The 72,089-nt window shown below is 37.3% G+C and overlaps 2 protein-coding genes across 7 annotated transcripts in view; one reads left to right on the plus strand and one right to left on the minus strand.

Annotated features, from left to right (window-relative positions):
* Nucleotides 1–10,498, plus strand: part of GRIA4 (glutamate ionotropic receptor AMPA type subunit 4) — a 367,574-nt gene extending 357,076 nt beyond the window's left edge. For 2 of the 4 annotated variants that reach the window (XR_002730888.3, XM_023208148.3), the window contains exons 15-17: nucleotides 132–246; nucleotides 2,513–2,647; nucleotides 8,002–10,497. Coding sequence is in view for 3 of the 4 variants with exons in the window: in XM_023208148.3 (XP_023063916.1) it covers nucleotides 132–246; nucleotides 2,513–2,647; nucleotides 8,002–8,166 (415 nt within the window). In the remaining variant the exon portion in view is untranslated. Of the gene's footprint in view, nucleotides 1–131; nucleotides 247–2,512; nucleotides 2,761–8,001 lie in introns of all 4 variants that reach the window. The other 2 variants (XM_023208149.2, XM_023208151.2) reach the window with 2 other exon arrangements.
* Nucleotides 10,499–36,194: 25,696 nt separating this feature from the next.
* Nucleotides 36,195–50,718, minus strand: MSANTD4 (Myb/SANT DNA binding domain containing 4 with coiled-coils). 3 transcript variants are annotated; one of them, XM_023208154.2, is made up of 3 exons: nucleotides 50,625–50,718; nucleotides 38,731–39,346; nucleotides 36,195–38,391 (listed from the first exon to the last, which is right to left on the minus strand). In XM_023208154.2, exons 2-3 carry the CDS (start codon nucleotides 39,190–39,192, stop codon nucleotides 37,816–37,818), a joined length of 1,038 nt encoding a protein of 345 aa, XP_023063922.1. In that variant the 5' UTR covers nucleotides 39,193–39,346; nucleotides 50,625–50,718; the 3' UTR covers nucleotides 36,195–37,815. The 3 variants fall into 3 exon arrangements, with proteins under 3 accessions (XP_023063922.1, XP_023063923.1, XP_023063924.1); XM_023208155.2 differs by having other exon boundaries at nucleotides 50,268–50,718; XM_023208156.3 differs by having other exon boundaries at nucleotides 49,390–50,667.
* Between the last annotated feature and the right edge of the window lie 21,371 nt (nucleotides 50,719–72,089).

Here is a 72,089-nt window from a genome sequence, read left to right on the forward strand (position 1 = left end):
GCCTACAGTACAAGACATAGCACCTACTGTGGCCTCTGCTCTGTCACTTTGCCATGCGATTCTAATGTAGTTTTACTTGAATAACATAAAATAACATATATAATGTTATTTATGTTATTTTCCACGTGAAGAACTCCTGTAAACCTTGCCGTTTTGAAACTCAGTGAGGCAGGCGTCTTAGACAAGCTGAAAAACAAATGGTGGTACGATAAAGGTGAATGTGGACCCAAGGACTCTGGAAGCAAGGTCAGTCGCTGCAGTTCGGGGCCTCCTCTTGTGTTCACAAAGCAGTAAATGGGAGCAATTGTTAAAAGTATATGGAAACCATAAAAACTGAACATTATACACTCAGCCACTGCCTAAATTAAAAGCTAATGTCATAAATTTCAACCATAGGGATGGTCTTTCCAGGAAACTGCAACCTGCTCCCCAATATTAAGACTTTCAAATTAACTTAAAACTGCAAAATTTTTTTAAATAATAAAATTCCTTTTATATTATTCTCAAACTTACGTACCACTAATAAAAGTAGTGTTTTTGGGGGTAGTTTTTATGTTTGTTTTGGAGGCAAATATTTCATGAAATCATGTTATTTCAAGAACTGATATATTCTCAAAACAGGAAATCTGTAGTAAACCAGAAAAAGGAGATTCTAAATATTAAATAAATGCTTACTCAGAGGTTCTGTCTTTTGTCACCATAGTGCCAAGCATTCCAATTTAGTTTGAAGAAGCCCTATTATATTTCTGTGCTGATAAACAGAGTGAACCTTTCAATTCTACTCACCCAATTGAAATTGTTTTAATTAATCAATGTTTATGAATAATATTCTCAAGCTCTAAGATCTCTTAATCATAAATTCTTTTTAAAACAATGTAGGAAAAAAATTTAAAAATGCAGGAACCTACATGCCTAATTCTGTTAAGTAGAAATAAAAGTAGTGGAAAAAGTTATGTTTTTTTTTTTTTTAAATCACAAGTTTATCAGTGAATCTAAATACCTACACAAGTTGATAGACTATAGTAACAGCACCTGAAAGCCAGAGCTGAAGGTTCTTGGAATCCCCTTTTATTTCTTTCTGTATCTTCTTTAAGAAAGAAAACAAATTACTGGATATTCTAAGATATTAAACACACGACTGGTTTAAATAGGAGAGAGCCTCAGTTAATTTAAGGAGACAAATTAATGTTAATGAATCCCTTTCAGGTCTTATCCCTATATTTTAATCCTTTCTGTCTGTCTTTTAGCCAGAGTGGAATGAGACAAGCTTGGCCAGATAATTAAACCATTACCTGAAATCCTGATGTAAAGTCAGACAAGCGCAAATACTTAATGAGTAATTATTTTAAAAATGAAGCTACCCTAAATTGTTTGGCCCAGTCGGTTGATGTTGTGACTAAGGTGACAGTGTATATAGTGCACCTTTTGAATTAAATACTCTCGTATAAAACTCTTTAAGGGTCGGAATCACATTTTGCACAAAACATCCTGCTGAGAAGATAATGACTACAGGGCATCCTTCAAGTAGCTTACCAAAATACTTCTTGCAATAATATTATGTCATAAACATATTTACAATTTATTAGACAATTTTGGATTCTTGTTACAATTTTAGTATCTTCCAATCACAAGAGTAGGACTTAGAGATTATTCTGGATTTATTATGAGATCATATGTATACTGAAACTCTGAAGAATAATATCTCTAAAATATTAATGGATTAAGCATTTTTAAGTGGGAATGATATTGTATTTTTAATTAATAAAAGTAATTATAAATTCATCCATAAATAACTTATTTTTCAATTGACCATAATAATTTATATATTTTTTAAAGTTATCTTTAAAAGTACTTGAATTACACATATATAATTATTTATAAATAGTGTATAATATGCAAAAGTAACATTTTCCATGAGACTTCCCTTGTAGAAACTGAAAGAACAAATAATGTGTACCTTGGCATATTATTTTCATATATTTGGTAAATTAATGATGAACAAAATGTGAAACTATCAGCTCAACAACTCCTTAGTTGCTCAACTAGGAAATGTGGAGTTGGATTTATTCAAGAGAAATCTCAGATGTTAAAAAGCATATTCTAATAGAAGCAAAGCCAAAAGAGGTCCCCTTTCTCCCATAATTGGATTTTAAACCTCTCATTTTCAAACTTAACAATAATAACCCCACTTCTGCCACCCTGTGTAAATATATAAATGCTTATATATGGCTAAGTATAATGGTTTTCATTGCATATTTAGTAACGATAAAATGTTACTGATTTCATTGAATGTAATTAGATACAATTTGTTGATAACTATTATAATTTTACTTCTCCCAAGAGCTATAAGCTTTATGTTTAAATTATAAACCTACATCAGTGACTTATACTTGTAAATAATTTCAGGTTAAATTAAGCGTTTACTGCCACTGGCTTTTTGGATTTCATGTGTTCTTTTACCTTTTGGATGTGACATTTCTGCAGTTAACTGAAATGTCTTTATCCCCCCCAGGACAAGACGAGTGCCTTGAGCCTGAGCAACGTAGCAGGCGTCTTCTACATTCTGGTTGGCGGCTTGGGCTTGGCAATGCTGGTGGCTTTGATAGAGTTCTGTTACAAGTCCAGGGCAGAAGCGAAGAGAATGAAGGTGGCAAAGAGTGCACAGACTTTTAACCCAACTTCCTCGCAGAATACCCAGAATTTAGCAACCTATAGAGAAGGTTACAACGTATATGGAACCGAAAGTATTAAAATTTAGGGGTAGGACTTAGGGCCGACTACAGTGAGTGGGGGATGCATCCTGTGAACGCAGTGTTGTGACCTGTCTGTCCAGTGGTGGTATTGCTTGCTTCTAATTAGAGCTTTATATTTTTGAAAACTTCAGTGCAAATTGGTTCGGTTTTCTTTGGCTGCAGATGTACTGTTTGAAACTTTATGTTGCCAATAGATATCTGCATTGCAAGGGTCAGAAAGATAAAAAACAAACCAGAATTGCTCTGTGAAATGATTTAAACAGTATACTCTACCTGAAATTTGGGGAAAATTGGAAATTAGATCTGGGCTTCCTTGCGTATCGACTGGGCAAATATTTCCTGTAACAGTTCAATTTTAGGGTAGGTGCTAAAAAATAAGCACAAAATCTCTTCCAAGTGACCAAAACCCAGACAGTTGCCTATTTTTGACAAGGTCATATTGTTTTCTTAGGACCAACACATGTAAAAACTCCAAGGCAGAGAGTATGTGCTCAATGAATTTTGGCTCCTCTTCTAATTTGTTTTACATTAGTCATTATTCTACATTTTTAAAACATGAAATCCCACTTTTTATTTATCCGATGGTAGTCCTTGAGCCAGAACTTTAAGGAAGAGTGATGATCAGAATTTTGACTACAATTCACATTTATTTGATGAAATTCAACTTTTATGCTCAAAGTATCACTAAGGTAAATAGACACTTTAGGCAATACAGCAGTTTTTCCATCAGAGACATCAGCAATATTTGTGTCCTATAAGAAAGATTCAGAAAAAGATAAAAATTGCAGTGAGTCATTATGAGCTATTTTTTTTTTTTTCATTTCAATTGCTTTTAAGCAATCCAGATCAGCACCACTTACTCACATCCTCTCATCATGGCACAATAAAAAATTGTAAGCATTCAGTAAAATATAGGAGATAGAGGTTATTTAAAAAAAAAAAATCTAAATGTGCACTTCTTTCCTCTAGTAATAGGAAGTGGTTTTAAAATAAGATCTGAAAGGATTTGTTATTGCTCTTCCTAAAATCAGGACTCTGAAACCCATTTTCTAAAATTATCTATAATAGCTAACTGAATAGGCTGCTCAGTTTCATTACAATGATAAATCAGTCTTTGAACTTCCAAGAGATATTTGGTACTTGATGTACCCTAGAGTCAAAAACCCGATATACTTTCAGTAAGATGTACATCTGAGTTTACACCAGCTAAACACACTTGATTTTTATATTTGTTTATATGAAAGCTTTTGAAATACTTGTATCTTAAAGCAAAGAGCCAATGCCATCCCTTTTAATCAAGATATAATTGCTTTCATCCATAATATAGAAATCAGTGACTGAGTACAATAGCACATAGATAGTTCCAAAATTATTCTTTCCTAATTTTGTGAAAAAAGAATTAAGAACTAAATCCTCAATCCACTCGATCCAAACATTTTTAGCATGTCTTATAATAGCAAAACTACAAGGTGGGATAATATCAAGGTGTCTTAGCCATTAGAGGAATGCTTTCATCTTAATGTTTACAGAGTTGATGAGAGACCTTTTTTCAAATTGAGAAAAACAATACTTGATTAGTTTTCAGAACGAATTATTTGGACTGAATTCTGAGATGAATTTTGTAAGATGTCCTTACTAGGTTTTGTTACCAGTTCATTAAAACTGACTTTTCTTTGACATAATAAAGGCACTCCCGTCATCATCAGCAAGGTACAAGGGTGGGGAAGCAAAGCAAGTAAAAAAAGAGAATTAGAAATTTTTAGAAAGAAATACTATGTATGCTGTTTCATCTCCAAGTTCAGGGAAGTTATTAAAAGGAGATGTAAATTTGCACATCATATATATACAATTTATATATAACATTGTATTTGGAGTTACAACTTGACATTGAAGTTCACATGAATTGCCTTTAGAGGTAGATTTGAACATTTAAGACAATACATTTCAAACAAATAGGAAGCATTCATCTGACATTTTAAAAGACAGTGGCATTCAAGATAAATGAAATAATCGGTGCCTGTCAAAACTTATAAGTAAGCAGTTTTTATTGTACTCTCAAATTAAAGGAAAATTTCCATAAACTCTATGACCATAATTATGGAAATGATTGGTAATTCAAAAATAATATTGCCCCAGAATCCCAAAAACAAAACCTGACACCTTCAATCTGTGGTAGATTCTAGTAAAAAGTGATCATCCCTCAAGGGAACATAAGCCACAGCAATCCAACAAAACCCAGACCATATGTAAAATTACTAGAAAGTTTTCCAGTTTGAGGAGCCTCAAAAGATTCACATCAAGATGAATAGAAATGGCATTTTATGGAAGATGCAGATGATGTTTAAGTATAGGAAATAAAAATGCTAAAACAGATTTAAAGAAAAGTCAAAATTTTATTAAGTAATACACTTCATTGCATTAATCTATAAAAGAGGAGGGTGTATTTGAGATTATATGGAATTGTTCAACCTTTGGAAGTTTTCCTTTCCTCACAAACATGATCAAGAAAAGAAAGAAAAACAGGCACGGTGGTTGACGCCTGTAATCCCAGCACTTTGGGAGGCCGAGGCAGGAGGATCACGAGGTCAGGAGGCCAAGACCATCCTGACTAACACAGTGAAACCCTGTCTCTACTAAAAATACAAAAAATTAGCTGGGCATGGTGGTGGGCACTTGTAGTCCCAGCTACTTGGGAGGCTGAGGCAGGAGAATAGCGTGAACCCAGGAAGTGAAGCTTGCAGTGAGCTGAGATCATGCCCCTGCACTCCAGCCTGGGCGACAGCCTGGGCGAGACTCTGTCTTAAAAAAAAAAAAAAAAAGAAAGAAAAAGAAAAGAAAAGAAAGAAAACAAAAACAGATTTTTATGGCAAAAGCCTTCTGTAAACACTTTTTAAAAATTACCATGCTTTTATTAATGATATTTTAGCATTTCCTCTTGAAGAAAAATTAAAACAAAGCTAAACTAGTGGATTTTAACAAACAATTGTCTATTTTACTTAACATTAAATGTTGAAAGGGAATCTAAAGAAGCATATTCAGACTTTGATCTTGGTTTTAAGTTTAGTGATTAGTAGGTACCTATGAATTCTCTGGAACTATCTTTCCTAAATCTCTTGTTAAACAAGAGATGAGTGGTTTGGAGACTCTGAGTGGTTTGGGGACTCCAAAGATTTCAGATGGGCTAATACATTGGTTTGGATTAGACTCATAGATATTCATTTTTCTTGTTTTCCTCAGCATATGGCTTTATCTAACTAACATAAACTTCCTAAATCTGCTCCCAAATTGTTTTCTTTAGAAGATTATGAAAAATGCCAATGCTGTAACCGTAGTGTTCCATATAGTTAGGTACTCACTAAAGGGTTCTGACCCCCAAAATGTCCATCTAAAACACATAAAACTGAAAAGATTACACTAGAAAGCTATTTAGCATCTTGATACCAAGTATTGGCTTATGTTTCTTAAATCCATTTTGTTGCTAGATTTTCTTGATATAAATAGTACTGCTTTGCTAATGCTTCTTTTTATACACACACCCAAAAGCATATGTACTCTAATATTGAGTAGAAAAATATTCACCTCCAATAAAACAATCTCCCAAGAGTCTCACTTCAAAAAACGAGACTACTGCAACCATGTATCCTTTTTAGTTCCTTTGGTGAGATTATTCTATATGAGTGAGGTTCTTGATTAAAATAGTGGGCAATGTATTCATTACATTTTTAAGGTACCATTTACATACAATAAAATCTACCCTTTTTAGTGTACAGATTTGATAAATTATGAATAATTTTAGAATATTCTCCTATCAGTTTCATTTACAAGAAAAAGTATCTTCCTATATAAGATCATTCATCCACTCAACAAATATTTACTGAGTGCCTATTATGTGACAAATAAAAGTCAGAAGAACTTTGATTTCAAGGGGCTAATAGAAGATAATCAGTTAGAAGTGTTGTTTTTCTCTAAAATCCTCGTTATATATCCATGATTTCTAAATATAAAAGCTATCCATGTTTCTGTAAAGACCGTATCCCCAATTCTGATTATGATGATAAGCATTAATTTTTAAGACTGTTTACTGAAAGAGATCTGTGATATTGACCTTGATTTTGTCACTTATATGTCATTACTAGCAATTTGACTTCAACTTTCTAAAGTTTTCAGAGTAACTGATCTGTAAACATTTTTATTCCACCAGTTTTTAAACTAGTTACTGATTTCATTACTTAATATATAATTATTCTAATATTTAAGCTCCAGGGCAGAATAAACACAGGGATGGAATTTCCTAAAGATTTGGATAAACTTGAATTCACAACAAGGAATTAGATACGTGATGAGTTGTGAGTTATGAACTAACTCATAACAAACTTAGGGAATTGCTCTTTTACCCTATTTTCCTCTTAAGTTATAATTCTAGCTACTAGAAAGAATTTAGACAGTGAATGAACAGTAATGAGACTAATATAATAACAGTGCCTGTTTCTCCTTTGTATAATGTTATCTGCTATCTAATGGATAAGGAACAGGAATTTACTGATTTCAGTTCCCTGACTCTTTAACCTCGATATGGGAGGCTCCCCAGTGATGACCATTCAGTTGGCTTTGAAACATATCCCTTTTCAGTGCACCCCTTTTAAATACAGTTCTTAAAATATGGAGCCTTAGTGTCCATAATTGCATAGAGTGAACTATATGTCACTAATTGTGCTGTTCTGGGTCATGTCTATAACTGGTATGAATGAATGAAGTGTCTGTGGATAGATCTGTGTTATAAAACAGGAAAATCTGTCACGAAGTCTATACATATAGTTTGTTTAGGTACTTCATTAGTTCTAGGAGTCTAATCCTTGCACTGTAAAGACATTTCATAACAAGGAAATACTATCTAAAGAATGTTGTCAAACATTAAAGAGCTTTTAAGCTCATCCAGAAGTACTAAGATATACAGTACAGCAAGTTAAAAGATGTTTCCTGCCCGGATTTACTAACAGTAGTTAAATATTATGATTTTAGAATGAGTTTTTCCACAGGTAGGACCACAAACTCTAGACAGATTCATTCTTCGGTGTAGTTAAGCTTTCCTTTCCCTGGATAAGCAGTTTTCATATGACCAAAAGAACATGGAAAAAAATGCAGATGTCTAATTATTGATATTTTGGTGTTTGTTGTGGAACATTTTGTTGAAGAAACAGAAATATGGTAACACTCCGCGTTCTTTCTGCTTCCTTTCCATGCAACCCAGCTGACCTTTTCTGAAGCCATAAGAAACAAAGCCAGATTATCCATCACTGGGAGTGTGGGAGAGAACGGCCGCGTCTTGACGCCTGACTGCCCAAAGGCTGTACACGCTGGAACTGCAATCAGACAAAGTTCAGGATTGGCTGTCATTGCATCGGACCTACCATAAAAACCAAAAAAATAATTGAGTGCCTTAATTAAACTGTGTTGGTGACTGATGGAAACGCAGCCCTGAGGAACACGCCACGCGCGGGTCTTTGCTAAACCAATCCTTTGGCTGAGAACGGGAAGTCCGTCCTAACGGGCTGGTCGGACATCAGCAGCAGCAACGTGTGCATGAGCTCAGCTCGGAAACCCAAACTCAGATTTTATATCAGGAAAACTCACAATTTAGGTTTTTTTCGGGGAGTGGGTGGGGGAGGCATCTGGGATGGGCATATTAACAGCAACAAATTTCATTCGAGTGGACTCAAAAACTAATCAGACTTGCGAGTTAGCGCATTAAACTGTGAAGTTCTTGCTCAGAAAGGCCTTTGTCTTCACCGGAAAGGATAAAATAGATATAGAAGTTCGTGAACATGCTAACCTGTGTCTCCAGAACACCCATATAGTCCATGGAAGAAAATCTAGCGGAGAAAACAAATCACCAAACTGTGATAAGAAAATAATGAACAAACATGTAAATCCTGTGGGGAAAAAAAAAAAAGGAAGTATTTACACTTACTTTGGAGAAAACAAATACTGAAACATGCTTGCTTTTTAACTGACATAAATTCAGTAGAGGACAACACAATTCTTTTTTCTAACCATCTTAGGGAACAATACATTGCAATAATTGATATAAATGCCATCACTGTAATAAACTTTAGAGAATTTTTTTTATAAAAGTTGTTGGTCATCTTCTTGTTTGCTGTAAACTTCACTCTGTCACATGAGTCGGTTCACAGATTGCTTTTGTCTCACAACCAGGAAGAAAAGCAAAAGGAAGAGAACATTTAGGTTCAATCACCAGTCTGCAGTGTAGATTCAGAAGAGACTATGGGTCACTCATGTTAACAGTATTATTTATAATCTTCTGTGTACAAAATTGTGGTTTTTGTACCCACCAAAAATAATAAAACAGCAGATGTTCTTACAATATCTACAGAACTTAAAAGTTTTTTCTTATCCTTATAAAAGTTACTTGAGAAATTATAAGACTATAAGAGAGATTGTAATAGTCGTGGGCCATAGTGGAAAATGTAGCTAGCCCTCATTATTTTTTGCATACTAAGCGACCCCTCTTTTTCAGATCTTTGACTCATTAACAGATTAAATTGTCAAAGTTGGAGTCTTTGAGTTGGGGAATGAATCACTGTCCTAACAACAACATACCTTGTAATTGTGTGTTGAAATTTTACTTGACTGTATTTTGCTGCATAAAATTGTGTGTCTCTTGGGCTTCTCCTCTTATTCCCATTGTTCCCTTTAAATCATATGAAGGCATTCATAATAGTTTGGGGTAGATAGCAAATGAAGAATTAGTCTTTGTTTTCAACTGGAAATTGTAAAGAAAATTATACCCATGTTTATTTATAAAAATCACCTTATGTATGAATTAAACTAACATGGTTCAAAAGAAGGTTTGATTCATTTGAAATAATAAATAAGTACTCTAATACAGATAAAAATCATGTACTTAGGGTATTGGCAGAAAGCACAAGTTAGGATGATTTCAGAAGTCTGGTCTTGAAGGATGAGTTGAGTTTTAATAGGAGGAGAATGTGTAAAGAGCCATATGAGTGAGCAGTGGCCCAAAGCCATGAACATCAATGGCTCATTTAAGGAACGAATGCCATTAGATGGGCTAGGAAGAGCACAGGGTATGATATTATGGAAAATAAAGTTGGAAAAGCTGAAGGATTGATTTTCTTCCATTAACTCTCAAGATCCCATTCCCCATTCAATCTCTGTGCTGCAGTAAGAGCAATCTTAAACAGTATAAATCACACAGACACACACACACACACACACGTCCCTCAGGAAAAATTTCAAGCTCTTGAGAAGATCACATGAGCCCCTTCATGACCTGGCCCTTGCTTATTTCTTCCAGGACTTCTCTCACTTCTATCCAGCTACTCCCGTCAGCAAATGAACCTCCAAAGCAGCACATGGAGCACTGCATAGACTATTTCCTCAGTGCGTAACTCCTCCCTGTCTCCTCTTTACCTGACACTCCTTCAATACTCAAATTGAATTTTACTTGCCCTGAAAAGATTTCCATGGCTATCCACCACCTCCCTGCCTGTGAGACTGAGTTAGGTGCCCTTTTTAATGTCTTTCGCCCATCACGGCACTTACCATACTGCGTTGTAATTGCCTGTGTACTTGTCTGTATAACTACTAGACTGTAAGCTCCTTGAGGGCAGGGACTGTGTCTATCATGTTCACAGTTGTATCCCCAGCACCCAGCACAGTGCCTGGCATATTGTAGGTGCTTAATAAATATTTGTTGAATGAATACGTGAATTGAATTTAATTAATTTAATTAAGTGAAATCAGAAAAACAGCATCTTTTCCTATTAAGAGTCTCTAGAGTATATTTTAAGTAATATGGTCCCCAACTTAATGAGCACTCAACTCACGATTATTCAAGTTAATGATGATGAAAAATGATATGCATTCAGTACAGTACTCAATAAGTTACATGAGATATTCAACACTTAGTAATAAAATAGGCTTTGTGTTAGATGACTTTGAGGCTGATATAAGCGTTCTGAACACATGTAAGGTATGCTAAGCTAACCTACTATGTTCAACAAGTTAGATGTATTCAATGCATCTTCAACTTATACTATTTCAACTGAAGATGTGTTTATTGGGATATAACCCCATTTTAAGTCGAGGAGTATGTGTATATGGTGAGCCAAATGAAGGTTGCAGGTTGGCTGATTTTGTAGTGTTGTCTATGTCACTGGAAAGCATGGCTTAAAAAAAAAGTTGATCTGATAAATTTTCTGATCAGATGAGACTATATTCCATGTAATTGTATATAGCTGTGAATCATTTGACTTGATAAACTGTTGTAAAAAAAAAAAAAAAGATAAAGAAAGAAAAAAAACCCAGAACAGGGTTTTGGTGTGGTTTTTAGCCATATTTCCAAAGGTATCTTTTATTTAAGCCTCAGAGTGGATTCGTGATATTAAGTTAGAGAGTTATTTCTTATAGTAAATAATAATTTTGGCCAAAACAAAATTTTAAGTTCGACATCAGTAAAACGGGCTATCTCTCTGGATTCCAGTCTGGTGACATGCTTTAAAACTAGGAAATATGACTTTAAAACATTCATGTTTAAGTTAAACATAAACTTAACTTTTCATTTAAAACATTTGGTCCCACAAAGTGAAGAACCCAGTTACCAAACAAGATCACCGTGTATTGATTCTGAACATATTGGCTAAAGCCAACTTTGAGGCTAGATCAGCTAGTTAAATGCATTCAATGTGCATGTTAGAAAGATCTAAAGAGCCTTCAAGAGAACAACTTTGTTACACTCAATTCAATAACTATTTGTTCAAAATGTACTTGCAGACTATCAACTCATTCCATTTCCCTAAAGAATAGCACAGAGTAGTTGTTCAATATATTTTTGTCAATTCATAAACAAAACTTTACATATTAAGTTAGTATCTGTGGAAAAAAATATTCAGATAATTTTCCTAGAAAGTAAAATATCCCAGTTTGCAACACCAGTGAAGTGGTGATAGGAATAAGAACTAAATGAAAAGTGACATCCAGGAAAGTTTATGAAAAACAGACAAAAAAGTGCAGATTCATCTGCCTTATACCTATTTAAACGATGCTGCCTGAAAAATGTACCTTTTCATACACGTTTATAAAAGGATTTCAGTTTCAGATAGTTCAGCAAGCTAGAGAACTTAACTTTTGTAAAACCAAATGCAAATATAGTAGGTGATACAATTATGTATTTTCTAAGCAGCTAATACCTGTAGTCTTTTCAAAGGAGAACTTTTCTTTTTCGATAAAATATTTTAATAAATTATAAAGAGCAATAGATACGACTTAGAAATTGTATCACAAATAACAACAGAAAACCCAGTTGTTTTCCATGAAATAAGAAAAGCCTGTTTGTTGGTCTGTCTTTGACTTTATTTTCCTTTGGAGGGGAAAGTAGATTAAGAAAATGAGGAAAAGTAAAAGATGAAAGAAGACATTTAGAAAGCAGAAAGCTAGGTAAAAGACCCATAGGATCCCCCTGGGTGTCCAAGAGGACTTGAGAGAACAGAAAAGTTCACGTATAATTTCTACACTGTTAGATATGGAATGTTCTATGTAATCTTCTTCCTGTGACATGTGTGCCTCCAGTTTAAGTTTCCCTACATGCCACAGACTGGCATTTGTGGTTTCCTTGAAAGAGGGAATCAAAGAGAAAATTCTAAGTCCCATGTTTCCGTGGATGTTAGGCTATAAATAACCCTAAAAATATGTCTCCTTCCCACAGAGATATGCAGAAATCTAGATTGGGATTTTCCTTCCATGTGGCAAAGAACAAGGGTTCATTTGATTTTTTTCTGAATCTGAAGAAAATGGAAGGTTGACGAAACCTCCATTGCATAAATACCTGTTTTTTAGCCACTACTACTGAATAGAGAGTGTCATCAACAACAAAGTAAGCAAAAAACACAGAAAAATATATAACATCACTAAAGAAAATTTTTGTTAAATCACAATGCCTAGTACATGGCTTGAGGGAAAAGGTTACTTAAGAGTTTCGTAGTTCCGCAATCCCAAGTATGAAGACAGCCTGTTCAAGTAATATACCATTATGATTTCCTCCTCGGAGTTTGTATATTTCACCAAAACTTCTGAAGTTCCTAAACACTTATAATGGCTTAAAACTGTGTCTGTAGAACATTATTTGTGCAGTTGGGTAGATCTGTAGTCATAGGCAATCAGTGTTTCAATAAATGATTTAATGAACTGTTTGACTAAATGAATAAAGAAATGAATGAATAAAGACCCTCTAAAGAATTTCATGATCATTCACTGTATAAAAACTTCTGCCAGCTCCTCAGAGCTAATTTCCAGCATAAATGTGAGTTTTTCAGCATTTATTTTTAAACAAAGAAGGGATTTGGAACAATTTTGTTCACAGCTGGCTCAATCTAGAGATTTGCCTAATCCTTTGGCCACGTTAAAGTGGTACTGTGTCAAACTTCTAAAACAGGGCATTTTAAAAATCCCATCTGCCTGAGATTTTCGCAGAACCATACTTCCCACCAATATTCTGTTTTTACATCTAAGCACAGTCAATGTCAGCCAGCATCTTTACGCTTCCAAGACCACCATCAAAGTAGGTGGCTGCAGGCTTATTGGGACTTGCACAGGAACTGGTGACACTAATTAGAGATAAAATGAAAACCCTGAGGCTCAGCCCAGTAGGTCTATATCCATGTCATCCTTGGTCACGGTCTCACATCAAAATCATTCCAATAATCTCTCTCTGTCTTGTCCACATTTTCTTCCCAATATTCTTCTGCACTTTTCTTCCTTCTCCCCATTCATCTTCCCACCGCTTTTCTTTCTCTCTGACTTTGCCACCATTCTCCCTAGAACCCTCACATAAAGTAAGGAATCCCTTAACACCCTCAAGTTCTCCCCAGAGCACTGTCCCATCTCCTGAAAATACCACTCCATGTACCACAAGCCTAGAAGGAAAAGGTATGTCAGTCCTTACAATTATAGCCCACATATAAAAATCCCTCCCCCTGAATGTCCTCAACACGAAGAAATGATAAACATTTGAGATGATGGCTATGCTAATGGCCCTTATCTGAACACTATAAATTATATATATATATATATAAACATCACTATGCACCTCATGAATATGTACAACTATCGTCAATTAAAAATTAAAACATGACAATAGGCAAAAAGATTTCTTCTCATCTAATAATACTGTCAAAATGCACTGCCTGCTTGTCCATTTTTGCCTGCTGACTTATCTGTAATTGCCTCACATTCATAAATGATTTTGGCATTTGGCTTATTCTTCATGTGCACCCCAAGTTATATTATCATCCTAAACAATTTCAAGGTCAGTACAGATGATTCATCTAACCCTTAGCCCTACAGTTCTTTGACTTCCCATGGGTCTTTGCCTCTATGCTATTTGCACCAAAGGAAATGCATCAGACCTTGTGATTGTTTACCTTCTCATCTTGCTTCAGATGATGACCCACTTCTCTTCTTCCTTGCACACCCTAGTGACTGAAAAGAGTGGCCTTTAATCCACTATTGAACTCCTCTACTTGGCTACGTCACTTTACCAAAATGTTCTTCCCAAGGTCACCAATAAACATCTTATAGTCATATTTAAATAAACATTTCAATATGGAACAAAATCAAAATGATCTCTTTATGTATTGGCATGGATGATACTATTATATTCCCTCTAATTCTCTATTTATTTCTTCTCAGTCTATTTTATATTCCCTATTTCCCTCAACCAGTCCTTACATGTTGCTATTATTCAGGGTTGTAACCTTTGCCCCCTTCTCTTCTCATAAGAATATTCCACCTGGTTGATGTCACTATTATCAAGCTGTCTACAGTCACCTATACATTATCAACAATGAAATCTGTGTCTTCCATTCAAGTCTTACGTACTCAGTTGCCTACCGTTTATCTCTTTTTGACTTCACTATTACAACATATCAAATTTCCTCATTTTTCACTCTACATTCCCACCTCCTCTGCATCCCTGTTTCAGTGAGTGGTATTAGCATTCATCTAATCTCCCAAATCATGAGAATCATTCCATAACCTCTTTTCTTCCTCATTCACACATCCAATCAATCAACATCTTAAATTCCCTTATCTCGCATCTCTCCTTTCTCTGTCACGTACTCATCATCCACATCGTGACTGACTTGATTCAGGGACTCAGAATTTCTCACTGTTATTACTACAACTATCTCCTAATAGGTTTCCTTGCTTCTTGTTCACTTATATCCCCCTCTAGTTGACTTCCTACATGGCTACCAGAGTGAGTTCCCTAAAACATAAATACGATCCTGTCACCTTCCTGATTAAAATAACTCTATGTCCAATATATGAGGCCTGTCAACATCTTCAGTGTTGTCTGTCACCTACTTTCCACTCCAGTAACGTTAAATCACTCACAGCTCCAGTTTCCAGAATGCTTCATCTTCTTCCCCTTCTAAGTTTTGCCAGTTTTTCTCTCTACCTGGATTGCCCCTATTTCAGACAAGATGTCCAATTATAATCAACAAAATCTACTCTAGCTTAGTTAAGCAACAAGTACATTTGTTAATGGAAATGAAATAGTTTCCCAGGTGGGTGAAGACAGACAATCAGTGCTGAAGGCCAAGTAGCCAAGAATGATACTCAAATCAAGCCACTGATCTGCTCCCAAGCCATGTCCAACTAATAGTGGACACATATATGGAAGCTGGTAGGAAGGACATACAACATGAAAAAATAGAACACTGCCGCTAGGACTTCTTTTTCTACTGCCTCTGAAGTTGGGATGCCTCTCTAGTGTACTCTATTACCTTCACAGGAAAGAGCTCCACGTATGGTCTCTTTCCAATTCAAACCTCAGGTAGGAGTATCTAACTGGTGGAGCTAAGTCACATGCCTATGACATAGCAAAAATGGAGACCAAATACTAGCTATTACTAGAGAACCATAATGTGGAATATATACAGAAAATTATTCAAAAGAAGCTGAGTGGGCACAAAATGTTGCATATTGCATTTTTCCTTTATACCTAATTGCTACTCAGTCATCAGGAAGCATTCTAAAAACCACCTCTTCAGGCAGATATTCTTGATTCTCTTAGTTTGGAGATCCTTTTCAAAAAATTTCCTTAGATCCTACGTTTACCTCTACAATAGCACTTATACCACTGCTACATGATTATTTTATCAACTTCTCCACTCTTTGGTTCCACAGGCAACAATGAGTAGCAGAAAGAACAAATTCTCAGCTTTAGAATCAGACAAAACTAAGTGTGAATCCTTGTTCTGACACTGACTCTCTGACATCTGGAAAAAGCCTGCTGTTCACATGCAAAATAGGAGCAATAGTACCTAGCATTTGATGTGGCTGTGAAGTTGAGAATAAATGTTTATAAATTGCTTATCACAGCAGCTGGTAATAGGAGCTCAATAAATGAAACTATACTTATTTCTTTCTATAGCCCTGGGCTTCTGCTTCTATGAAATAAAACACTTCAAAAATGTTACTTTTGCCCTAACAATAGGAAAAAGCCTAATCATCTACAAAATTATATTTTTTGTTATAAATCAGAACACTGCTCATGGTGACCAAGTAAACTGAATTCCAAAGAAGGAAAAGCCCCTTCAAAAAGAAATGAGCTACACAGTTTCACAATTGGTACAGCAGAAAGGAAGTGGGCTGTACTGGCAGTAGCACAAATGGTAAGAATAATTCAGGTAAATATTAACCAGTTCTTAAAGACCAAGTGTTGGCGAGTTTGTCAGTTTGATAGTTGAGGTTGCTGAACAAAGAGAATTTGAATTCACTTGGAAGCTGCTTCTTATGACCCTCCACTGGATGATTAGAAGAAAGAGTGGGAGCAGGGTAGGAGACCAGACAGAGACTTCACTGGAGGGGCAGGTGTGCAAGAGGTCAACAGCAGTTACTGGGATACTTAACATGCCTGACTTCCCAGATCCTTATCTTCTACAAAGTAGAAGACTTTTTAGGCTATTGGAGGAGGAACAACACATTCTTTCGTCTTCACATCACAGACAAAGAACCATTGCCTCTAGAGAAGGAACAGAAGCAAAAATCCTCTACCCCTGGTAGAGAGGCAGGAAACTGTCATGGGCCCAAGATCCTACACCTGTATCATTCAGAGGGACACTATGATGGAGAGCGGCAGAAAACTCCCACCCAAGATCAACCACAGTTTTCCTTCCAGGAGTTAGAAAGGTAAAAATACTGAGAAAGTCCCATCCCTGAGGCTAAGGTGAAAACTGCCTGCCTAAGACCGAGGCTGGGCAGGCACAACAGAAAATTCTAGCTTGCTTCCAATACAAGCACAGCATTGATTAACAAACAACACCTGTCTGCTACTGAAATGAAGGATAAGAGCACAGCGGAATAGAGGCCTCCACTGTGGCAAAGGAGTGCAGGTATGAAGGCAGAAATAAGGAGTAAGAGAAAAACCCTCTTGAAATTCAGCCTCCATCTTAGGCACAAAGTAACAACAGCTTATTACTAGATGACTTTCAAGCTGTCACTGAAAGTGATGATAGCAACAACAAAACCCAAACTCAGCTCAACCCCTAACTAGATTTACTCACCTCTCCCCAAAACTAAGTCCTTACAGAAAAAGAGAAGAGTCATTTACATATGTGTTGTATAGTATTCCCCTCAGTCCCTATTGTTCTTCTCCTACAAAGTCCAGTATTTAATTTTTTAAAAGTTTGAAAAGCAACAAAGCACACTTTGGGAGGCCGAGGCAGGCGGATCACGAGGTCAGAAGTTCGAGATCATCCTAACCAACATGGTGAAAACCCACCTGTACTAAAAATACAAAAATTAGCCAGGCATGGTGGTGCACCCATGTAATTCCAGCTACATGGGAGACTGAGGCAGGAGAATCACTTGAACCCAGGAGGCAGAGGCTACAGTGAGCCGAGATCATGCCACTGCACCCCAGCCTGGGTGACAGAGCAACAAAACAATAACTCATTGCCAAGAAATAAAGCAATAAGTAGAATCATACTTAGAGACCTAGATGTTGAAACTATAACACAGGGACTTTTAATAAATGCTTTCATCAGAATTCTAAGATGACCTCTAGTGATGTGAGCCCTTCTTCTCTTCTTGAGTGTGGGTGAGATTTGTGAACATGACAGCGTATCACACCTATGATTATGATATGCTATATGAGAAAAGATTTTTTTCAGATATTAAGGTCCTTAATAAGTTTAGTTTATCAAAAGGGAGATTATCCTAGGTGGGCCTGACCTAATAATGAGAGTTTTTAGAAGGAATTCTAGAGGTTCAAAACAAGAAATCAGACAGACATGCTGCTATTAGTCTAAAAGAAAGGCATCTTATAACCTGCCATGTGACAAGGATCTGCATGAGTCTAAAACACATGTAAAAGTAAAATTGATGACAACAATTGCAAAAAAATGGGAGAGAAGAATTTGAAGTATACTATTTTAAGATTCTTGCACTACATAAAATAACAAATATTATTTAAATGTAAATTTGATAAGTAGAAGTATATTGTAAATCCTAGGGAAAGCACAACAAAAAATTCTATTAAAGGCATAACTAATAAGTTATTACTGGAGATAAAATGGAATCGTAAAATAAAACTCAAAAGAAAGGATGAAAAGAAAAAAGGAACAAAGAAACTGATGGACAAATAGAAAACAACTAGCAATATGATAGATTTAAATACAGCTGTATTACTAATTATGTTTAATATAAATGGTCTAAACATTCCTATTAAAGACAGAGACTACAGTTAGAAGAAAAAGCAAGGCCCAACTGTATGTTCTGTACAGGAAATCCACATAAAAGGAAACCACAGCCACAAATATAATTTTGTAAATCCTTGATTCAAATTACTGAATGAATGAATAAAATTTGTAAATGTCAGAAAAATATAACATGTGAGAAAAAAATTAAATGGTGAGAAGGTGCAGAATCTGACCAAAGCTGTGGATGTGTATATATCTACAATATTTTACCTAAAATTTAAGGTGACTCACAAGCAACCTCTTAAAATCTATCCATATATGCTCCTAGCTATACATGGATTGCAATTTTATCAATAGTATTGTCAAAGTCTAATTCTTTATTTAATTTTCAAGTGAATTTTATGTTGCAACAAATGAGGTAAAGAACTAATAAGGCTCTAAACTTAATCAACAGTTTACTGTGTGTAGTTATGCAATAACTCAAAAACACTAAACTTGTGTGGTTCTCTGCTATACAATAGACAGCAGAAAAAGTATTCAAGCCTGGTATTTACATGATAGTTATGTACATATTGAGGTGAGAATAGTTACAGTTAATTATTACCATTTAATTTAACTGTTAAATGTATGTGTTAATGTAAGTGTATGAAACATAAATTGTTTCATACCATTTTAAACCATTCACTCATTCAAAATGCATTTGTAGTAGATAAGAACATTAAGAATGTGCTATTTATTTGAATAAACCTAATTCCTTTTCCAAGGTCAGGATTAAGATGACGTAAATGTGACATTTGCTTCAAGCATAAAATTTAAGAAGGAGCCAAAAGCCTCAGTATGACAGAAATTTAAGCTTCTGGGTCTTTGCTTATGCAGTGCCCTCTAATTGAAAGCTCCTCTCTGCTGTTTGTGTCTTTGCTAACAAATTTCATCTAGGACTCAGCTCAGGAGTCACTCATTCTAAGACTTTCCTGAACACCACCCTTAGGAAAAACTGGCCCTTGTACACGCTTCTGTGAGATCACTTATCATCTGTCTACTCTAAATGCATTCACTGTAAGCCAAATTAAAGGCAAAAACTGTTTCATACAATTTTGTAACTTCTATGCCAGTACAGGCACCCAGGAGCACTTTATAAACACTGAATGAAAGAAGGGAGGGAAAGAGAGAAAGAGGGATAGAAAATGAGGGAGGTAGAAATAAGGAGTCATCTAATGACAAAGAAGGGAATGGATCATTATCTGATGAGAAAACACCTGGAGTAAAGTTTTGTTTAGGTTCTCTAGCTACATTAGTTAGGACTATTTCAGTTTGTTTTTTTGTTTTGTTTTGTTTTTTTCAGACAGAGTTTCGCTCTGTCCCCAGACTGGAGTGCAATGGCTCGATCTTGGCTCACTGCAACCTCTGCCTCCTAGGTTCAAGTGATTCTCCTGCCTCAGCCTCCCGAGTAGCTGGGACTACAGGCACATGCCACCATGCCCAGCTAATTTTTGTATTTTTAGTAGAGACAGGGTTTCACCATGTTGGCCAAGATGGTCTCAATCTCTTGACGTCGTGATCTGCCTGCCTCAGCCTCCCAAAGTGCTGGGATTACAGGCGTGAGTCACCGCGCCCAGCCAGACTATTTCAGTTTTAAGCAACAGAAACTCCAACTCAACTAGCTTACAGCAAATCCAATACAAAGAGAATAGACATATTCTAAAATTACACCCCGGATTTAATTTACGGAGCTATTACTAACTGACAACATAGAAAGGCCAATGTCACTGAAAAATGTGTATTACTTGCATTTCCTAAAAGAAGAGGGCATGCCACAACACGCCATGCCAGGCTCAAGAGATGCATAGGGTTTTGGTCAGGAGGCAGAAGCAGTAATGAGGGGAAAGACCAGGCCACAGCCCTTATTGGCATTTCCATGGAAAAGGCAAGGCAGGAGAGGATGAACAGTTTAGGATTAATCAGTTTGAATCATTCAAGTGGGCTCTAGGCCCACCTAGGTGGACTGTGATTATCTAGTATCTGACTCTGAGTTGATTTAGGGCAGGGGAATTATAATCATGTGTCACTTAACAATTGGAATATGTTGTTCTGAGAAATCGGTCATTAGGCAATTATGTCATACGAACATCATAGTGTGCACTTATACAAACCTAGATGGTGCAGCCTGGTACACACCTAGGTGATAATGGTAGAGCCTATTCCTCCTAGGCTACAGACTTGTGCAGCATATGACTGTACTGAATATTCTCGGCAATTGTAACACAATGGCATTTGTGTATCTAAACATATCTAAACAGAGAAAAGGTAAGTAAGAATGTAGTATAAAAGATTTTAAATGGCACACCTGTATAGGACACTTACCATGAATGGAGCTTGCAGAACCGAAAGTTGCTGTGGGTGTCAGTGAGCGAGTGGTGAGTGAATGTGAAGGCCTAGGACATTTGTGTACACCACCACAGGCTTTATAAACACTGTATACTTTGGCTACACTAAAGTTATAAAAATATTTTTCTTTCTTCAACAACAAATTAACCATAGCTTACTGTAATGTTTTTACTTTATATAAACTTTTTCCATTTTTCAAACTTTTTGATTCTTATAATAACAGTTTAAAACACAAACACATTTTACAATTGTACAAAAATATTTTCTTTTTATTCTTATTCCATAAGCTTTTTTAATTTTTAAATTTTTTTTGTTAAGAACTAAGACAGAAACACACACATCAGTCTAGGCCTACACAGACCATCAATATCACTGTCTTCCACCACCACATCTTGTCCCACTGGAAGGTCTTCAGGGGCAATAACATGCATGCAGCTGTCATCTCCTAGGATAAAAATGCCTTCTTCTGGAATCCCTCCTGAAAGGCCTGCCTAAGTCTGTTTCACAGTTAACTTTTTTTTATAAGTAGGAGTACATTCTAAAAAAATGGTCAAAAGTATAGTATAGTAAATGAGCCAGAAACACAGCTGTTTATTATCAAGTATTATGTACTCTACAAAATTGTACGTGCTAGACTTTCATACAACTGGCAGCGCAGTTGTTTACAACAGCATCATAGCACACATGTGAGTAATTTGTTGTGCTATGACATTGAAACTACGATGTCACTAGGGGATAGGAATGATAAGTTTCATGATAATCTTATAGTATCACCATGGTATTTTTGCATGGTATTGGAGACAGGCTAAAATGTCTCCTTATCCTGTGCATAACTGTATTGGTTTTGTGTGTGAGAGTTAGATAAAGGAGGTGGTTGAGACATATAGACATGGGATTGGTTGGTTTGCATATGAAAGGCCTGCTTGGCTGAGTCCTTTGCTATTTCTAAGAATTGACTAGCCCTGGTAAAAGCAGTCTCTCTTCAGTCAGAAAGGCCAAAAATACCAGAGCATTAAGAAATCAGAAAATAATTTGCAAATATTTTTCCCATAATATAGATTGTCTGTTTACTCTGTTGATAGTTTCTTTTGCTGTGCAGAAGCTCTTTAGTTTCACATTAGGTTCATTATCAATTTTTGGTTTTGTTGCATTTGCCTATAAGGTCTTAGTCATAAATTGTTTGTCTAGGACAACGACTAAAAGAGATTTTCTTAGCTTGTCTTACAGAATTTTTATAATTTCAGGTCTTCCATTTAAGTCTTTAACCCATGTTGAGTTAATTTTTGTATATGGTGAGAGGTAGGGGTCCAGTTTCATTCTTCTGCGTATGATTAGCCAGTTTTCCCAGGAGCATTTATTGAATAAAGAGTATCCTCTCCTCATTGTTTATTTTTGTTGACTTTGTTGAAAGTCAGTTGATTGTAGGTGTGCGGCTTTACTTCTTTGTTCGTTATTCTTTTCTATTGGTCTATGTGTCTATTTTCGTACCAGTAGCATATTGCTTTGGTTACTATAGCCTTACAGTATAACTTGAAGTCAGGTCATGTAATTCCTCCAGGTTTGTTCTTTTTGCTTAGGATTGCTTTGGCTGTTCAGGCTCTTTTTTGGTTCCATATGAATTTTGGAATAGTTTTTTTCTAATTCTGTGAAAAATGACATTGGTAATTTGAAACAAATTGCATTTAAACCTATAGATTGCTTTAGGCAGTATGGCCATTCTAATGATATTGATTCCTCCTATCCATAAGTTTTTCTATTTGTTTGTGTCATTTATAATTTCTTTCATCAGTGTTTTGTGGTTACTCTTGTAAGAGAACTTTGACCTCCTTGGTTAAATGTATTCCTAGGCATTTTATTTTTGTGTGTGGCTATTGTCAATGGGATTGTGTTCTTAATTTGGTTCACAGCTTGAACGTAATTGGTGTATAGAAATGCTCCTGGTTTTTATATGTTGATTTTGTATCCTGAAACTTTACTGAAGTTGTTTATCAGGTCTAGGACTCTTTGAAGGAATCTTTAGGGTTTTCTAGGTGTAGGATCATGTCATTAGTGAATAGAGATAATTTGTCTTCCTCTTCTCCTATTTGAATGTCTTTATTTTTTCTCTTGATTGCTCTGGCTAAGACTTTCAGTGTATGTTGAATAGGAGAGGTAAGAGTGGACATCTTTGTTTTGTTCTAGTTCTTAGGAGAAATATTTCCAACTTTTGCCCATTCAGTATGATGCCGGCTGTGGGTTTGACATAGGTGGCTCTTATTATTTTGAAGTATATTCCTTCAATGCCTGGATTGTTGAGGGTTTTCGTCATGAAGAGATCTTGGGTTTCATCAAATGCTTTTTCTGCATTTATTGAGATAATCATAGGGTTTTTGTTTATAATTCTGTTTATGGGTGGGTCACATTTATTGATTTGTGTATGTTAAGCCATCCTTGCATGCCAGAAATATGTTCACTATTTGGGTGATGGGTTCAGTAGAAGTCCAAACCCCAGCATTACACAATATATCCATGTGACAACACTGCACATGTACTTCCTGAAACTAAAATTTTTAAAAAATAATACAGAAAATAAGAAAATATATAGTTAATATTGCTGTGTTGAATGGATGCCAAATAGACAAATATTGAATCTAAGAAAACAGAACTTGGAGAACTTCATAAAACTAAAAATTCAGAATTATTTGATAGTTCCTGTAATAAGTGAGGTTGATCCAGCAGTTCAAATGATGTCATCAGGAACCAACTTCTCTCCTCTCCCCTCTGCCTTCTCTGATAAGTTCTACATAGAGGCTTCCTAAATGTACCATTCAATGTAGCAAAATAGTTTAATATATGTCTTTGGATCTCTCATCTCCATGGGGAGCTAAGCTGTTAAGGGGAAGAATTAAAGCTTCTCTTTCTCAGAAGTTCCAGTAAATACCTTCCCATGCTTCACTGTCTCCAAATGAATTATGTGCATGTCTCTGAACCAACCAGTTCCAAATAGAATATATGAAAAGGCTTAAGCCCATCATACACTACCCCTAGAGCTTGGAGTCAAGTCAGCCCCACTTGGATTAAAAAGATGGGAAATGCAGTCATTCCTAGAAAAAAATTAGTAAGCCTAGGAAGGAGACATGGATGCCAAGCATCCCACAAAATGCCTGGTAATTATCATTTTTCACATTGCTGGCACCAGTACTTACATCACAATAGTAAAAGATTCCAGATGCCCCTTCCTTACAGGACAGTCTAGCATAGCTTTACCCAAGTAGTAACTGCACTTGTTTGGAGATGTTTAGAAAACAATATAAAATGTATTCATGCATATTTTACCAAATAGAATGACAAATATTACCAATATCATGTTGGTACTTTATCTAAAGCAGTGTTGACAAAAAGAGTCAAACGCTGTAAAATATTTAAATAGATTTATTCTGAGCCAAATATGAGTGACCACTGCCTGTGACACAACCTTCAGGAGGTCCTGAGAACATGTGTCCAAGGTGGCCGGGTGCAGCTTTGTTTTATACATTTTAGGGAGACATGACACTTCAATCAAATACACTCAAGAAATGCATTAGTTTGGTCTAGAAGGGCAGGACAACTCGAAGCGGGGGTGCTTCCAGCTTATAGGTAGATTTAAAAATTTTCTGGTTGACATTGGTTAAGTCCATCTAAAGACCTGGGATCAAAAGAAAGGAATGCCTGGGTTAAGGGGTTGTGGAGACCAAAGTTCTTATTGCAGAGGAAGCCTTCAGGTAGTAGGCTTCAGAGAGAATAGGTTGTAAAATATTTCTTAACAGACTTAAAATCTGTGTTGATGTTAAAGATGAAGTGGTATAATGAGGCACATTCAACCCCCTCTTCCTGTCACGTCCTGAACCAGTCTCTCAGGTTAAATTTTAAAAGTGCCCTGTCCAAGAAATTCCATTTAGATGGTTGGGGGACCTTAGAATTTTAATCCTGGTTTATAGCAGTCTTTCATATCAAAAGTGATAGTATTTTAGTAGCACACCTGAAGTAAACTGGAAAATATTTAGAGGCATCTATACAGGACTTGGTGGAAATAGTTAATTCCATTTTCTCTATATTATGTAATGGTAATAGGAAATAAAAATAAAAATTACTATTGAATAAATTTCTTCATAACTTCCAAATAAAATATTTTTCAGACAACTTTATTGAGAAACTTGAGCTTGTTTCTGTAGCCATAATTTTTTTGAAATCAGATTGTATACTTAAATGACTACCCATAATTCAAGACAAAAAAGAGATAATCTCTCGAAATTCTTAATAGATGACATCAATCAGAAATACTATCTGCACAAGTAGGAGATAAAAAAACATTCAAGTCATTTTTACAACCATTTGAAATTATACAACAGCTGAAATTATATTTAAAGGATGTAGTACATCTTACTTTTTGTTGATGAATGTACTATTAAAAATCCTTGGCAAAATGTGAATGGATTTGAATCCGGTCAAATTTTTTCATACCAAGTATTTTAAAATAATGATACTCTCTTTTGGAGAATACACTTGCTTTATTGGAGCAGTCACTCTGAAACTGGCATGAATGCCATTAAAAAGCACATGCACCACAAAGGTTCAGAGGACTGATATACATATATGAGGACAGAGATCCTTTGCTGCTGCTGAGCTATGCTTTGTAGAGCTGCCTTCTCCCATTCCCATTTCCCACCCACGTGTACCATGGCAAGACCTTGGGCTGGGTGCAGTGATCCTTGAGCATCTCCTCCAGCAGCTTCTCAGGCTTCTTGTCCACAGTTGGCCATGAGATACTGTGCAGCTAGCTACTGAGTAGATATTCAGTGGATGGCTGATTAACTGTTGGTTAAAGCATGGTGCTAGTAACACTGAGTAGATATTCAAACCTTCTTAGTCTCATTCCTACCACTTGGCAGAGCAGCAGGTGCCAGGTGAATCAGCAGAAACTATGGGACTTACCTTTATGTCATGTCCCTGACAAGGCATCTTCTAGTTTGAAGACTTCCACTGACATTTCTAGGGCTGAAGCACATTTGGAATCTACTCATAAATACCTATTAGGAAGCACTGCCGTGAAAGTGCAAATTGCAAAATTCCCACTTCCAGCCTATTGTTGGTAACAATGTGGTAAATATGTTGTACAGTCAGGCAACCCATCTGTACCTCTCTCAGCTTTCACTCCCAATTTCATGTTACTTTCTTCAGTCAGGAGGCTGCTGAGATTGTGAGTGATTGGGTGTGGTAAGACTTTTGCCTCCATTGGGGTTCCTGTAGAAAAAACAGGGTGGTCCACTGGAGAACAGCTAGAATCCCAGGAGTGATTCCAGAAGGTAGAAAATCCCAAGAAGATCTTGGACTTTGGGGTTCTGTGAACTTGAAGGAGAAATTTACCAGTAACCTTATGAGTGTGTTAGATGTCAGTGACTCCAAAAGATAGAGCATAATCTGAACAGGTGGCCTGAGTCTTCCAAACTTGAAGCCGGGAAAGTCCAGGAGAGCAGCGTCTTCCAGGTGATTTGGGCAGGACTGACAGCCCATCCTTATCGCGCAAGACCCCTTTTAAGTGTTCCTGCATTAGGAATATATTAGCAGCAGCCAGGTACGGTGGCTTACACCTGTAATCCCAGCACTTTGGGAGGCTCAGATGGGAAGATCTCTTGAGACCAGGAGATCAAGACCAGCCTAAGCAAGATAGCAAGACTTTGTCTGTATGTAATAAAATTGTAAAAATTAGCCAGGTGTAGTGGTGTATGTCTGTAGTCACAGCTATTTTGAAGGCTGAAGAGGGAAGATTGAGCCCAGGAAGTCAAGACTGCAGTGAGCGAAGATCACATGACTGCACTCTAGCCTGGACAACAGAATAAGAACTTGTCTCTTTAAAAAGAAAGAGGAGCAGGAGAAGGAGGAGGAGGAGGAGGAGCAGAAGCAGAAGAAGAGGAGGAGGGGGAAGGAGAAGAGGAGGAGGAAGGGGAAGAAGGAGGAGGAGGAGGAATAAAATTAGAAACAAGGTCAGAGCTTCACTGAATCATCAGAGAAAAAAAACAACTGCCAATCTGAAGAGTTCCGGAAGGCAGAGAATCGGATTGAACAATCATAACATATATCTTGTCAAATAGAACTACTGGAGGAGAAAAAGAAACACATGTATTGCTTAAAGTTTTTTTTTTTTTTTTTTTTTAGATATGTTGAGATCCAAGTGAAATAAAATGTTATTAGATGGAAGCTACTTAACTCATTTATTCAAAAAATGAATTAATAATGTATGATGGGCCAGGCACTCTTTTCAGTGCTTGAGATAAAGCAATGAACAACACAATTAAAGATCCCTATTCTTGTGAAGCTTATATTCTAGCAAGAGAAGATAGACAATACGTGGTAATATAATACATAAGTAAATTATGTAACACATTAGAAGTGACAATGTTCTGGAATAAAAAGAAGAGCAAGGTAAAGGGGATTGCAACTGGTGGGGAGAGGGATAGTTTGCAATATTAAATAGAGTGGTCAAAATCAGCCTCATTGAGAAGGTGACATTTTAACAAAGACTTGAAAGAAGTGTAGGAGTAAATCATACAGATACATGAGAAAAAGGGTCTTTAAGGCAGAGTGAATGGTTAGTGCCAACACCTAAGAAGAGAGCATGCCCAACATGTGCGAGGAATGAGAAATACACCAGAGTGGTTGCCTTGTTGTGAGGGGAAATAATAGTAAGATACGAAGTCAGAAAGGAGGTGGGGGATCAGATCATACATGGCCTTCTAGGCCATTGTAAAGCTTCGACATGGTGAGATCTCTGTCACTACAAAAAATAAAAAATTTAAGAGGTATGCTGGCATGTGCCTGTAGTCCCAGCTACTTGAGAGGCTGAGGTGGAAAGATCGCTTGAGCCCAGGAGTCTAAGGCTGCAGTGAACTATTATCACACCATTGCATGCCAGCCTAGGTGACAGAGTGAGACTCTGCCTCAGAAAAACAAAAACAAATAAGCAAAAACAGATGGGAAGTAGTGCTGGGCAGAAGAAAGAAGTCAAAAAGCTTTGGGTGTGAAGGGCTTTGGGGAGAGATGAATATCTAGGAATTATTCAGTCATTTTGTATGTGCTATTTTTAAGTGGGAGAGAGAAGAGCACATTTACGCAGTAATGCAAATAATCAGATACATAGGCTGAAGTCGAAGACTCAAGAAAGGAGATAATTGATCATGTGAGTCTGAAAAGGCGGAAGAGGATGAGATCAAGACAATACCAGAACAGATTCTCTTGTAATAAGAGTAAGAGCTATCCTAGGACTACATTCATTGTAATAATACACTGAACATATGGAATTGCCAATATTTGAGCATTTTTTTTACTTTTGCTTACTTACAAATTCTATAGGCTCAAGTTTCCAATCTGCCCTTGCCCTACAGATTTCAGATTTGCAAACTCCCACAATTGCATGAGCCTATATATATATATATATGATCTATACACACATATATACATACACACACATATAGATATATATACACACACACATATGTGTGTGTGTGTGTGTGTGTGTGTGTGTATAGATAGATAGATACATTTTCTGTCCATTCTATTTCTCTGGAGAACTGTGATAAATACATCAGACCTGAGGTGGGGTCTGAAGAGGACTATGGGTCGCTGAGAAATTAGATATTTTACCCAAAATTACACAGTTGGCAATTAATGAGTTCAGATTTAAAACAAAACATTTTGACTACAGAACCTGCACCCTTAATCACTACTACATTTGCTACCATGCTGTCCTTGTTCGAGGAGGGATAAGAGAGGATGAGTATAGATTTTAAGTTTGGTGTCCAGAAGTTGAAGAAGTTACTGTCTGATAGCTTCTACTTTCTCAAAAGCAAGGTTATTGACTGAGCATGAATGGAGGGCCAAAGGGAGGTTGGAAATGTCCAATGGAAAGACTTCAACACCATGTGCATTTGTTTTCTAGGGTGGCCCTAACAAACTACCACAGACAGAATGGCTTAAAACAAGAAATTTACTCTCACATTTCAGGAGGGCAGAAGTCTGACATCAAGGTGTCAGCAGGGTTAGTTCTTTCTGGAGGCTGAAGCAGAATCTGTTCCATGCCTCTCTCCTAGCTTCTGATGGTTACTGGCAAGAGTATTCTTTGGCTTGCAGCTGTATCATTTCAATCTCTGCCACTGTCTTCACATGTCTTTCTTCTCTGTGTGTATCCCTGTCCCCAAATTTCCCTCTCCTTATAAAGACACCACTTATTGGTTAATCCAGTATGGCCTCATCTTAACTTGATTATATTTGCAAACACTCTATTTCCAAATAAAACCACATTCACAAGTACCTCGTGTTTAGGGCCTTAAGATATCTTTGTGGGGACACAGTCCAACCACAACACCATGGTTTCAAAGAGACAGAGCTGTAAATTTAGAGTAGCACCAATCTGCCTGGGTATGAGTGAAACTGTGGTCATCTAATCTGAGCTGAGAAAGGATAGTTGTGGTAGGAGAACTTGGAGGGGTCATTGGACTTTAAGCCCTGAGGATGAAAAACATGTGCAGCAAACTAGGAGGATCATAGGTTTTAGTCACTGAGCTGGTGTTATGGTTCATGATCATGGAGGAGCAGTAGTAACTGGGACCAGAATAATACTGTAGGACAAGGACAGGTGAAGTGGAAGAGATGGAACTGATGACAAAGATGCAGAACTAAGAAGCCAAAGCTTTCAGATTCTCCACCAGGACACTAGTTTCCTGGGAAACTCCTAGGATGACCAGGGTGAAGAGGAAGATGAGGCAGTTGTTAGCAAACGAGATGTGAGCAAAAAGAGTAATGAAAAAAGGAAGATGGCTTTAGCCAGCCAGCAGCTATCAGTTTCAAAGACAGTTTTTTTAAAAATAATAGAGAAACAGTAATCTGGAAATACCATGGGGAGCAAGAGGACTCAAAACCAACAATTGACCCAAGTCTCATAGGGGGGCACTGCAGAGTATATAGTAGGCAGGTAAGAATTGAAATCTCTGCCATCCTACTCGTTTGCAAAATCATCAAAAACAACATTGTATCTAGATCAGGACACAGATAATCTTTAATGGGAAAGAGAATCCTCTGCACAGTATAATCATCTCAGGGAACACAAAGCCAAGCTATGACCATGCCTGGTTCAAGTCTGTACAGTACAGGCAAAGCAGCAGTCACAGAACACACATGACTGCCAGGGCCCACTGCTATGGTTTAGGAGCAGTTCTCAGGCAAGAGGAGAATGAGTCATAAGCTGGACAGACTGGCGTTGACTTTAACACCTGTATTCAAAAAATTCCCAAGGAGACTTTGAAAGACATGATACCAAGTTTATATGATAAAATATTCTAATTTTATTCAGTGAAATTCATTTTGACACTTTTAAATTATGGTAAACAGTAATAGAAATGATAAAGCCCATCCATCCTCCTGAAGTTTTGTGCCGCTAAATGTTATTTTAGAATAGAAAATGAGAAGATGAAATGGGCACAGTGGCTCACACCTGTAATCCCAGCACTTTGGGAGGCAGGAGGATCTCCTAGCCCAAGTTCAAGGCTGCAGTGAACTATGATTGCACCACTGCACCCCAGTCTGGATGACAGAGCAAGACCATGTCTCTAAAACTAAAATTAAAAAAAATAAGAAAAAAGAAAATGGTAAGGTGAAGAGTGAAAGTGACATAATCAAAGAAAAATACAGGGAGTATTTGGAGAGCAGCTTGACAAACATACTTAGTTATGATAGCAGGAGAAAATCTTTAAAGGGTAGGCAAAGGACATTTGTTGACTTTATACTTCTCCTGACTCCTTACAAGAAAAACCAGTAATACCTCTACACCGCTTTCCAGTTTTAAACTGCATTCTCATATGTTATTATTCTAAACACGGTGAGTGACAGCACACATATACTACATGTAATACAGAAAAGAACAGTGAGGCTCAGAGAGACTGACTGCCCCACATCAGTCATCCGAAGTGGATCTGGGGCTGGACCTATGGTCTCCCCTGAGCTTTGCTCATCTTCATTACTTCATGTCCTGTCAATTCTCAGGATATAAGACAAGGAGTACTTTGGTGTTGCAGGAAGTCAGGGACTTTGAATGGAGGGACTGGCTGAAGCCACAGCAGAAGAACATAAATTATGAAGATTTCATGAACATTTATTAGTTCCCCAAATTAATACTTTTATAATTTCTTATGCCTGTCTTTACTGCAATCTCTGAACATAAATTGTGAAGATTTCGTGGACATTTATCACTTCCCCAATCAATACTCTTAGAATTTCCTATGCCTGTCTTTAATCTCTTAATCCTGTCATCTTCGTAAGCTGAGGACATATGCCACCTCAGGACCCTGTGATGTGATGATTGCGTTAACTGCACAAATTGCTCATAAAGCATGTGTATTTGAACACTATAAAATCTGGGCACCTTGAAAAAAGAACAGGATAACAGCGATGTTCAGGGAACAAGGGAGATAACCATTAGGTCTGACTGCCTGGGAGCCGGGCAGGACAGAGTCATATTTCTCTTATTGCCGAAAATGAGTAAGAGAAATATCACTAAATTCTTTCCCCCGTAAGGAATGTTAATAATTAACAGCCCTGGGAAAAGAACACATTCCCAGGGAGAGGCTTCTAAAATGGCCACTCTGGGAGTATCTGCCTTATGCAGTTGTAGATAAGGAATGAAACACACCCTGGTCTCCTGCAGCACCCCCAGGCTTGCTAGGATTAGGAAATTCCAGTCTGGCAAATTCTAGTCAGACCGGTTCTCTGCTCTTGAACCCTGTTTCCTGTTCAGATGTTTATCAATGACAATGCATGCACAGTGGGACATGAAACTTCATCAGCAATTCTAGTTTTGCCCTGGCCTTGTGACCTTGCCCTGCCCATTTGCCTTGTGATATTTTATTGCCTTTGAAGCATGTGATCTCTGTGACCCCCACCCTATTCGTATACCCCCTCCCCATTGAAAATCGCTAATAAAAACTTGCTGGTTTTGTGGCTCGGGGGCATAATGGAACCTGCCGACATGCGATGTCTCCCCCAGACACCCATCTTTAAAATTTCTCTTTTGTACTCTTTCCCTTTATTTCTCAGACTGGCCGATGCTTAGGGAAAATAGTAAAGAACCTACTTTGAAATACTGGGGGCTGGTTCCCCTGATACTTTGGGAAAGCTATTCTGGAAGTATAATACAGGGAGGACTGGATAGGGAGAAACTGAGAGGTTGCTGGAATACAGGCTACACATGCCTCCATGCTAAGGACTATATGTGAGATTGAAGGAGGCTGTTCTGAGCCATCAGCAGGAGAAAATACAGGACTTGATCAACAACTTGGATAGAATGAAGGCAAAAGACTCAAAGACACATCTAAAATTTCTAAGCAACCTGATACAAATGGTGTCCCTGCAGAGAGAAGATGATTCACAGGTATGAGAGAAAAGAGCTAATGAATTTGATTCTGGCGTGCATTGTGTATTTGGAGGAACGAAAATACACAGGGTGAGATGCTTATAACTTATAAATTTACAAGCTTATAAATGCTTGTAAATTTATATTTCAGCTCAAATGTTGAAACTGGAGATTTTAAATTAGAATGGAAATGACATTAAGAGTTGACTGACTATATTTCAGTTTATTTTTCTAAAGATGAATGGGTCACATCAAAGAAACAAATGGTAAATAATAAAGGGTATTGATAAAGTTCTCTGAATGTACAAAAATTCAAATTTTATAATAATTGGCATTTCTTGTTTCTTCTTAGTCTTAATTCAAACAGCACAGTCTGAATGCCTCTATCTACAGTGGTAAATTAATCTGTGATTTCAGCATCCAACTTTCCTATTTTTAAAAGAGATATGTTCTTCTCCAGCTGTGTCCCAGTTATATATAAGCTAGATCCCTTTCAATATGCATTGGGAGATATTTTCAAAATGATACATTTGACAGACAATCCTCATCTGGATTTTAATTAAGGCCCCATGCAAAATGCTGCCTGGTATGTATAAAGAGGATCTACACATGTCAAAAAAAAGTACAGATGGAAACAGGAAACAGGTTGGTAGTTCTCTGAGAGCTTTAGAAATTATAACTTTAGCCAGGCGCGGTGGCTCAAGCCTGTAATCCCAGCACTTTGGGAGGCCGAGACGGGCAGGTCACGAGGTCAGGAGATCGAGACCATCCTGGCTAACACGGTGAAACCCTGTCTCTACCAAAAAATACAAAAATCTAGCCGGGTGAGGTGGCGGGCGCCTGTAGTCCCAGCTACTCCGGAGGCTGAGGCAGGAGAATGGCGGGAACCCGGGAGGCGGAGCTTGCAGTGAGCTGAGATCCAGCCACTGCACTCCAGCCTGGGCAACAGAGCGAGACTCTGTCTCAAAAAAAAAAAAAATAGAAATTATAACTTCAGGTCTGATGATAGTGACTTGAAAGCCCTGATAGATTAAAAATTAAATATTTTATAAATTAAATTTACTTTTGGAAAAGTGTAATGTTAAAACAAATGTAGAGCAACACAGTAAAAATCATTTTGGATTCAAAATGAAAATGTTAAGGACAGAGAGGTAGAAAAAGGTATCTATTCAAAATAAAATATTCTGGAAGCATTATGATCTGCTTTTATATATACAGGATAGAGGTGACAAAGCATGAAGTAGTAGAAAAATGAACAGAGAAGCAGCAAAGTAATATAAAATGGACAAATTAGGCAGAAAATGAAAGAAGTGAAGCAGAAATTCCCTTCAATTACAAAGACTAAAGTGTTTAATTTAGAAGAAAAAGCCTGAGAGAACACTATATATTTCTTTTCTGCAAATTTATGGTCCCTTCCTTCTCCCAAACCAGCCATTTCTACAAAACAGATGGAAAGGTGCTCCTTACAATAAGGATACCCATATAATTCAAAGTCCTTATCAGGGCACTTTTGTCTAGAACTAACCAGATAGAATATCAGAACCACTGGTATAATCACAGTATCCCAGGCAAACCAGAGTGAAGATGTGGTAGACTGATTGCAAAAATGGCCACAATTCCTCAGCCCTCCCTGTATCCCATTTTTTTCGTTTCTTTTTTTTTTTTTTTTCTTGAGACAGAGTCTCGCTCTGTCACCCAGGCTGGATTGCAGTGACGCAATCTCGGCTCACTGCAAGCTCTGCCTCCCAGGTTCATGCCATTCTCCTATCTCAGCCTCCAGAGTAGCTGGGACTACAGGCACACACCACCACAGCTGGCTAATTTTTTTTTTTTTTTTTTTTTGTATTTCTAGTAGAGATGGGGTTTCACCATGTTAACCAGGATGGTCTCCAACTCCTGACCTCGTGATCTGCCCACCTCAGCCTCCGAAAGTGCTGGGATTACAGGTGTGAGCCACCGTGTGCAGCCCCTGTACCCCATTTTTACCCAATTTCACAGTTCCTCTTATCAGTAGGTGGATTCCATTTCCCACCCCTTGACTCTGGTCTGGCTCTGTGATTAGTTCTGGCCAATCTGGTGTGGCAGAAGCATAACGAAGTGCTAGTTCTGAGACTTGGCCTTGCCACCTTGAACACCTCTGCTTTCTCTCCTCTGTGCTTGCCACCTCCATTAGAACAAGCCCAAGCTACCATGGCTATAGGATCAAATACCATAGGGAGAGCTTAGCTCCACCATTTACCACCCCCTGCCCTTCTGTTATTTAGCTAACCCCAGAAGTTGAACCACATAGCCAACCTGCAGCTGACACTGAGAACCCACCCAAGAGCAAAACCACTCAGTTAAGCTGCGCCTCATTTCCTCTAAAATTTTGAGCATAATAAATGGTTGGGGTTTCCAGCCATCAAATTTTTGATCAGTTTGTTACACTGTAGTAGCTAACAGATACACTCACTATGAGTGTCCCTGACACCTCAGAAGTACAGCAACAGTGTTTCCTACCGGAATGAACCAATCGAACCCAGCTGCACCTAAAGCAGGATTAAGAAATCCAAGGCTCTTCAACCAAAGCCCTAGAAGATATGCTTCTTTTTAGTTTCTTACTTCCAGGCCTTTAAGAGTGCTCTATCCAAAAATAATTATTAGCTATTTTCATGCTTTGCCTAAGAAATTAAAAGCTGACCAGACATGGTGGCTCACACCTGTTATCCCAGAAGTTTGGGAGGCAGAGGCGGGTGAATCACTTGAGGTCAGGAGTTCAAGACCAGCGTGGTCAAAACAGTGAAATCCTATCTCTACAAAAAATACAAAAATTCACCTGGCATGGTGGTGGTGGTGATGTTTGCCTGTAGTCCCAGCTACTCAGGAGGCTGAGGCACGAGAATTGCTTGAATTTGGGAGGCAGAGGTGCAGTGAGCCAAGATTGCTCCACTGCACTCTAGCTTTGGTGACAAAGTAAAATTCCGTCTCAAAAAATCTTGGATCTCAAATCCAACATTAATACCACCTTTCACTTAGGTAGTATTTTATAGTTTATATATTTAACAGATACCATTTTCTTTAAAAAAACAAAACAAAAATCTATGTAGCACAGGCAGAGTACGTATCATGCCCAGGTTACAGAAGAAACCAAACTGAAGAGCAAGTTAAATGACTTTTGCAAATAGCAAATGGCAAAGCTACAATACTTATAACTATACCTACAAACTTTCACTACTTTTCTTTAGAGCTCTTATGCTAAAATCTTGGGTCAATATTGGTATGTAATTTTTAAGAAAGATGGTTAATTAAATCAATGAGGCTTTTTGTTGCTGTTGCTGTTATACGGGTGGAAATAACATGATGTATTAGTCTGCTTTCACGCTGCTGATAAAGATATACCCAAGACTGGGCAATTTATAAAGAAAAAGATTTAATGGACTCACAGTTCCACGTGGCTGGGGCGGCCTCAAAACCACGGCAGAAGGTGAAAGGCATGTCTTACACTGAAGCAGGCAAGAGAGAAAATGAGAACCAAGAGAAAGGGGTTTCCTCTCATAAAACCATCAGATCTTATGAGACTTACTTATTCACTACCATGAGAACAGTATAGGGAAACTGCTCCCATGATTCAATTATCTTCCACTGGGTCCCTCCCACAACACATGGGAATTATGGGAGCTACAATTCAAGATGAGATTTGGGTGGGGACACAGCTAAACCATATCACATGAGTTAGATCTCAAGGGTTCTTTTGAGGAGCAAATAACGTATACAGCATACATGGCTCAATGTCCAGCCAAAATGTTAGGCCTCTGTCCTCATTGACTGTGATAGGGTTCTCTTCTAAGCTTGATAACCTCTACCCTTAGAGCACTAAGTATCATTTGCAATTACAAATTCTCAGATGGTATAGGCAAATTTATTTCTACGGTAGAAGCATTTATTTCAGATATAGAAAAATAACACTATTTCAAAGTCAGAGTAAGTAAACAGAAGTATATTTTTTCCTTGCATACCCATCCTCAAATGTCAACATACAGTTTCCAGCCATTCTTACAAGGAACAAATGCAGAATCAAGGTAATAACTGTCAACAGAAGAGCTGTGTTAAAGCTACATATCAACCTTGAAAATCAGAAAACACAAAGTGATCTAGTGCAGAGATTCTCAACTTTAGTGTGCATCAGAATCACTTGGATTGTGGAAAACGCACCTTCAGAGAGCTGAAGGAAAATCATCAGGTCAAGCAAGCTCTTGGTCTCAGAATAAATATCCAAGAGACTAAAGATACATACTTTGTTCCTCAGGGAAGGGGGAAGGACAGAATACACTACAATATAAAAGATCAGCCATTTACTCTGTGTGACTTCTCTGGGCTTCAGATTCAGGAATAACGACAGATACAACTCTCAAGAATTGTTCTACATACTGGGTTAGATAGTGTAATAAGTGCTTCTCCAATCCATAATACATAGCTACTATCATTACTTCAACATCGTCATAATTATTTGATACAGAGTACATCTTCCCCCACCCGCCGCCCACTCCCAAATGGCTGCTATTACTTATTTTAAAAGTCAAATAATCAGTTATTGGGTTCAAACTCATGGACTACAAATACCATTTTTATACTGGTATCATTTTTACTAGCTTCAACTACTCACTTATAAGATCTCAGTACATTACTGAAATGACAATTTTCGTACCCAAACTAAGACAATGACTGAAAGAAAAGGAACTAAAGCTTTAAAATTGTGTCTTGCTTCTAAAGCATTAATAGTGAGATAAAGAATTCGTTTCAAAGTGACCCACTTTAGATAATCTCTGATGTTCCCTGTATTGTTTTCTGAATCTGAGAAGGCTATTTATAGATGGAAACATGGGAATAAAATACCTATAATCTTCATCACTTCCTATATTCAATATACTACACAGTAACATTTCATAGTTAAAGTTTTTGGCCATTTAAGCACCTACCCACATAAATATCTGAGGTTTTAATATTCTAAAACTATAAAACATAGCTATAGAGGTACACAGGCTAGGACAGGGTTTCTCAACCTCAGGACTAATGATATTTTGGGTCGGAAAATTCTTTACTGAGTGTGTGTGGGGATTGAGGAGGTATGCACTGCACAGTAGCAACCTTCTCCCCACCCTAGTTTTGACAACCAAACATGTCTCCAGACATCACCAAATTGGTCTTCTGAAGGCCAAAATCTACCCCAACTGAGAACTTCTGGGCTAGAATTTTATATAGACATAATTGTAAACTCTGGGTACACAGACAATACAAGACTCTATATAATATTATAAGGTAAAGAATCCAGCACAGTACATTTCTGCAATACTGTTTACACTAGGGCACAGTTTTTATATACTACTTAGGCATACAGTTATCTACATATAACTTTTTCCTACTGAACACTGATATTAGACGAGAAAAGAAACCACAGCTAATCCAGCAACCATCATTATATCACCTGATATGAGAAAAATCTACAGTTTTCAAACATTTGCTAAATGGAAGCCTGGAAAAATCACTGCAAGTGTCCTTCTTTCTGAATTCGAAGTCTGTCTTTCTCTACTTGTAAGCGTTCCTTTTCAATCTGCAGTTTCTCAGATTCAAATTTTAAAAACTGCAGTCTATCCTTTTCCAGTTGCAAGCGTTCTCGCTCAAGCTTTAACTTCTCTGTTTCTATGTCCTGTGGTTGAAGCATGGATTTTTCTCCTTGACCAAGTTCATTTTCCAAGGACGGTTTCTCTGAATTGACTATCTGTAACCTCAACTTCTCTCTTTCAATCTGCAGCCGCTCCTTCTCCAGCTGAAGCCGCTCATGTTCCATGTCTAAATGCCGCAGCCTCTCTTTCTCGATTTGTAGGCGTTCCTTTTCTACCTGCAGTCTTTCAGCCTCAATATCCAGTCGTCGTTTTTCTAACTCTAGTTTCTGTTTCTCAATATTTACAAGCAAATGAGGCTCATCATATGCAGATCTAGATGGTGTTGAGTTAAGGGTAAAAAACTCATCAATGTGAGGGAAATCGGGAAGTTCATTTTCTCTCCTGGAATCTGGTATGACGGATGACAACATTTCTTCCTCCTCCTCAATTTCAAACTAAGAGCAAAGAGAAAAGCAATTTTCAGTATTGATTGCTACTTTGTAGCAATTTGTCTAAATATTTCTTAAAAGCTTTCTGCATTGTTTGGCGAAAATAATTTGAATTCTGAATACCATTTACACTGAATTACTTGATGTCTGTAATACACATAACCTAGGTAATTATATTTAGGTGGGAAGAAAAGTATTAATGCTGTAAAGAGAAAAGCAGAATGACTTGTTATGTACTATTTTTAAATAAGCTTGAAAATCTAGGAAGGAGTTAACAGTTCCTGAACAATAATCTCCCACATCAGAATTGAAAAGATTAAAAGGGGTACAGAGGCTAATACTCACTTCAGGACTCTGCGGATCCCTTTCTTCCTCTTCCACCTTGACCTCAGTTAAGGATCCACCTGCATCCCTGAAATCTGCCACATTCTGCCAGTCAAAATTTGCATCATTTCGGAATCCAATCTTTTCATCTATCTCTTCAGTGAGAGAGTCATCTAAATCAGAGGAGGGAAGGGGAAATCCCGAACCGACCAGCTTAATGTTGGCCTTCATCCTCTTTCTCTTCATAAGTGCTCGCCAGTCAAGGTACCTTCTTTTCACCTCTGTCCCTGTCCTCTGTTCTCCTTCTCCTACAGCATTCACACACTGTGCAATCTCTTCCCAAGCCATTCGCTTCATCACGTTAATTGTTGTATTGAGCTGTTTGGAAAAAATGACTTCTTTCCTTTTTGTAATTTCTTTCAAAAGGGTCTGAGTTTCTTGAACACTAAAATTGCTTTTCCTTTTTCTTTTCAACTGCTTCATTTTTAACTTCAATGCAGTTTTTATAATAAGAGAAGATGTGAAAACAATTTGAGGAATGCTGCAAAGCACAAAAACCAAGGATAATTCTTTGCTGGCACTTAATTCAAATCATTGTCTTCCATTCATCTAGTGGCAGAGGCAGTCTGGATAATTCCTAAAAGGAAAAAAGTACAAGCAATCAATCAATTTGCAACTTCTACAACATACTTCAAACTAATGAACTATATAATTTTTAAGAGAAACAAAAAACAACCCTCTAAATACAGCTTAAAATTGTGTACTTTATCTTTGCCAGTACCAACATAGTTCAAATTGCAACCTTCTCCCCACTGGAGTGCTGCAAAGGTTCCCAACCAGTTTCCAGTATTCCCTCCTGACTCCCTTCCTACTGCTTCAGCTCCTTCTCCCACAAATTCTCCCTCTCTCCTCCAATTGCACTGGCCAGCTTTCAGCCACCAATTCCTGTTAAGCTCTTTCTTGGTTCAGGGTCTTTGTCCACACTGTTCCTACTGCCTGGAAAATAGATTACTCCCTTCTTGGTCTACTTAATTCCTCTTCATCCTTTAGCTTGCAGATTAAGTATTCATTTCTCAGGGAAGCCTTTCCTGATAAATCAAATTACTTCAGCATAAAATTTGCAGTACTTTTCCTAGACTGAATTTTATACTTGTGCTAACATACAGCTCAGAGTCTGTCCCTTTCCCCAGTTCACTGCCAAGTTTCACAAGGGCAGGGATGTTTCCACTGGCCATCACCTCCCCAGAGACTAGCAGAGATCCTGGCACATGGCAAGCACACCATGAATATGTTTTGAATGAATGAAAGGGTGGATTTGCCAAAATAATCATTAGTTCGAGATATCTAAAAGAAAAAGTACACTTTGCAGAATAATTTTAGAGGAAACTGAAAGGCTGAGCTGCAAAATCAATAAAACTCAGAAACCAATTTGAGACAATGTAATCTGATCAAATAAATGTCAACTGCCAACTACCTACATTTTACTACTTCACAAATTCAAACTCATTTTAAGGTTAATAAACCAACATAGAAACCCTAAACTTGGAATATAATTTCCTGAAACAATGAAAGTATTGTAGGAATATGACAAAATTAAAGGGGTAACCAAAAAATGGCAAGGATTTTACCCAGCCATCCCACCTAATTAATCATGTAAGTAAAAAGATCACCAAAAAAGATCAACAAAAGAAAATGATCACCCAAAAATAAAAAGGAAAAGATCACCAAAAATTTTTTTTAGATTCCTAAACCTTTCAATGACTGGGGCACATTGTATGATTTGCCCTTGTAATTCCGTTCCTCACCCCATCCTCCCCTCCCTTAAACCACCTAAACAAAAGCCCCTAACATCAAACAAAACCAGGCTGGACTATATTTTTGTTTCTAATTAAGGCTCTTAATTATGTGCCTTTCTTTGGAGAATTTCTCAGCAGTACTTTGTATGTTTCTGGGCCACTTTAATTGTAGAGTTGAAGATCACAATATAGGAAAGTATCTATACTTGGAGTCTCTATTAAACAAATTTTAAAATATCCATGTGGCAATATCTGTATACAGATTTTGAGTGGAAAAGATCCTCTCTTGAAAGCGCTTCTTCTAGAAATGAGACAGTGTTTCTCCAATTTCCAGACTCGCAGGTTATCAGACTGTCAAAGAAGGTATTACCTGAAACTTGTCAGACGTGTAAACTTTTTAGGCTCCTCTCCAGACCAGGAACTCTGAAAGTGGGACCTAGCAATCTGTGTTTCAATAAACCCTCCAGATAACTCTAACTCAAAGATAACTCTTTGAAACCCTCTGTGCTAGACCCACACTAGTAGAACAGATGCTTCACATGCCTGACTCTCTTACCTACCTTGAATTCAGGCCTTACATAAGTGCATATGGTGGAATCTAAAGCATATCCACAATCCTCACCGCAATGGGTTGGGGGAGTGTAGTTTTTTGTGCTAGCTAGCCTTTGCATTACTGGAAAGCATACTAGGAGGCTGGAACAGATGCTGAGTGAGTCAGGGACTCGATTTTCTCATAGCGACAGAAAATGTGGTCATTTACCAAAAAGGTCCCAGTGTCTCACACAGTATAGTACATATTGCTTTATTAATATTGATTTAACTGAGGAGAAGTGGGATAGATGTCAAAAAAGCATTTTGACTTGGAAAAGAGATTTTAAAAGATGTAAGGGGAAACCGGGCTCAGAAAGAGTAAGGGGTACCTTACACAGATCATGCTGTCTGACTTCAAATTCACTCACTGATAACTGCTCCAGAGCTGACTTTTCCTCCCCTATAAAATGTGAAATGGGATGACATTACCAAGATCCCTTCCAGCCCTATCACTGTTTGACCTTAAACTTTTCCTGTCAATATGAAAAAAAGTATCAAAACATCCATGAAGTTCCAAGTCCTGTCATTTAAATCCCACCATGTCATTATATGGGAGATACCAGCCTTTCTATTTATAAAACAAGATCCAGAGAGGTTAATTTGCCCTCAACACAGCCTATTAAATGGCAAGACATTACAACCAGGTTCCCTCACGTCATGTCTACTTCGACTTTATTAGCAGCTTGTGGTAGCTACTTGGGAAGGGGAACATCACACATTGTGGCCCATCATGGGGAGGGGGGAGGGGGGAGGGATTGCATTGGGAGTTATACCTGATATAAATGACGAATTGATGGGTGCTGACGAGTTGATGGGTGCAGCACACCAACATGGCACAAGCATACATATGTAACAAACCTGCACGTTATGCACATGTACCCTAGAACTTAAAGTACAATAATAAAAAAAAAAATATGTTGCTGGCCAGGCGCAGTGGCTCATGCCTGTAATACTAGCACTTTGGGAGGCCGAGACGGGCGGACTGCCTGAGCTCTCAGAAGTTCAAGACCAGCCTGGGCAACATGGTGAAACCCCGTCTCTACTAAAAATAAAAAAAAATTAGCTGGGCATTGTGGTGCACACCTATAATCCCAGCTACTCGGGAGGCTGAGGCACAAGAATCACTTGAACCCCAGGAGGCAGAGGCTACAGTGAGCCGAGATCATGCCACTACACTCCAGCCTGGGCGAAAGAGCAAGACTTTGTCTCAAAAAACAACAACAAAGTGTTGCTAAGGTAAGTTTTGAGATGTCATTTAGTAAAAGATTTTCAAAAGGAGATTCTTATCTATGTGGAAGGTCCAGATAAAATTCTTTATATTGGCAGAAAAGTTCCTCAAAGCTTCAATCGGTTACATTTCCTCTACCTCCTGTTAAAGTAAATTAGAACAGAGACCTGGCCTGAAGAATCCCTGAGCAGACGAAACCAGTTAGGCCTCATAAGTGACTTTAATTTTGCTGGATTTGCAAACATATGCAACACTTAACTTGGGCTATATTTTTGGTAAATTCTTATATTTTTTTAAAAAAAGAAACTTAAGACTAAGCAAACAGAAGCCGTCAACTAACTTACGTAACTAGGGATCTTCCAGCAGGATAGATAAAATTAGATAACCTTATAACTGTAACCAATCAACTATTTTCTTTGCTTTACTTCTGTTAGTCCTATAAAGCCTTCCTGCCTTGCATTTCCACTGCAGAGCTCCCAGACCACTTCTGGTTTGGAGCTGCCTGATTCAAGAATCACTATTTGCTCAAATAAACTTGTTAAAAGTTATCATGTCTCAGTTTACCTTTTAACACATGGTTTCTTTTCTCTTACTCTGTCTGCCAATTTAAACTTTCCATTAGTGTGAAAAATAGTTCTACTGTAATTCACAATACAAACAGCATCTTCTACTGAGGCAAAAATACAGCAATTAAGCAAGGCTAAATTGATTAAGAAAACGCCCATCTTTTCTATCATCTTTTCTCTTTTAGACTGAAAAGTGGATGCTAATACCTTATTTTTAAACTTTAATAACAACACATTTCTTATCATCATTGCATTAAACCTTTATGCATTTTTCCTTTTCAAGCTCTCGGTATTCATTGTTCAGCTGACTTTGTACGTGTCTAATAATATCACCAAAAATATGCCCATCACCACATTTTTGTTTCCAATCACTCATGTGGAATAACCATCTCCTGAACTGCCACTTGCTGCTGAAATAGAGGTCAGAGAACTAAAAATTCAAAACAGCTGAAACGAACTCTCAAGAAATCGCTGTCAATTTCACATACCCATATAAAAGGGCAAAGTATACAAAAACAAAAAAAAGAAGACTGCAAGACAACTATTTCTAAAGTAGACTTACAGACTTTCAAAATTTCTCAAGAGAAATTTAATGATAAAATTGAAATCCACAAAACTGGAATGTATAATCAACAGCAGCACTCTTGATACTGCCCTAGAGATATACTCCCCTTACAGTCAAATGTAAACCTTTTATCCTCTAGAATATAAGGAAATAATATAAGCAAAGGTTATCTATAAATGGAAACATCAAAAGAGGTAGTGTGTGTAGTAATGAGCACAGATTCTGGAGTCAGACCACCCAGGTTCGAGTCCTGGCTCTGGCAATTCCTAGCTGTGTGGCCTCAGTTACTTAACTTCCCTATGCGTAATTTTATTTGTAAAATGATAAAATAACATTACTTCATAGAAATACTATAAGGATTAAAGGACTTAGTCAAATAAAGAGAACAGTTCCTGGTGCACATTAAGCACTATTACGTATTTGCCACATCAAAGGCAGAATATTTAAATAACTTTGACAAAAGGAAACAGAAAGGTCACAATAATACTGGAATTGTTCTAGTTCCTAAGTTGAGGGATAGGTCCGTGGGTCTTTATTATTATGCTTCATAACATATACACTTACATTAGGAGTGTGGTGGAGCCTACCCATGAGAGTTTTCAAGAATCAATTGGGGACATCACTTTCCACCTCCACATTCAGCCATGTCATGTTAGGAGCTAAAAACTGGCCAACACGGCACTTACTAATACTACAGAATTGTCAAATTAGAACTTTTTTTTTTGAATGGGCAGGGAGCTTTCCATTAGAACACTCCAGCTATATTATTTTTGCGTGTATCAAATATTATCTAATAAATAAAAGAAAGTGAAATGTTTTAACATCTGATCCCAAGGCAGTTTAGTGAACACTGTAGAATGCTTATAATTTTATTTTTAGAGATAGGGTCTCACTCTGTTCCCCAGACTGGAGTACAGTGGCTCAATCATAATTCACTGCACCCTCAAACTCCTGAGACCCAATGATCTTCCCGTCTCAACTTCCTGAGTAGCAAGGCAGGTGCACCACCATGTACAAATAATTTTTAAAGTTTTTATATAGACAAGGTCTTGCTATGTTGTCCAGGTTGGTCTTGAACTCTTTGACTCAGGTGATCCTCCTGCCTTAGCCTCCTAAAGTGCTAGGATTACAGGTGTGAGCCACCATGCTCAGCCTATAACGCTTGTCATTTTAGAGGATCACATTTAATTAATACTCTGGCGTAACATTCCTATGTAATTCAAATAATCCAATAGGGTGGGCAAGCATTCGGCTTTCCTCTAGAGGTGACTGAAAATATTCATGAGGTTCCATGTTTATAAGCCACAATATAAAAAACTGAAGCAAACTGATTTATACATATCATTAAACTAGCCCCAATATGCTGCTTCTTAGCAGCCTATGTTGCAGGACAAGTGAAAGAATTCTTGGTCAAAACTTGGTTGTTTCCTTCTCCAATTTGCCCCACCTCTAAGGACCTAGGAGATAGTAGCCTATCTGCTCTAAAAACAGTCTCTTCAATACCTGGCACTGTGCGTAACAAATAGGAGGAGGTAAAAATATGAACCCAAAACAAGAAAATGATAAAGGGATGGGAAAGGGTATAGAAAGAGAAACAGAAACTATTTCAAGGAAAGTAAGCCAGGAAAACTGAAGTTTCCATAGGCACACAAAACAGAAGCTTATAAGAAAACAGAAGCAAGTCAACATAGGCAAGAAGCAGTTAGCTTATAAGTGAAGAAGAGATGTCCGCCCTGTAACTACACTAAACAATGAAACAGTTAACAGGTTATTCAAAATTCTGAAGAAAAATCTTCAGTTAACAGGCTATATTGCTAGTCAGGCATATTGACCAACCGTAAAAAAGGACATTAAAAAAAATAAAATCAGCACATTTGATGTTCTCAAAAACAGAACAGAGAGCCAATGATATATTCCACCAAATCAAATGCCTACATGTGATAAAGATACAAAATACACAGAATGTTTCAGGGCATTTACATAGCCTTTTGAGCCATTTAAAAATCACTATCACATTTTTAAGGTAAAAGCATGGTAAAAATAGAAATGTTTATCAAAAGGGGACTGGATGAATCAACTATTAAGTCACATAATGGAATATATGCAAAAAATGTCATGTTAGAGTATGGATGTCTTAGCCCATAATCCCCATGTAGATGCTATAGTTGACGCAAGCCAACAAAATTGGCAAAGGACATGCATCTGTCTGTGTGTGTACATACATGTTCACAGATCAACGTAGGAACATTCGCAGACACAGAACATCCTATGCTCTACAACAGGTTCATTAACTCTGTCTACCACCAATCTGGGGATCATGTGCACGGTCATTTCTGTCTCAGCCATATGGCTGTTTCTTAGCCCACAGCACATTTATTTCATTTTACTTTGAGGTCAACATTATATTAAAAATCTACTTATGAGAAATTTTTATTATAGACAATTACATTATTTAAAGTCCCATATTTTTTTAAAACAGCAAAATATACACACAGAAAATCTAAATAAGAGTATAAATTCACAATGAAGTGAAAAATTTCTACCACCAATGTAACTATTATCAGCAATTTCTTGAAATTCTTTCCAGAAAAATCATGTTTATAATAGTATGTAAATATTTATGGACAAATTATACATATTACATGAATACATACTAATTCCATCACATACGTTAAAAAGCTATGTCTGTTGAAAATGTTAAGCGATAAAAAAATTAAAGAGAATTTATTGAAAACAGAGAAATGACCTGCATATGAGTGATTCTAAAGGACAAATGAAGAGCCAAAGTTGGAATCCACAGTGAAAAATAATAAGAAACGAAGAAAAATTATACAATTGAAAAAAATTATTTAGATGTTGCCAGAGTTGTGTCTCTCAAACTATACCATGTATATGAATCAACTGGGGACTCTGTTAAAATGCAGATTTTGATTCAGGTCTGCAGTGGGGCCTGGGAGTCTACATTTTTGACAAATGATGTCCTCAGACCGCATCTTGAGTAGTAACAGTCTAGGCTAGAGCAGCACTGTTCAGTAGAAATACAATGTAATCTACACATGTAATTTAAAATTTCCTAGTGATCCCAGTTAAGTAAATATGAAATGAAAAGGTGATTAATATTAACAGCTTTTATTTCACTCCATATGCTGTATAGTCAATATATTATTTCAATATGCAATAATATAAAAATTATCAATGAGAAATTTTCCATTGTTTTCTTTTGCTGTCATTAGAATACAATGTGTACTTTACAGTTACAACACATCTCCTTTTGTATTAGCCACACTTCAAGAACTCAATAGAACATGTATTCAGTAGCTAATCTACTGAAAAGTGTAGGTCTATAGCACATCAAAATAACCTAAAGAGCTTTTAAAAATACCTATAACCAGTTCCCATCTCTGACCAATTAAAACAATCTTTGGAAAAGGGCCAAGAATTCAGAGTTTAAAAGCTCTCCAAGTGCTTCTCATTTGCAGCCAGGATTGAGAACCACCCAAATACAGAATCAATGTTAAGAGTTTACTTGCTCCAATATGTACAGAAAGGCAAGGCAGAGAGCAAATGGTGTAGCTAAGAAATTTCCTTTCAGAGATTATTAAAAAAAGACCTCATCCGCCACAAAAGACTTATAATACAGACAAAGCTGGTTTATTTATGAAAAAATATGCCTAAGAGAATGTTATGTCAAATGCAAGAAGAATATGCTAGTTGTAAGGACCAATTCACACTTCTATTTGTTGGAAACACATCAAAGGAATGAATACAAGCTTAGATGATTTAGACTTAAGAAGAAAAGGATGGCTGTCTTGAAAACCAAATTTTCTTCTAAGTAGAATGTCTTTAGACACCTATCCATAACTTCATTAAGAAAAAGTATGACTGAATTAGGAGTATAAATCAGGAACATGCATTATTAGATGAAGTAATTAGGATACTGTCTCATTCAACAGATATATACTGAGTGTTTAAAACCTTTCAAGGCTTTCCATTGCACTTAAGAGGTAAGTTTACTCCCCTTGCTCTTCCTCTCTTCCTATTGTAAACCCTATCTGAACCCTACCTTTACACTTTCCTATCTACCTTTTCTGGTCTTATCCATCACCTCCAATATCAACTCCCAACCTACTTTCCCGATCCACCTTCCCCATCAAACGTGTACTCACAAGTAGGTGGCACACAAACACAATACCGGTCATTTTGAAATCCCTCTAAATTCTAGATCAGTGCTGTCCAGTAGAAATATAAGAGCCCTATATGTAATTTTAAATCCCCAAATAGCCACATTAAAGCAGTAAAAAGAAACAGGTAAAACTGAGTATTTTATTTAACCAAATATATCCAAAATGTTATTTTGAAACGTAATCAATATAAACAATTATTGAGATATTTTACATTCAGTAATGTAAGGCTACTGGCTACCATACTGGACAGCACAGCTCAAGCCATCATGGTCCCCGACCTTGGACTATCACACATATATTTCCCCCGGTCATCTTCCCAAATTCCATGGTGTCTGCCTTTTCGTCAGGCCAATGCCTACTTATTATCCTTCAGCACTCGGTTTAAATGTCTTCTGTTCCAGGACCTCTTCACTGTTCCCATTCATCTAAGTCTGATGTCCTCCCTATGTGCTTCCACTATCAGCTTTATTACACCACTGATTTACATTAATAACAATAAGGGATCAGATATGAATATATTATTCCTGCTATCAAATAATTTACAACTTAGTAAAACATAGATGCATAAAAAAGTACATAAACAAATTGTAATGAAGTCTGTAACCTGAAGGTTGTAAATACAGACTACCTAAGGTTGTATGCCAATTCCACCACTTAACTAGCTCTGTGATCTCCAGCAAATTACTTAACCTCTTAAACTTGTTTCTTCATCTATAAATGGGAAAAATAATAAGACTAATACTCATGATGCTTTGAAGATTAAAAGAGATAATCCGATTAAGAAGCTTGTGATGCCTACGATATAGTAAGCCCACAAATGTCAGCTATTATCCATTGCCCAGTACGGTATCTGAACATAATTAACAAATATTTCTTCACTGGATGAATAATGCAAATATACAAAAACTACAATAAAGAAATACTAACAAAATACTCTGGATATTCATAAGAAAGACAAATCTTTGATGGGATCAAGGAAGGTTTTGAGTCGGAATCAGCATTTGATTTGGGTCTTAGAAAACAGACTAAGAAGGACAGAAATAAAAGAAAGAAAGGAATTAAAACTGGAAAATTAGGATGGTGTGAGAGAGAAATCTTACTAAGCAAATTCTGGCTTAGTAAGACCTATTCTTTGCTAAAAAATGAACTGAAAGAGACAAATATATCTGTGAAAGTTTTTTTTGAAATTCAAGCAGGCTACCATTAATATGGAACAACTGTCACTGTAGTAACATATAAATATATAATCAATACAAGTATATAATAAAAACAATTGAAGTTGTCAAGAGAATCCAAATTTATGCAGATATCCACCATAAGATTTTGCTCTTAGAATTTGAGATCAATTTAGAAATTGCACTGTTGTAACTGTATTGGTACATGGTAGAAACAGCAGTCCTTTTGAAGTACCACTGAGTCAATATATTTTTAAAGTTTGGCAGCAGCTGTTGCTATTGGCAGGGCCTATTTTTTACCAACAGTTCCTAACCCCATACCTCTAACTTACAAAGTGCCATCCCGTTGTCCCTAACTGACCTATTCTGAACTGATGAACTATTTCATTTAATAAAATGGGCTTTAATACATTTTTAAACTGATTGAAACTGATATTGGGATGCACCTTAGATATCCAGTTTTGGCTTAATTGTGTGAAAATCTTCTTCTAAAACCTTGATATTTTCTGATTAAGTGCAAGAAAGTGCCAGCATTGATGCATCTGGAGTTGCTGAAGTTCTCTAGATATGCTTACCTGGATAAAAGCCATTTCCAGAAATGTTTGTCTTTCTGTCCTCTCCTTTATATGTTGGTATCCAAGTAACAGAAGCTTGGGGTTTCTATCATCCATTCATTCCCCAGTAATTTTCTCAAAAAATACTTATTGAGCTCCTACTGTGTGCCAGGCACTATTTTTGGTGCTGGGGATATAACACCTCAAAAAATGTGAAAATATGTCATTTTAGATGTCAAACACTATCCCTTTTGTATTGGCTGTCGTCACTCTTATAGCAGAAAGGATTCAACAGCTGCAGTCTCTAAAACTTACAAACCTTCCATGCCCAATCACAGAGAACAGCCATTTTCTAAAATCCCATTTCACAGTCGTTCTTTACTGGTTGGAAATAGGAATGAGACGTAGTTCACTTACGTAATCCTTGTGAAGATGACGTACCGCCAATGGCGTAATATAACCAGGCAACTTTTTACAAGCACTAAAACTTGAGAATGAAGTTCCTAGATAGATACTTCATGATAAGACAGAATTAAGAAGTCTGAGGAAAATCAGACGGTAAGTTACGCATCAAAAAAAATTGAGGGTAAATTAGCTAAGCAGTTCAAGAAGAAAAGCATCACAAATCTACAATATCAACCCCTACCCCAATTCTCTTTAAAGTGTGACTTTCCCCTCCCCTATATTCTTATAGGGGATTCACTTCCCTGCCAAAAAGGATGTTCTTCTCTTAAACTCGTGGTAGGTACATAACAAGTTTACTTCAGGGTCGACGGTTATCAAAGTATCTTTCACCTCCCTCCCGCTGCCTCCTTTGGGACCGTCCAAAAACAGCCCCTGGGAAGAATCGAGTTAGACTGGGCTCCCGGAAAGCCACCCAGGGGAGCAGGGGCGCGCACCTGCCTCGGCCACAATGATGCGGTTGCTGCTGGTAGGAGTCCCGGTGGGAGTCGGGGCAACCTGGAAGATTTCCTCTTGGATATTAAATGAGAGTCCCGACTGCGTGCCCAGAAACTTCTGTAATCTTGTTTCCGTCGCCTGGGCCCTCCCCAGCCTCCCCGGTCAGGCGACAGACGCGCGTGGCGCTTCTCCCGAGCGTGCAGTCCCGCTACGCCGCAGCCCTCGGACCAAACCCAGCAGCAAGCGTTGCGGCCACTTGCCGCTGACCCCTCCGGGACCCTCACCACTGCGAGGGCACCCACTGGTCACGGAGCCACCGCTTCCCTGGCCGCCTCCTCAAGCACAGAACCGCTCACCTGCGACCCCGGCGGCACCTCCCCACCGTCGCCCCAAGGGGGGGTTGGAAAAAAGATGCTTCTTTGATCCCCCGCCCACTAACTGCGCCCGCCCATCTCCTGCCACCCATTGGCTGATGTGGCTGCCGCTCATTTGATAAGGCTCATCCATTGGCTAGAAGGATGTTGCCATTCTGGCTGAGAGCCCGCCCCAGGCCTGGCCTCACAATGGGAATCAAGTCCCAAACCGGTTCCGGGTTAGTGCCCTGGAATTCCGCCCCCTCGTGATTCACCTCCCTCTCTGCACTCCGTCTGTGGTGCGCGGCTCTGTCAGTCAAGTGGACTCTAGGAAGGGATTGGCCCCTAGTGATCCGCTTGCTGCGCTGTTCCAACTGATTGGGGCACTGGCCGCTGCATCTGCAACTACTCTCTTGTCCTTGACCCTCACCTGTTAAAAGGGCAAAGAAGAAGTGGGAACCGTGTGCTGCTTCAGTCGGGTTCCTAGACCAGCATCACCTCCTCGACCAGGCTGCTACCTAATTGGCCTCAGCCATTCCTCTAAGACTGCCCGTGCCGAAGGTCGCTGATGACTTCCATATGGCTAAATCTAAGAGTCACTTCTCAGTCCTTATCATGCTATACTTCTCAGTTTTTTTTTTTTTTTTTTTTTTTTTTTACCATTCTTCACTGTTTCTCCAAATATGTGCTTCTGCTTTCGTCTCTCCTAGTCCTCCTCTATATTCAAGTTTGCAGTTGCTTATTTTCTGCCGTCTCACGTTCAGGTGTTCGTGACTAGTGCACCTTTCTTTCCGCTGACTCTGTCCAGGCCTCTGTGGACTCATCTGAATTCCATCAGTAGTCTCCTAACTGGTCTCCCAACATCCTGTGTGCCGGACTATTTCATTTTTCACCTTGTAGCCAAAATGAGCTGCTTAAAGTTTTTTAGTGGAATCTCACCACTGGTGATACAGTACAAACTCCTTATCGAACCTGAAAAATAAGGCACCTACTTTTCCCTCAAGCTTCATCTCTCAACATCATACCCACTTTTCTTCTTCCTTACCCCATTCTCTTTGCTTCTTTCAGTTCCTGAACTCCTCTACAGTGGCCTGGGAAGTCAGTTGGCATTACTGTGTTACCTCCCTGTTTCTCCGCTATGCCTAGCATTCATTTTAGAAATTCCTTTCTAAAGGAAGGCTTCCAGAATTACCTCCATTCATCCTCTCACCACTTTCAAGCTTTCCCTTCCATGTAGGTTTGCCAGATAAAAATAGGACGCTCAGTTAAATTTGAAGTTCAGATAAAAAGCAAATAATTTTTCATCTGTCCAATGGAATAGTTGGTATCCATATGTTTATTTGCTAAATTTTTAAAAATAAAAATTTTTATTTACTACATCTGCAAGCCTACTTCAGCGAGCTCTCATCATGGCCTTTCCTCTTACAGCTTTAACACATATTTTATGTGTGGGGGGCTTTTCTTGTTCACCGTTATGAATAACGCAGTGCCTAGAATGTAACAGACACTCAAAAAAGATTTGGTAAATAAATGGTGGAATATTCTGGACGAATGGTGAATCCTTGCTGGATACTCTTGGAGGAACTCTCCCATAAAATAGGAAGTAATTATGAAATATGCTCTTTAAAATGTAATGATCGGTTTAACCTTACAGATTATTACTTACGACTTTGTCAGTAAGCATAGACATGCTTGTCAAAGAAGCATGTCTATACTTTTGCCTACGTAGATCAAAAGAAACTTTTGTAATTTTGGGGAAAATACAAGTTGTATTTTATAATTTTGGATTTTGTTTGTGATGGGTGGTTTTTTGTTTTTTGTTTTTTTTATGAGTACAGTGAAAAAAGTAAGAGAACTAGCTATCCCCATTATAACCAGACACTTAACAGTTCTGTTCAGAGCCTGTCCACCACTTGAATCTGTTTATTTACCTCAGTAACGGGGACAAGAATGGTAAATCAGTATTAACAAACTTTTGCTTTCATATCATGAACTCTAAGCTTTCCCCAATTAACCTCAGTCTCTTTGCTAATTGAAGTATCTTTTCCAAATACCCTCACTATTTCCTCTCAGCCACATCTTGTCTGAGTGGATATGCACCAACAATGAAGAGTTTGCAGGTAATCCATAATGTTTACTATTAGTACTACATGACCAACCTGTTTGCTGATTTAATTTTTCTTAATATTAAGTCCAGGCTAGAGATTTGACCCAGAGGTACTTACACACTTATTTTTACAACTATGCTGTCCAACCGTGATAGCCAGATGAGTCATTAGAATGTGACTAGTACAAATAACTGAATCTTAATTGTATTAATTTTAATTAACTTTAATTTAAAAACTGATATTTGATTCAAGTTACTAGATACTTCTAAGTATATTTGGAAAATTTGGGTTATGTGTATACTTTTTTGATTGTAAACTTTTTGAAATCTAAATATAGATCAAGTATTTCTGATTTAAAAATACTGAATTGAGATGTGCTATAAGTGTAAAATATATGCAGGATTCCAAGATTTAGCATGAAAAAAATAAATATCTCACTAATAATTTTTGTATTGACTATAAGTTGAAATTATAATATTTTACATAATTGGGTTAAGAAAAATATATTATTAAAATTAATTTTACCTGTTTTTAAATTGTTTCCAGCTTTATTGAGTATGATTGACAAATAAAAATTATATATATTGATGACGATTTGATATACATATACATTGTTAAATGATTACCACAATCAATACATCCATCACCACACATAGTTACCATTGTGTGGGCGGGGAACAGGGTAGGGGGTGAGAGCACTTCAGATATACTTTCTTACAAAATTTCAAGTAAACAATATAATATTAACTGTAGTCACCATGCTGTATGGCAGATTCCCAGAACTTACTCATTTTATAACTGGAGGTTTCTTCCCAACCCCCAGCCCTGGCAATACCATTCTGTTCTCTACTTCTTTGAGTTCTAATTTTTTTTTTTTTCCTTTTAGGGACAGAGTCTTACTCTATTGACTCTATTGTCTAGGCTGAAGTGCAGTGGAATGGTCACAGCTCACTGCAGTTTAGAACTCCTTGGCAAATGTGATTTTCCCACCTTGCCTAGGACCCCAGGCATCACTGCCACATCTGACAATTTTTTTTTTTTAATTGAAACAGGGTCTCACTGTGTTGTCCAGGCTGACTAGAACTTCCAGCCTCAAGCAGCCCTTCCACCTCGGCCTCGCAAAGTGCTTACAGGTATGAGCCACCACATCTGTGTAGAATTCAAGTTTTTGTGATTCCACCTATAGGTGAGATCATACAGTATTTGTCTTTCTGTATGTGGCTTATTTCACTTAGTATAACATCCTCTTGATGCAAATGGCAGAATTTCCTTCATTTTTATGGCTGAGTAATATTCCATTATGTATATGTATATGTATGTGTATATGTATACACATATACACACCACAGGTTCTTTATGAACTCATCTATAGATGGACACTTAGGTTATTTCCATATCTTGGCTATTATGAATAATGCTGCAATAAAATGGAAATGTAGATATATCTTTGACATACTAATTTCATTTCCTTATTAATATATACCTAGTAGTGGGGTTGCTGAATTGCTGAATTGTATGGTTACTCTATTTTTAATTTTTTGAGGAACCTCCATGCTGGTTTTCATAGTAGTTGTACCAATTTCCATTCCCATCAACAGTGTACAAGGCTTCTCCTTTCGCCACGTCCTTACCAACACTTGTTGTCTTTTTAAAAACTAATAGCCATTCTAACAGCTATGAGGTGACATATCATGGTGGGTTTGATTTGTATTTCCTTGATGGTTAACGATGTTGATCATCTTTTCATGTACTTATGGGCCATTTGTATGTCTATTTTGTAGAAATGTCTATTTAGATTTTTTTGTCCATTTTTCAATCAGGTTTTTTTTTGCTATTGAGTTATATGAATTCCTTATATATTTTGGATATTGATCTCTTATCAGATGTATGGTTTACAAATATTTTTATTCCATAGGTTTCTTTTCCATTTTGTTTTCCACTTTGTTTCCTTTGCTGTACAGACGTCTTTAAGTTTGATGTAGTATCACTTATTTTTGCTTTCCTTTGTGCTTCAGTGTCTTATCCAAAAAATCATTGCCAAGACCAATGCCAAGGAGATTTTCCCCTATGGTTTTATTTAGGAGTTTTAGAGTTTCAAGTCTTACATTTACATCTTTAATCCATTTCAAGTTAATTATTGTATGTGTGGTAAGATAAGGGTCCAATTTTATTATTTTCTCTATGGATATCCAACATAACAAAAGTTTTCCAACACCATTTATTAAAGAGACTATCCTTTTCACATTGCATATTGTATATATTCATTGATACCCATATCAAAGATTAGTTGACTGTATGTGAGTAGATTTATTTCTGGCTTCACCATTCTGTTCCATTGGTATGTGTGTATGGTTTTATGCTAGTACCATACTATTTTGATACTGTATCACTGTAATACAGTTTGAAATGAGGAAGTGTGATACCTCCAACTTATTTCTTTAGCTACTTGTGTTTTTTTATGTTTTTAAATGTGGCTAATAGAAAATTTGAACTTATATGTTGATGTGGTTTGTCTGTGTCCCCACCCAAATCTCATCTTGAATTGTAGTTCTCACAATTCCCACATGTTGTGGGAGGAACCCAGTGGGAGGTGATTGAAGTATGGGGGTGGGTCTTTCTTGTGCTGTACTCGTGATAGTGAATGTAACAGACACTCAAAAAAGATGTGATAAATGATGGAATATTCTGAATGAAAGGTAAATCCTTGCTGGATATTCTTGGAGGTACTCTCCCATCAAATAGGAAGTAATTATGAAATATATGCTTTAAAATGTAATGATCAGTTTAATCTTACAGATTGTTACTTATGACTTTGTCAGTGAGTAGAGACATGCTTGTCTATGCTTACTCATGAGATTTAATGGTTTTAAAAATGGGAGTTTCCCTGCACAAGCTCTCTCTTCTCTTGTCTGCCACCATGTGAGACATGCCTTTCACCATCTGCCGTGATTGTGAGGCCTCCCAAGCCACATGGAACCATAAGTCCATTAAGCCTCTTTCTTTTGGAAATTGCCCAGTCTCAGGTATGTCTTTATCAGCAGTATGAAAATGGGCTAATACATATGTCTTTCATTTTATTTCTATCAAATGCTGTTCTAAACTGCCTGGCCACAGACAGGCAGGAATATAATTAACTAAAATATTCTTATTTCATTGCTTATTATGTAACAAAAGAGAAGGGAAAAGATCACTTTACTTCTGCTGTCTCCAAATGCAGTTTAGTTAAGGAAAAAAAATAACTCAGTGAACATATTATAACCCCTGTTGTACAATAACTATGCTTATCGGGTTTTGCTATTGACTTTTTTCATTTTTGCCTTTGCAAATGCTGTTTTCTCTTCCTGCACTGCCCTGCTCCCTCCTTTTCTTGTCCTTATGACATATTCTTATTTTCCTCAAAACTCACTCTTCCCTGACAATCTTAGAACAGATCAATTTTTCAATTTTCATAACAGTTTTAGACATATACATATTCTATTTAGATATCATACTATACCTCTAATCTTTTTTTTTTTTTTTTTGAGATGGTGTCTTGCCTTGTCACCCAGGCTGGAGTACGATGGCATGATCTCAGTTCACTGCAACCTCTGCCTTCTGGGGTCAAGCAATGCTCCTGCCTCAGCCTCCCAAGTAGTTGAGATTAAAGGCATGTGCCACCATGCCTGGCTAATGTTTGTATTTTTAGTAAATACGGGGTTTCACCATGTTGGCCAGGCTGGTCTCGAGCTCCTGACCTTATGATCTGCCTGCTTCATCTTCCCAAAGTTCTGGGATTACAGGCATGAGCCACTGCACTTCGTCCTTTTTACCGTTTTATCGCCAGCACCTAGCATATTACCTGGCACCTAGGCTGGCAAATATATATTGCTGAATTTAACAGAATACTAGACAAAGTAAAACTCACTCTGTTTTGTTTTCTGTAGTGTTCCATCAAAGCACTTACAATTTTTGTTACCCATCAGGTATATTACAGTGGTTTGTAAATAACATTGAAAGCTTTCAACAGCAAATTGTGTGTTTCTAAAAAATTTACGTTGAGTGGAAAACCAGTATGGTACCTCTAGAAATTGTTGCAATTGTTTTCCTTTAGTTTTTTTGCCCCATATAAATGGTAAAAATAGGAAATGTTGGGACACTAGTTATATTTATATGGTAATCATTATAGCAAGAAGCAGGGATGACAGATTGAAGCGTCAAAGACCAATCTGCTATCTTGAGAAGTCAAATGGGTCCTGACACTCCAACTAGCATAAAGTTTAGTTAGGTTGCCATTTTTGTTTGTAGTGGGAGGTTGGCCAAACTTTGGTTTCTACTGGAACAGCCTATGTAATGAGATGGACCAGTCATGATTAGGAGAATTATTAACAATTCTTTTTAGAAAATCATGTTGTCTTCATTACGGTGTGCCTATACAGGCAATGTCCTGTGGAAGAAACAAACCAAGTACAAATCTGTGCTTGCAATTTAAAACATGTGTCCTAGTGACTTTCTACTTGGAGCTCATTTTGAAAAATCACTTTTTGTGTATCTCTCCTGTTTGGTAGTCAAAAAGGCCTCTTGTAGAACAATAATTTTAGTATTTCTGTAGTATGATCGCCTGCTTCTTTGAGTCTCCTAAGGAATGAGTTTAATTTATGCAAAATAGCCTATGTTTTACATCACCCCATGCCAAATGCACCCTGAATATTTAGTGAAAGTGGATCCAGCTGTTTTTATATGATGATGTATCAACAGAAAAACAGATGCACACATTGTTAGTAGTAAAGACTATGCATGTTGTTGTCTCTATTGGAGAAATTACTGTCTTTTTGTAACTTTGTGTTTATTTGCATGTATTCTTGATTTCCTTTTTATAAGAATTTCACAGATTTTTTGAATTGGAAGCTTTTCATTCACTGGCCATATCTCTTAACTCATTTAATAAATATTGAATATTATTCTGTGACAAGCACTGATGTATGGCCTTCTTATGTATTAATCTCTTTAACTATTATAACAGTCCTATGTGGGAAGACTACCAGCATTCTTCACATTTTTTTCGATGGGGAAACTGAGTCTAAGAGATATTAAGTATCTTTCCAATGTTGCACAGTTAGTAAGTGGCAGAGCTGGAGTTTAAACCCCAATAGTCCGTGCACTTAAAACCTTATACTGTACCATCACTTAAAATGGATGTGATTGATACCCTCAAGAAGATTACATTAGAGGTGACCAAACAGAACTCCCTTCACAATCCACAATCTTTTTTCCAAAATTTGTTGACTGTGTTGTAAGCTGTCAAAGGAAGGGATCTTGTTGTTAATCTTTATTTTATCTCCAGCACCTAGCATTGATCTTGCATTTACTATTTATTACAAAAAAATAGAATTCAGGTTATGGAATAGACAATGATTATATAATTACTTAGAATAGTAGCCTCACTCGGTTAATCCATCATTGTTTAGCAGCTGACTGAGAGCTCTTTCATCCCACATTGTTCATTGCTTTTAGTTCACTTCTTTATCAATTTTCATGGAACACCTAGCCCTAAATTCCAAAGACTGTGTCGTCTATAAGCAACGTTCTTGATTTTTTTTTTTTCTATTTAGTTGATTTGTGGAGAGTAAAAGAGTCTGTGATCAATACACAATAACAGCAATGAAATGTAAATGGAATCATAAGATTGCTAAGAAAAGTTGCCTTTCGTTTAACTTATGTTGAACTCATTTAAATTTTTTAAATGCAAGAGCTATGATTCCTGACAAGGCTTTTTGGGTTGTTCAGCATAGAAACAGTATGTATAAATGTTTTGCTGAAGAGGAAAAGGCAAAAGAAACAACAATCCCAATGCCTTGCGAGGCTAAGGCGGGAGGATCATTTGAGGCCAGGAATTTGAGACCAACCTGGGCAATACAGTAAAACCTCATCTCTACAAAACATTTCAAAAGTATCTGGGTGTGATGGCATGTACCTGTAGTCCTAACTATTCAGGAGACTGAGGTGAGGGCAGGGGGTAGGATCATTTAAGCCCAGGAATTTGAGGCTACAGTGAGTTATGATCAAGTCATTGTACTCCAGCCTGAATGACAGAGTAAGACCCTGTCTCTTAAAAAATAAAAAGTAATATAATAATATTCTGATTCCTGATTATAAGTTTAAAAGTAGATGAGAATATAATGTATTTAATGTAATATATGAAAGCCTCTCAAAACCCCAAGAGATATTTTTACTCCTTTTTGTGGCCCTTAATTGCCAATTATTCTAGTATATTTTGTTCTAAAAAGAAACAAAAAAGATTCTGCTCTTCCTTCTGCAATAATATTGGATGTTAAATTTTAACAGGTCATAAATGAAAGCTGTTTTTATATGTATTTAAGATAAAAGGCTAATTTTTAATAACAAAAATAACTTTTGTTCTACTTTGTGTATTTTTCCTCTTTATTTTTCTACTTTTTAGGCATGTTTTCCAGTTTGATTAAAATGCAGCGAAGTGTGTCTCATGTCGTCTGTGTCTTAGTGCTAGAGACATTCTAATACATTTTACATATTGATAGTACTGGCTGTCCCTCCTTCCTGGGGGATGAACAGGGCTTTATTTTAATACAATTTGGAAATGGTGTCAGAATTCAAGGTTTTATTACTATAGCAACAGAGAATAATGGAAAGACTGTCAAACATTCAATGTTGCCATAGTGACAATCAGTTGCTTTACAGATATGTTTACTATTCCATTATGGTCAGTTTTTCAAATATGCTCATCTATATGAATGCTCAAAAAGGGGAGAAAAAGTTCAGAATAATTTAAGAAGGAAGCTCCTCAAGAGATGAAAGTAATTTGTTTCACTGCCCATTATTTAATAAGAAACTCACAGAATCCACAAAAAAGGATATAAAAGAAATAGAAATTCACATTTCTGTCCTAATAAGTATTCTTCCTATTTGCAATCAGGGAAATTGAAGCATGGAGTTTAAGGCATGTCTGTATTGTCACTTCATGCTATTTCAAACCATTTTCTCAAAGCTTCCGAAAATAAGGGATTCTGCCATATTGAAATGGAAAAAAATTTTCCTTCTTAAGCAATACCATTGAGGGCACATGCCTGCCAAATAATTGTACTGACCCTAGAGAAAATCCTTAAAGCAAGCAATAGTTTATTCTTGTCTATCTGATTGTCTTCCTTTTCCTTTCAGAAGCCTCCTCCCCTTGCTGACAAAACATTCTCGTTATAGTAACTCATCAAGACTATTAGTGCTATACAACTTAGTGACCTTGTTTCATACCTGTCTCTTCCTCTTCCCATAATTATTTTCACTAGACTAAACCCAGGAAGGACAGGGGTGATGCTCATTTTCACCATTGAAAATGTAGTTTTTAGCACAATGCCCACCACATTATTATGTAGGACATAATAAATATTAGTTGAATGAATAAACTTCCATTAAAGGATATCCTTTGTTTCAGTCTCTCTAAGGCTCTACCAGATGACCGAAACACTAAACTCAAGGTGTTGTGTAAATGAGCGGCAATGGCCTAATGAGTCGCTTTTTTCAAAGTACAAACTACTTTAGAAATGACTGGTATTTTCTGATTCATCTGGGAGGTGGTTGTTAAGTCAAGATGCACTTATTCTGTGGATGCAATTTACCAAATGGTAGTTAAGTTTCTGGATTGACTAGCAAAACTATATGTAATGCAAACTGCGCCTGGACTATAAATACAATAGTACCACTTTAATAATTTCTAATTCCTTTCATAAAATTATTTCAGTTCTTCAAAATGAACTGCCATCTCCAATTCAGGATTTCAGGAGCTTATCTCCATCAGCCAAGAATGGTATTTCTGGCAACAGGAAACATTTCCAGGTGCCACTAATTTGTGGCTAATTATACTTCTGTGGTAGGAAGGATAACACCCCCTGAAAGGTGTCTAATTCTCAATTCCCAAAACATGTAAATATGTTACCTTACATGGCATAATGGACTTTTCACATGTGATTAAGGATCACATGATGGACAAATTATCCTAGATTATGTTGTTGGGCCAATTTAATTGCGAGGTTCTTATAAGTAAAAGAGGGAGGAGGAAAGTGAGTGTCAGAGCGATGGCTGTGTGAGAAGACTCCACCAACCAGTGCTGGTACGGAAAAGGCAGTAAGGGGCCCATAAGCCAAGAATAGGGGGAAGCCTTTAGAAGCTGAAAAGGTAAGGAAGTTAATTTTAACCCAGTGGCTCCAAGTTTGGACTTCTGACCTCCAGAACTGTAAGATGGTACATTTGTGTTGTTTTAAGCCACTATGTTTGTTTTGATTTGTTACAACAGCAATAAGAAACTAATACAACTTACAGATCTATTTAAGGGAAATGAGCTTTCAAAGAGCAAAATTCTGAGATGCTTTGGATTTAGCCCACTTAACACTGAGTTGCAAACCCTTAGCTCACCCACTACAGCTATCTTTATTTTCTAGTGGGCAAAAGAACTTCAACCATATTGAGGTGGAAAAAACTGAAAATAATAATGAGAAACAGCAATAATAAAAAGACAAAAGAAAAGTAAGAATTTCACAAATACATTAATTAATAAGAATCAAAAACCCCAACCAGGTTAAATCAACACAGATGATTCAGTAATAATTATTTTTTCTCTGGAAAATTTTGGGGATTCTAATGATCTGCATATCCATGAACACAGAGGGACTTTAACGTCTTGTCAAGCATTTTATGCAGTCTGATTCTAAGTGAACTTATGATGTGTTAGTTTTAGTATATGAGCATCAAATTTTATTATTCCTTAAAGGACTCCCTTGGAAGGTAACTCAGAATTAGCCCTCATCCATACAAAAAATTAAAGTCTTTGAAATGGACTTGTAAGAACTAAAAAAATAGCCCTTGGTTTGGAACACCTCCAGTGCAAACAGTAGGAAACCAAACTTTGAGAAACAGTGCATAATCATTCTTCCTGCAAGTCTTGTATAATGAGTTGGAGACAAAATCCTATTGTGGCATAAGATAAAGAGGGGTTGAAGGGAGGTAGGAAAAAAAGTGTTTAACATGTTTATTCTCAAGAGATGATCACACTCATTAGGTAGATTACTGTAAAGTGATTCTTTTTCTTGGGACACTAGGGTTTGAGCTTTTATTTTTTATTTCATCTGTAATGTTTCTAAGTGTATCTCTATAAGATAAGGAATACTATACCATTATTGCACCTTACACAAATGACAATTGTTACAATTGAATCTAGGTATTAGTTACCTTACCAGATAAATATGTGGCTGTGATGTGCTTACATGCCATGTTTTCCAAAAGCTTTATAGATAACTGACAACAGATATTCCAAAGATTAAGATGCAAATCACTGGACACACAAGAGTAGAAGTGTCTCCATAGGTGATATAGTTCAAATAGCTGAATATTCGAATTCCATTACCCCAGCAGCACTAAACTTTTCTAGCAAAATTTATTTGGATCCTTTAATTAATTCTCATAAGATTTCAAGCCTGTTTACACTTTGGTCCTTTAGAATACTTCTAGTGTTCTACCTCTTTTCAAATGTAATACACAATATTCTAGACATAAAAGCCATATTCTAAATGGAAACTCCTGTGGCAGAGTAATCAAATGGTCATTTTTCTTATTCTGGATATTAAACTTCTATTAATGAAACCTAAGATTACATCAGTCTCTTGATTATCTATTTTGATTGTCACATTTATTTATTCACCAAAAATTTTTTGGAGGCCTACTATGTAAACAAACAAAAATCCCTGTTCTTACAGAGTTTACTCTCTCTGACCTATATCATTGACTTATAAATGTATAAATTCTAAATTTACTTTGAACTTATTTTGAAATGTACTTCTAAGGTTCTGCCAGTTTCACTCCTGCTATAAGTCACTGCTTTTCCAAATGGTGTCTACTTCTGCTCTGTTCTGAAAACAGTTTTGAAGATTTTATAGCTTACCATGTGTAAGAGTCACCATTTTTTCATGATCAACAGATCTTTAAATAGAAATATTTTATACACTTTTTATACTTGCCATTTAACTAAAAATTATTTATGAAAACCATAACAATTGAAAATGAGCAGGACTACGGTGAAAAACCTAGAAAACAAGGCAACAATAACAAGAAACTAAATGATACAACTTCAGCACTTTTAGAAGAATATGCACAAATACAGGAAGCCAAGCATTGCCTTGTAGTTAATTGCCAAAATGAGAACAGTGCACTACTGAGGACAATTATTAAGAAGCACATCACTTGGCATTTTCTGTGTTGGCCATTTGATTATACTTGTTTCCATTCGTGCGTGTGGACTTTGGACATTTTTAAAAATTATGCTGCAAAGAAAGCCAAGCATGTTTTTCTGTTTTATGTGGTGAACAAAATTGTTTTGCAGCATCACTGACTAAAGTAATAACTGTTATTTCAAGGCACTTTTCAAAAGCATGAGGCACTACTTTTGCTGGGAAGCAAAGATACCTAAGGTCATTTGACAAACTGATCCATAGGGAATTTCTCACAGCTAACAAAAGAAAGGGTCTGTTCAACATTCTAATACAACTGATTGTCTTCTCTCTCACCCCTAACTCTAAGCAGTTTTTAAAACTTTCCTTCAGTGCTTTTTTTTTTTTGAGACAGAGTCTCACTCTGTCACCCAGGCTGGAGTGCAGTGGCCAGATCTCAGCTCGCTGCAAGCTTCGCCTCCCGGGTTCACACCATTCTCCTGCCTTAGCCTCCCCAGTAGCTGGGACCACAGGCGCCCGCCACCTCACCCGGCTAGGTTTTTGTATTTTTTAGTAGAGACGGGGTTTCATCGGGTTAGCCAGGATGGTCTTGATCTCCTGACCTCATGATCCGCCCGTCTCAGCCTCCCAAAGTGCTGGGATTACAGGCTTGAGCCACCGCGCCCGGCCTCCTTCAGTGCTTTTAAAAACTGCTCTATCCTATCTCCCCTGTGCTCGGGTGCTCAACATCTTTCGCCTATATAAAGGAATGATCCCCCAAATAAATCTCCACTCCAATCTATCCCCATTTGCACTTCTCTAGATTCTCATATTAAAGCATAGATCCCATCTTGTTTCCCTCTTCCTCAAGAACCTCTTATTCTGCTTCCTGATGTTCTTTTCCATACCAACACCTCAACTTCTGGGTCTTTACAAGGTAATTTCCATTTTTATTTCTTGCCACCAACACGCAGGGATTCTCTATTCTCTACCTGTACCTTTTATTTGGGATTTTGTTCACATGGAGATTTTTGTATGGTTTTATTGTGTGCTTAGAGGGAAGTTGGGGAGCAGAATGGTGGGGTTTATATGCTAGGCTGCAATATATGCCTATAAGTGGGTGAGTTTCTGTGTCTTTGGCAAGAAAGTGGGTTATTGTATCTTGGATAAGCATTGAAATTTGGCAAAAAGAATAGACAGGACAGTGGAGACTGCCTGACAAATAAACAAACAAACAAACAAAACTTCAAAGACAGCACAGGAGGAGGGGTTTATGTGGGCACCGGTGAAGGAAGAGGCAGACAGTTGAAGATCTGGTTGGGTAGCAAGCTGGGCCTAGTTATACAAACAGGTGTCAGGTTCACAGCAACACGAGGACTTATAGTAGAGGCTATATAAAAGGTGAGTTTTGACCATTTCTCTATGCATAATTAAGTGAGCTTTGTTAGTAAGAGCAGTATAAGATATTGACTGTTCATGGCTGAATTAGAAGTTTAATCAGATAGAAATATTTTAGCCATTAATACACGTTTTAAATCACATGCATTGATTGATTAGTCGTTGTTGTTCTTCCTATCAAGCAGTTTTGTGTAGTGGAGACATCACTGGATGTCGATTCAAAGAGGTTTGAGTTCGTGGAAGATGATATATTGCAAAAAGGGCTGCAATATCTCTCCCATCCCTCTCAATGTTCTCCTGCAAAGTGACTTTGCCACTCCCCGATCAAGAGGAGTCTACTTCTCTTTCTTGAATCTGCACGGGTCCTGTGACTATCTTGACCAAAACAAAAAGGAAAACAAACAAACCCAACAGCAAAAAACCAGCAGAAGTAATGCTACGCCAGTTCAGACATAGCCCTTAGCTGGCTTGGCAGTTTCCACTTTGCCCTCTTACAAAGCAGCCACCATATCAGAAGTTTGGCCACACTGATACTACCAGCTGTGAGAATCCCAGGCATTGTGGATAGGTCCTAGAGGAAAAGATGTCACATGGTGAAGAAAAGATGCCAAGAAGCACTGAGGCAGCAGACAGGTAAGTGAAGAAACCACCTTGGAAGTTGAATCCTCACCATCTGCGCCTGATGCTTCATAGAACATAAACTACGAAGCCAAATCTTTTTGGAATTCCTGATCCACAAAATGGGGAGGGAGGGAGATACAATGGTGGTTCTAAACCACTAAATTTTGGGGTGTTTTGTTAAACAGCAATGGATAACCAAATAGGATTCTTGTTTCATTTCTGTCATTTAGTAATCCAGTAACTGAAGTTTTTCATCCACATCTATAAAATGTAGACATTGATCCTGGTCTATCTACCTCATGTATTTGCTGTGATTTTCAAAGAAGATAAATAGATGAAAGTATAATGAAGGCAACATATTATTATTGCAGTTTGAAAAATCTCTATGTCTATAACACTGATTTGTATGTGTCCATTATATATGTTTTCATTATCTCATGATGGTTCTTTCCAATTATAAGCAAGGATATTTGAGATTAGGTCACTGTATTTAATTTGCAGACTTTGAGATAGGTTTCAATTTAGGTGGAATGTCTTTTTATTATATATAGAATTTACCCTGTTATGTTGTTCTGATATTTTAAGCAATTGCTAGCATTTTCCCTTTAAATATATTTTACATTACAGTTGAGTATTATTAGAAAGCATCCCTACATTTTTTAAATGATCAAAATGATTTTCCAATCATTTGAACAAATCACAAAGCCTTGCAGGAATTCTATGGCTCATTGTTTCTTGACTAAAGTAATTTGAAACAGGAAATAAAAATCGATTCTGCTTCTCTAAATAATAGAAAAGCTAAGGAGAAATTTTTTAAAAAGCAGTAAAATAATATTGGCTGTTTGTTTTTATTTCTATAGAGCCAGCATGTTTTAATTTATAGTCAGCAGAGAGACTCTTAATCTGCAAAATTGGTCGATAATGTAGTTCAGTCACTCAAACTTGGAGGCATTCTGGTTAATGAAGGAAGGGCTCACTTTTCAATTCTAATTCCCGGCGATAATAACCTTATAATGTTGAACAAAGGCTAAATGTGTATTTCTTCTAGTAATAAAACAGAAAATATTGACCAAATAAAGTTTCAAAACTGTGCTACTTCCAGGCATCATATCTGGGAATTGAGTGTTCTAGTCAATTTAATAATCTAGTTAATAAAAATTTTAATAGAGAGACAATGGAGTTTCGAGAAAAATAGTTTAGGTTCTATTCTAAGCCCATCTTCGTACTAGTTGTGTAGGCAAGACATATAACCACCTAAGCCTCAGTTTACGTTATCTGCTGCCACATAAAATGGAGATTATCTATATGATTAGAGTTATGATGGTTAAGTAAGAAATAAATGTAAAGTACCTATCATTATGCTTTATGTCACAGAGCTTTAATTGGAATTTGTTGCTGTGATATGTATCCTGTGGGCAGGACTGGCCCCATTGCTGGATGTGTTGCTAATAGCCTTGACACTTCTATAACCACTGTTATCAGCCCTGTTCCTATTACTTGTTACTGCACCTGCCAGGACAGAGGCAGAACCTCTCTTCACCAGAGGCTCCTCAAAAGATATTTTAGATTTTCTTATAATCCCTTTTTCTAGATAAGCTTTCCTTGTGCTTGGTTAGTGGAAACTTGAATCCTGCCCCCAGTCCATTTCTCCACCTGCCCACTGTCAAAGAACAATGAGATGTCCTAGTCCTGGGGCCAGCTACTGCTGCTTCCTCTATGCCACCTGATATGGTTTGGATATTTGTCCCCACCCAAATCTCTTGTTGAATTATAATCCCCAGTGTTGGAGGGGGCCCTGGTGGGAGGCGTTTGGATTATGGGATTGGATCCCTCATGAATGGCTTGGGTCATCCCCTTGATGATAAGTGAGCTCTTGCTCTGAGGTTATATGACATATGGTAGTCTAAAAGTGTGTGGCACCCCCCCACCCCCCCACACACTTGCCCCTGTTCTTCCTATATGATATGCCTGCTCTCCCTTTGCTTTCCACAATGATTGGAAGCCTCATAAGGCCTCCCCAGAAGCAGATGCTGCTGTGCTTCCTATGAAGCCTGAAGAACCATGAGCCAATTAACTTTTTTTAAATAAATTGCCCAGTCTCCGGTATTTATTTGTATCAGTGCAAGAACAGCCTAACACACTACCCAATAGACACACACAACACTTCTTCGAGACTCATAATACTAATGTCTCTTGTTTAACAGCCCCGAAATCAGTAGACGCATGTGACCAGGACTTCTAGTGACCTACCCCTCCTCATGCTAGACTTTCCAGTAGGTGCAGTCTCTTTACTAAAGCCTTTTGGGATATTGCACCTAAAGGTTTGGATTGCCTGTAGAAGATTTTCTATGTGAAATCGTTCTTTTTGTACCTGCTGGTCTTGCTGAAGTCACCTACTGCATCAAGTCAGAGGTCAGATCTGTGGCTAGGCTTGCCTTGAGAATATCATATGGCTAATGCAAACTCACCCTAGGTATATAATGCTTCTTCTTTGATTTACATTTCTAACATGGTAAAAGAAACCAGGACAAAATGAGAAAAGAAAGAACAGTGCCTTGAATTTTATTTCATTTAAGAAAAAACATTTCAGCAAGTAGGCCACATATATTTGCATCTTTAAAAAATTAAATCAATACAGTAATCAAACAAAAATCCATTAAGCTATGAAACAGCAGAGCTACAAATCTACATTCTTTTTAATGAATGCATTTAATCGTTAAGGGATAAAATGTTCAGAGGAAAAACTAAATGTGTCCTTGGTTTTAGATAGATTTAACCTTGCAAATACTATTTGTATATTCAGCCTCTACCACTAAAAAGAAATTATTGTCAAAAATGCAATTTACTTTACCAAAAAGAAGAGCAAAACATTAAATACTGTTTTTGAAAAGGCTGAAATACTAAACATTCACTGGACATCCAGAGGATGGACTGTACTCTACCACGTACTTTTGAACCACTGTAATTTTAGTTAGAGCAGTTCTTGTCCTCAGAAGGCTTAGAATGAAATAAGGAAAGAGGTGGGTAAACATTAGATACAGTAAAAATATGTTGATTTAGTTAACATTAAGTATAACATTTGTTAGATCATAAATTGACTACTATTTAAAAATTCTTACTGTATACTGTTCTCTATACCTTTAATTATGCATCCTAAGTTAAAAAGCCATATAATTTTATTTGAAAAGAAATATAAAGTATCAAAATTAGAAAGAGAAGCAGTCTTCAAAACTAATCCTTATATGATGCTATTGTGGGCCTGATGCTATCTAAAGGGTTCTATACATATTAACACACTGAATTCTCATGATGATACTATAATGAAAACACCACTACTATTCCTATTTCTCAGAGGAAGAAACTGATCACTAAGATGATAAACAACCCGCTGGCTCCTTGTACCAAATTCAGGTAAAAGAGGAATGACTTGTTCAAATCAAAATAATTTCACATTACAAAATTGATTTTTAAAACTTTCAAATATTCACAAATACAGGACAAACAAAAGTGTAGGACAGGAAAAAAAAAACAGTAGTTTAGAGAAGAGTTTTGAACTGAATTTTGAAAATGAAATTTTTGTTATAGGCATTTTCCTGATTAAGTACCTACTTTAAGCCATTAGAGATTAATATATTAGCAGGAATTAGTTTATATCAGAAAAATAAGATAAGGAGAGGCGGCCAGCTGGGCATGGTGGTGCACGCCTGCAGTCCCAGCTACTTGGGAGGTGAGGCAGGACAATTGCTTGAACCTGGGGGGCAGAGGTTGCTGTAAGCCAAGATTGTATCACTGCACTGCCAGGGTGACAGAGTGAGACTCCATCTCAAAATAATAATAATAATAATAATAATAATAATAATAAGATTTCATGACAAAGACACCAAAAGCAATTTCAACAAAAGCAAAAAGTGACAAGCAGGATCTAATTAAAGAGCTTCTGCACAGATAAATAAACTGTCATCAGAGTGAACAGACAACCTACAGGATGGGAGAAAATTTTTGCAAACTATGCATCTGACAAAGGTCTAATATTCAGCATCTATTAGGAACTTAAATTTACAAGAAGAAAAAGTATTAAAAAGGACATGAACAGATGCTTCTCAAAAGAAGATATACATGCAGGCTGGGAGCGGTGGCTCAAGCCTGTAATCCCACCGCTTCGGGAGGCTGAGACGGGCGGATCACGAAGTCAGGAGATCGAGACCATCCTGGCTAACACGGTGAAACCCCATCTCTACTAAAAATACAAAAAATTAGCCTGGTGTGGTGGCGGGCGCCTGTAGTCCCAGCTACTGGGGAGGCTGAGACAGGAGAATGGCATGAACCCGGGAGGCGGAGCTTGCAGTGAGCTGAGATCCCGCCACTGCACTACAACCTGGGCAACAAAGCAAGACTCCATCTGAAAAAAAAAAAAGAAGAAGAAGAAGATATACATGCAGCCACCAATCATATGAAAAAAGCTCAACATCACTGATCATTAGAGAAATGTAAATCAAAACCACAGTGAGACACCATCTCACACCAGTTAGGATGGCTATTATTAAAAAGTCGAAAAAGAACAGATGCTGGCCAAGTTGTGGAGAAAAAGGAACACTTATACACTGTTGGTGGGAGTGTAAATTAGTTCAGCCATTGTGGAAGACAGTGTGGTTATTCCTCAAAGGCCTAACAACAGAAATACCGTTTGACCCAGCAATTCCATTACTTGGGTACATACCCAAAGGAATATAAGTTGTTCTATTATAAAGGCACATGCATGTGTATGTTTATCACAGTGCTATTCACAATAGTAAAGACCTGGAATCAACCTAAATGCTCATCAATGATAGACTGGATAAAGAAAATGTCATACATATACACCATGGAATACTATAAAACCATAAAAAAGAACGAGATCATGTCTTTTGCAGTGACATGGATAGAGCCCTATTATCCTTAGCAAACTGAATCAGGACCAGAAAATGAAATACAGCATGTTCTCACTTATAAGTGGGAGCTAAATGGTGAGAACACATGGACACATAGAGGGGAACATCACACAGTGGGGCCTATTGGAGGGTGTAGGAGGAGAGAAAGGATCAGGAAAAATAACAAATGGGTACTTGGCTTAATACCTGGGTGATAAAATAATCTGTACAACAAACCGCCATGACACACATTTACCTATGTAACAAATCAGCATATCTTGCACATGTACCCCTGAACTTAAAAGTTTAAAAACAAAATATGCAAAGAGAAAAAAAAATGTTATGTGAGTCTAACAATTCCATAAGAAATGTATACAACCAATGAAGTTTAAAAATGGCAGCCAGTGAATTATGTCTCTCTTGTTTCTTCGCCTTTTACAATATGTCTTTACTGTTTGCTATGGAGTCTGTTGAAATCTGTGCTGTTTTGTGAATTGCTTGGACCGATAGAATGCAATAGTAGTAGTATCTGGGACTTCCAGGGCCAGGTCTTGAGTCCCTGAAGCTCTGTTTTCAGTTAGAGGGAAGCCAACCACCATGGAAAGAAGTCCAGGCCATCCTGCTGAGAAGAGGGGCCCTAGAACAGTGCTTTCCAGTAGATTCCTGTTATAATGGAAGTACTCTACATTGTCCAGTGTGGTAGCTGATAGCCACATGTAGCTATTGAGCACTCCAAACATAACTTGTAACTGAGAAACTGAATTCTAAACTTTATTTAATTTTGATTAATGTAATTTTCTATGTAAAAGACATACGTGGCTAGTACTTACCAAATTTGTAAGTGCACCCCAAAGGAAAGAGGTCACATGAGGAAAGAGGCCACAAGAAGAACTAATGTGTCCAAAATGACTGCCAGCAACAAGGCACCAGATGTGAGAGGCCTCCAACCCTAGTTAAATCTCCTAGCTGACACCAAATGGAACAAAGACAAGCTGTCCCTGCTGAGCCCTGCCCAAATCCCTGACCTACAGAATCATGAGCAATAAGATTGTTTTTAGCCATTGAATTTGATGTATTTTGTAATTCAGCAATAGGTGACTGATACAGACATGGTGAGTGCAACAAGGTCTTGCCATCCTAATGAGGACCTGTCTGGTGGAGCCAACTGCCCTTTTCCAGGTGAGATCTGATGCTGTTATTCCACAGAAATGTTGACTGCACATAGGCCCCAGCTTAAGAAATTAAGGTGCTTGAAATAAAAGGTGCAAGAAATCAAACCCATTTTCTCTTATTAAGCATCAGGACCTTCATAGGCAGATTTCAAAGAGAGGTCATTGTCATGGGAATGGAAATTTATAACAACAAAGTCTGGGCTCCAGCCACTGGATTTGAGTGTTTCTTCTTTGTTCTCAACAGAACCTGTAAGTCTGGATCCCTCCTCCTCTCCATAAGATAGCCTTCCCCACCTTTTTCTTCTGAAAGACACAGATTGTCATAACTCTGGGCATACGTAAGTGTACCATATGTAAGGCCAGAGATGTTAGCTGAGCAGACCAGGGCTGAGGAGTGACAGTTTACAGCAACTATTGATATGACTCCTCTTGTAGAATCACTAATTTCTCTCCTTCAGCCGTCACCTTTTTTACTGAATTCCTGACTCTGCACTATATAAACGTCCTCAATATTCCTGGTCACATGGCATTTTTACTACTTGACTCCTTGCCTCTGCTTTCTTTTACTCTCCTGGTGTTCCATCAATTACATCTTCAGGATCAAGGAGAAATATTAAATTATTAATGAGAGGGATCTTTGTATACAACTAGACTTTTTAATGATTGACTATCCTTGTTTTATAAACATTAATAAGCTGACTTCTGCACGCTTTCAAGTCTGATATTATTTTGGTGAGAATATATGATGGTGAAACAAATGAGAAACGGTATTCTCATTTAGCTTATTAGGTGAAAAAATATTAAAGTAATACCCTGTATGATATATGACTGCTTGCCAACATAAAACTTTATATATGGCTGGATGCATGTACCAGGGTAGGAGATTATTGAGAAAAAAACTTTTGGATTTTGCTCATTCAAAAATGTATACATCTTCTGCATTGCACTTTGTGAAAATAAGTTATTTAATATATTAAAAATTCCTTGTAGGCTGCTAAGATCTCTCACCCATTTAATGACCACTCTAGGCTCTGTAAACTGATTTTCTGACTCCTCT

This window comes from Piliocolobus tephrosceles, chromosome 13 (genome assembly GCF_002776525.5).
Source record: "Piliocolobus tephrosceles isolate RC106 chromosome 13, ASM277652v3, whole genome shotgun sequence".
NCBI lineage: Eukaryota > Metazoa > Chordata > Mammalia > Primates > Cercopithecidae > Piliocolobus > Piliocolobus tephrosceles.

What these genes read in the sequence shown, in the direction of transcription:
- MSANTD4 (XM_023208154.2), bottom strand. Translation starts at nt 39,192, where the DNA reads ATGAAGCAGTTGAAAAGAAAAAGGAAAAGCAATTTTAGTGTTCAAGAA. An exon ending in GGGATCCGCAGAGTCCTGAA is followed by an intron (nt 38,392 to 38,730) that starts GTGAGTATTAGC and finishes CTTTGCTCTTAG; the next exon opens with TTTGAAATTGAGGAGGAGGA.